At 38.9% G+C, this 66,684-nt stretch overlaps 6 protein-coding genes and 1 pseudogene across 6 annotated transcripts; 2 read left to right on the top strand and 5 right to left on the bottom strand.

Moving 5' to 3' along the window:
- Positions 1-14,160: 14,160 nt before the first annotated feature.
- Positions 14,161-14,650, bottom strand: LOC122657669 (peamaclein-like). Its single transcript, XM_043852443.1, has 2 exons — positions 14,522-14,650; positions 14,161-14,364 (listed from the first exon to the last, which is right to left on the bottom strand). Exons 1-2 carry the CDS (start codon positions 14,607-14,609, stop codon positions 14,174-14,176), a joined length of 279 nt encoding a protein of 92 aa, XP_043708378.1. The 5' UTR covers positions 14,610-14,650; the 3' UTR covers positions 14,161-14,173.
- Positions 14,651-23,904: 9,254 nt separating this feature from the next.
- Positions 23,905-24,537, top strand: LOC122658212 (transcription factor MYB3R-3-like). Its single transcript, XM_043853126.1, has one exon. It carries the CDS (start codon positions 23,905-23,907, stop codon positions 24,535-24,537), a length of 633 nt encoding a protein of 210 aa, XP_043709061.1.
- A 5,668-nt stretch (positions 24,538-30,205) lies between these two features.
- Positions 30,206-42,200, bottom strand: LOC122658210 (pumilio homolog 12-like). Its single transcript, XM_043853122.1, has 5 exons — positions 41,047-42,200; positions 40,754-40,916; positions 31,157-31,320; positions 30,798-31,056; positions 30,206-30,398 (listed from the first exon to the last, which is right to left on the bottom strand). The coding sequence occupies exons 1-5, from the start codon at positions 42,198-42,200 to the stop codon at positions 30,291-30,293; spliced, it is 1,848 nt and encodes a 615-aa protein (XP_043709057.1). The 3' UTR covers positions 30,206-30,290.
- Positions 42,201-45,491: 3,291 nt separating this feature from the next.
- LOC122657736 (FRIGIDA-like protein 3) lies at positions 45,492-47,924 on the bottom strand. The gene is made up of 3 exons (XM_043852529.1): positions 46,648-47,924; positions 46,265-46,437; positions 45,492-46,142 (listed from the first exon to the last, which is right to left on the bottom strand). Exons 1-3 carry the CDS (start codon positions 47,702-47,704, stop codon positions 45,657-45,659), a joined length of 1,716 nt encoding a protein of 571 aa, XP_043708464.1. The 5' UTR covers positions 47,705-47,924; the 3' UTR covers positions 45,492-45,656.
- A 7,473-nt stretch (positions 47,925-55,397) lies between these two features.
- On the top strand, positions 55,398-55,967 carry LOC122658205. The gene has a single exon (XM_043853115.1). It carries the CDS (start codon positions 55,398-55,400, stop codon positions 55,965-55,967), a length of 570 nt encoding a protein of 189 aa, XP_043709050.1.
- A 139-nt stretch (positions 55,968-56,106) lies between these two features.
- Positions 56,107-57,587, bottom strand: LOC122658204 (annotated as a pseudogene).
- A 2,712-nt stretch (positions 57,588-60,299) lies between these two features.
- On the bottom strand, positions 60,300-65,427 carry LOC122657737 (metal transporter Nramp3-like). Its single transcript, XM_043852530.1, has 4 exons — positions 64,838-65,427; positions 64,268-64,404; positions 63,536-64,188; positions 60,300-60,545 (listed from the first exon to the last, which is right to left on the bottom strand). The coding sequence occupies exons 1-4, from the start codon at positions 65,416-65,418 to the stop codon at positions 60,324-60,326; spliced, it is 1,593 nt and encodes a 530-aa protein (XP_043708465.1). The 5' UTR covers positions 65,419-65,427; the 3' UTR covers positions 60,300-60,323.
- Between the last annotated feature and the right edge of the window lie 1,257 nt (positions 65,428-66,684).

Here is a 66,684-nt window from a genome sequence, read left to right as displayed (position 1 = left end):
AACAATTAAAAGAAGGAAACTATACTAAGGACAAACAAAGGATCTTGCAAGGAGGCATTAGTTAATTAATGTCTCGTTCTGTCTATATCTTTCATTTAATTACGTGAAAGAGGTAGTTCATCCATGCCCCTAATATAAGGTCATGTTCGATGTTGATACAAGAAATTAACCCCAACTATTATTCCCGTAGACCCATTAAAACTTATAAAATTCGTGCTACCACCTTCCCATGCATTTATATTATCTTCTAAAAGGATGTGGAAGGAAATGGCATTTATTTAAAGTAAATTATTTTGAAAAAAAAAATTTAATGGTCTAAAAGACTTGGAATTTTTCATATTTTGCATTATATTGTGAATGAGTCAAATATATGATGCACGCACCTAACTTGTTTAGGACTTGGGGCTCTTGTAATTTTCATTCCTTAAAAAAATCAAAGTTATTTTAAATCAGAATAGAGCTAGGATGATAATGGCTTTAGAAAGAAGGGGTACCCAATATACTGCACCACATGGAATGATGAGAGGACTTGGTCTTGGTTAGCTAAATATTAAATTTTAAAGTTCAATTCAATCAAATGCCCTCGTATGTATTTATATGCATTTTCTTATATGAATTCATATGTACACTCGCAACCAATCTTGTGCACTTTCTCATAATCCTAGTTTTTCACAATTCTACTTTAATTACCATTTAACAAGTTTTTTAAGGATGAAATTTGATATGTGAGCAAGGGATTTTGGATCTACTTACCTGTACAATTTTACCATCATACGAATTTTAAAATGATAGAGCGACCTGCTGATCTAGAGATTTCGTTGTTAGACCCATCAAACTAGGAATTCCACAATGTTTATTTAATATTAGGGAAAAAGAACACTACCTGGTCGCATGGCCAGTGTGGCTCCTGTGCCTAGAAATAGTTTCGCCCTGCCCCCATGGAAAGGCAAAAGTCCCACCGAAATCGATGCTTGCGCATACACTCCCATTGGCCAGCGTGCGCATACAGGCTCTAGAAGCCCAGACAGCATTCTCTCACCCTTAATATTATTTATCTTCTATAATTTGTAAAGACTCCTAGGCTCCTACAAATTCAATGGGCAAATATTAAAACTTCGGCTTCGCTATGGATATATCTCAGTCCAAATTAATCAGTATTTTACATAGAATTAATGTACCCAATTAAGGTTTGTTTTGATTTGATTTTTGGCAAGGTTTCCTGAGCAGTTAAGGTATCCTATACCCACTCGCGTAGAATAATTAAATAATATAGTTAAGAAAATAAAAATAAAAAATTCTCTGTGAGACGATGTAGGAAACTCCGACGGTGCAGGGATACTTTTTCTTTTATTTTAGTAACCTTGGCTCTCCAACCAAACGCATGGTAGTGATAATCTAAATTGTGTCTTTAGGTGAGAACCTGCAGGCAACATCATAAGCCCACATATCCATGAAGAAAAACAATCACAAGCCCACATATAGGCCCAATAGTTGCAATACTTTGACGGAACATGGAGGCCCAATAGTTTCCATTTAAAAGCAAGGCTATAATAGGTGAGGAAAGCCCATTGGAAGAAAGACAAAAAAACTCAGATTCAATCAACTAAGGAAATTTTACTCGCCAAGATCTTAATAAAGGTGTACCTTTGGAGGTCAGATCCTTCCGTAACCCCTATAGAACTAGTTTCTGATTGAAGTTCATCGTAAGTGATAATATGCTTTCCCGTTCCTTTTTTTTTTTTCTGTTGGGAATTTAAAAAAAATAAAAAATCAAAGGGTTTAAATGTTAGCTTTGTAGAAAACGAAACTTGTAATGATGCAGAAAGAATGGAAAGTGTACTCCACAATATTGCCTACATCCACAGTGAGATGAGTTCTGTTTTATTATCAATGGAAAATAGGGTTATAGTCGTTCTTCCTCACATATCTCTTAGATTGCATTACAGAAATAACCCTCGCTACAAATATAAATATCAAAATTCTATGTAGGAATTTACTGAAATACACATATAGTCCTTGAAACGATTTTCTAGGGACTGCTGCCCTCCAACACGCAACATGGACCTTCTAGTTCAATGAGGCACCGCACTACCAATATAGTAGATTAATGCGAAACGTTGGCCAATTCCTCCGGCCCTTGAGGCCTACAACTTTTAACGGCCTTTTGAAATCAACCCCATAAATCTAGGTGACGGAACACAAGACATCGTACCCTCAACAAGCTCAATGTTAGACATCAATTTATTCATTAGTAGCCCTAAAAAACGATGACTTGAGATTTGACCAGCCTATCCTCCATCTCTTCTGTGCTGAATTCATCTGTATGTCTGTCCCTCCCCCCCCCCCCCCCCTTTTGCTGAATTTATCTTTCCAAATTGTGTGATCTTTTTAGGCTTGACATTTCCTATCAGGTAGATCAAATCAAAATGGGTTTTTTATGGTAGAAATAGTGTGTCAAGTATTCATTCATCAGAATAGCATTAATCCTATTCTCTTCAATTCCCTAAAGGTCGGCAGTGCTAAGTGAAGATATCGACACGTGGCAGCTCAGACATCCAATGGTCCGAGCTCTCCAGCTTTGGAAGCCAAAACGTACCGATTTACCTCAGTTCGATTCGATTCAGTTTTAAACGGCCGATTTTGATTTTAAATCTGACACCTTTACTGATCTATGGCCTTTTTATTCCTTACTAGGATTTATTCAAGTAAGTCCTCCTCAATATGATGACCAAGACAAGAACTATACTAATCAATATATATGGTAACAAAATCCAATACTAAGAAATTGTTTCCCACTCAAACACGGTAACATTGCCCAACCGTAGAGCCTAGGCCAAGAAAACGATTTAATACAATGGTGGAGATGCCAATCGATCGGAAATGTAAATATGGAAGATAAGGATTTACTTACAATAAGAGATTTACAAGATAAGATCAATATATTATCCTAATCAATGTGGTAACCAAACCAAGATATTGCTTCCCACTCAAATACGGTAGGTAGGTAACACAATATGAAAAACAAGCATATTGGAGGGTTGTAAACACCTGGTTCTATTGGATGTAAGCAATTGCCATGATTTTAAAAGAGAGGATGACCAAGAGATATTCAAGATGGCATCTCATATCAACACATTCATTTTTTGATTGAAAGTTCTTCTTTTTAATAAGTGAAATAAGATTTCCTATTCCTTTCTCTTTCTTTGGTCCCTATTATCAGATTTAATTTGTTGGTATTGTTATTTGTTAGATGAAAATGTTTTTTTATTGTTGTAATATTGCATGACAAGATGTGGTAGATTCTATAAAAGATTAAAAGCCAAATGTTCTCAGTGCTGGCGGCTGCGTCCAGACGCATGGTGGTTGGTGAAATGATCACCCTACCCCCTTGAATGGCAGTCCCATGTGTTTGGGTGCAGGCTGGACTGTGGCACAGAGAACATCAGGCCAAGATTAAAATACTTCAGTATTGTTTTAATTGCTAGCTACATTACATTGCAACAAAAACTTCACAGATTTTGACACCAAAAAACAGAAAAAAGGATTAAGTTTTCCTCCACCGAGGGACGTGAGACAATGAGAATGGGTATTGAGAGGGTATTTTGGAACATACTAAAACCCTAGAAGGGATTTGTGAACCATAAGATGGTAACCCTTATCAATATAAAGACCAATTATAACCTGTATCTATATAAGTTTTTAAGAGACATTCAATTGATAAAACAACAAGGAAATTAACCAACATTTTATATAGTGTTGGTTAATTGAAATTTGTCCAGATTCACCCTCTAAAATGATTAATTGAAATTTGTCCAGACTCACCTCCAACACGTGATTTTTACTTGACAATTATTAATTGATTCTGCATTTAGATTCTCAGTTACCACATAATCATCATCTACTTTGGCCTTCTTAATTTATAAGGACAAGGATTGGAAGAATAATAATCTTCATTCAAATTTAAATTAAAGCAAACACGTACAGCCTAACACATTTGAATTTTTCTCCTTTCAAGTTCTCTGTCTGGTCAGGTTCGTAGATTCCTCTCATAGGGAGGGCGGAAATGACGACCTCACCCCACCCGGGTAGTGTGTTCGGGCAGGGGGTGAGGTCGTCATTTCTGATCCCCTATGAGAGGAACCTAAGAACCTGACCGGGCAGGAACCTGAGAGGAGTTAAGTCAGGACTCCACTCGATCTCCCATGTTGGTCGGTCACTTCTATCTTGCAGGCTATTTCAGTTCCCGATGATGAAAATTTAATTCGACTAATAAGTTAGTTTGTATAGTTTTTGGTTTCCCGAGCATAATTCTTTCCCTTATAATACTACCAAGAGCAAATTACATGCACCCCCTATAGTTTGAAACAATATCAAAACATCTTCCTTAGTTTTGCTATTTACATGCACCCCCTAAATTTGTGGACGGTTTACAAATAAGCTCCTACCGTCAAGTGTAAACCATTAGTTATATTTAAACTTTTTAAAAATCCTATTTTACCCTTAAAATTTTCTTATAGACCATGTTATCCTTATTCTTGGATCAAACCATTATGCTCCTATTACGTTTAAAAAAAAAAATAAAAATTTCAAGAGAGGTTTGATTGCATGAGAAGGAGAAGAAATAGATTTAGGGAATAAACGATCTGAAATTGATGTGGAAGTTGAGGAATTGCTTGTCCAACCGGTCAATTGGGGTGGAAATATTGAGTACTTAGTGGAGCAAATTGGATTGGACGGGTTGTAGATTGTAGATTCCTGGTCTTGATGTCAGCATCTCCATCTCCGTCTGTGCTTCACATTTTTGTGGGGCATGTTAATTGGAACCTTAATGTGTCATTGTAGCTATTGTGTTGCCTTTAGAAATCCATATGTGTATCCTTGTTTGTATTATATGAATCTGCCTTGTATGTGCAAACTGATCTAGTACAAGACTTCTTGTACAACAGCAAGCAGGGGAAGGGGTTGAAGATGCAGGAGAAATCAAGAGAGATGGGTTTCTTGATTGGGAGGGGAACATAAATGGACAGATGGGTTTCTTGAATGTTCCCTGCGAGGAAAGGGAACATTCTGAACAGATTGGTTTCTGTGCAGGCATGTTTGCCCGAATGAAGTTCTCCGGGGTTCATGGTGCCATAAGGCATAGGATAGAGCCTCAATCAATCGACAGTGGAAAAACAACAGAAACCTTTGAATTATTCGTGCATGTTGGCGTGAGGTTGAAGACAGTTCAAGTGTTTGAACTTCACAATAACATACAGAGAAAGAGGGGAGATGGAGAAACGAACCTTCACTGGAGGGTGGCTGGGCTAGGGAATGTCCGCCGGAGATGTTTGCAACATTCGCCGAAGATGGTACGAAAGCAAAACCCTAAAAAAGGAATTTTCGTTTTAGGAGAGAAGAAGGTCATGAAGGGTAAAAATATAAAATGATACTTATTAATGTAGGTCACTCAACTAAAAAGGTAAAACGATCTTTTTACTTACAAAATTAATGGTTTACTAACACCGTTAGCCATTAGGAGATTTTTTGTTAAAATGAAACTAGGGGAGTGTCTTGATATTGTTTCAAACTACAGAGAGTAATTTGCTCTAATACCAATTGCCAAATGCTCACGCCTCCAGGTCATTAATTGATGAAACAGGGATCGATGGATGGGAAGAGTTGAATAAATTAATAATTGTGACGCTCGCTTCCACTTTCAGTTTTCTATCCATTTTCCCATATCGCTCCTGTGCCTTTTCAGTTCCCAGGATTCCCTTTATAAATCCAATTACTTACCAAATGCTGAAGGGCATGTAACTGAGAGAAATGGATGATTCTTCAAATCCTGTTAATGGAGTCTCTGAAAAAAAGGTAGAAAGAAGATGGGAAGAGATGAATGAAGACTGTTTAGTGATTATTTTTGAAAGGATCGGTGTTGACTCTCTGATCCTCGATCTTCCCTTGGTCTGCAAGTCATGGTACAGAGCCACTCTCAATCCTCATTGCTGGACTAATCTTAAATTCTCAACAAACCTTCTTTTTTCTGCACTCTCAAGATTCTCTCAACCCCCCATGGATTTGAACAGCTCTTTCACTAAAATCTCTAATTTAATGATAAATTTATTCAAGATTGCTGGCAAACGAAGTTGCAGGTCAGCAACCCAACTTTCCCTCCCAGCTTGCTGTACACCAGAAGCATTGCAATATGTATCCGACGAGTAAGTTTGTTGCACACCTTTTTTGATATTAAACTCACAAACAGATTTATGTTATGGAGTACTTAATCTTATTATTATTTTTTTGTATATATAACAGGTTCCCAAGCTTGAGTGTTTTAGATGTTGGAACTGAGTTTTGGCACAATGGCTACATAGGTGATAAGAAAATGAACAGTGATGATGTTTTAATTTTGCATAACAACTGTATTGAGTTACTCGATAACTATTTCCCAAAATTCATAAGCAAATGGGAGAATTTGGAGCACCTCTCCTTGCTAGCTATCCCAAAATACTCGTTTAATGAGATCCTCACACAAATCAGCCTTTCCTGCAAAAATTTTGTTTCCTTATCTGCAACTGGTTCTGTATTCCTCGAAGAAGCATTTGGTATTACAAATTCACTCCCAAAGATTAAGTATTTAAGGCTAACTGGAGGTATTCTCCTGAAGGATAGCCTATAGATAATATTGGAGGGTCGTAAAGACCTGATTCTATTGGATGCAAGCAACTCCGATGGTTTTGAAGAGCATGACGAAGAGATATTGAAGATGGCATCTCATATCAAGATATCCATTTTTTATGGTTCAGTATCATTCTGTTTTGACCCCTCAGAAATCTTACTATAAGTACCATTTATTCTGTCAAGCCCTACAAAATAGCCCCTTCCTATAATTACTTACTTTTTTTTTTCCCAGTTTCCTTATTTTTAGGGTTATGTAGCAGTTGTTGGATCTATTAGTATTTTTACAAGAAAATTAAACTTCTTATTTGAATATTTTATATTTTGGTATTTTGATGTCTAGCTAATTGCACTACTTTACAACAAAATCTCCACGTTAGTCATTTAAATTTTTTTTTTTTTATACTTTACCTTCGTTGATTTACTGATTTAGTGGTAATTAATTAACCCATTAACCCTCCTAACTATTTACAACTCAATTAGCATTTTTCTTTCTTTCTCCTCCATCTCACTTCTTCTCAAAACTTCAATTCTCAATTTCTAATTCAACAATTACTAATACCAATGAGGAACAAACGATGCATCGCCCAAATCATATCTCATAGCCTTATGGCCTATTAAATATAAAAAAAAATTAAATAAATGAAGCTTCACCAATTGTTCAAAGACCTGACTATTAATCCGTCAATGTTTGAAACCAACATGTTTAGTAATTGAAAGGTCAATATATCTCAGGCTTTAATCAGTCGATTTAAGTGGGATACCTACTGATGCCGTCCAACTTTTGACACCCTTAATTGGAATATACAAACCGAGGCTTTCAAGTTAGAAACAGAGGATAGATAAATATATAGGGAGGAAAGAACGCTATCTGGTCACGTGGCCCTTGTGCCTAGATACAGAAACGTGTAAAACTATTGATGATTTGTGATCTCCCTAACGATGGCCTAGAGAAAGGAGGAGGAGGAGGAAGGCCGGCCCCATGGATTATTCTTCGGGTATATCCGACCACCCAAGGTATAATAATATTGACTAAATCCCTACGTCCATCATATGATTATTCATTCAACCCACATTTTAACTGTTTAGTAAAGTTTCCAAAAGAAATGTCCTTGAAAGGGTAGCAACGTAGCAATATTTGGTAGCCTCGACGTTTGGCCGCAGTTGCTACTATTCTTTGATGTTCTTGTGGATTTACTGCTGCATTTATTGATGGCCATGTTATGTCTTGTTTTTTATTTCACACATGTACATGTACATGTTGTTTGTAAAAGCAGTGTGACCTTGAATGAAAGCAAAAGGCAACAATCTTGAATGATAGTAGAGAGTTTCTCAGTTGACTGAAGATTTTTTTATTTATTTTTTTTTGAAGAATTGGGCTGATACATTTTGGGACATATGGATCCAGTCCTAGTGGACTTCATTGAATGAAATAACTATGGTGAGATTCTATATGAAGTATCTGGTTTTGATAGGCCAAAATGGTTAACAATCATGTGGGATGTGTCTTTGAGCTCCCAATGATGGATTAGCTATTACCATTCAGTTGGAAGTCATGATGATCGATTTGGATTAGGTATGTATGATCATTGTGACATGCATTTTCATACCACACCCTGACACTAGTGTTTCCCATGACGGGTGATCAGGGTGTAGACTTTTTGACATTTAGGTTTCATGTCGACTTAAGATGTGATTGACGCTTACGATTGGATGTTTATACTTTTGCTTGGACCCTGGTGTATTGTTTAGAGTGAGCCACTATCAACACTTCCAAAATGAGCTTAATTTTCTAATCATTGATTGGAGCAATGACTTCATGCTACGCAAGTGGGCGAATGTAATTTTTTCACCATGTGTGCATGAACTAGTAACCGGTGATTGTATGTTGTATGGATTAATGAATAGATGTTGACGGATGGGCTGGGGTAAATTAATTGTGATGCTTCAATTCTCAATTTTCATTCCATTTTCCCATGTTGCTTTGGTGCCTTTTCATTTCCCAATCGTGATATATTTAAATTTCATTAATTAATAAGCCATGATCCTTTGTGCTCTCCAAGGTTATAAAGCCAATTACCAAAATGCTCAAGGGCAGGAAACTGAGAAATATGGATGATGACTCGTCATAGGATATCCTCCTCAGATTGGAGTCTCCAAAAGAAAAGAAGAAGAAGAAGAAGAAGAAGACAGAAGATGGGAAGAGTTGAATGAAGAGTGTTTGGTGATTGTTTTTGAAAGGGTTGATTTGGAGTCGATCTCTCACCTATCTTTGATGTTCCCCTTGGTGTGCAAGTCATGGTACAAAACCACGTACTCTCAATCCTCATTGCTGGAATAATCTTAACTTCTCAACAAGGCGACTTTTATCTAAACTGTTAAGATTATCACAACCCATGTATTTGAACATCTCTTTTAGTAAATTCTGTGTGATATGATGATAAAATTCTTCAAGATTGCAGTGAAACGAAGTTGCAGATCGGCAACCCAACTTATCGAATTTTGCAGCCAAAGGATACCCTAAAGATAATATTAGAGGGTTGTAAAGATCTGGTTCTATTGGATGCAAGGAATTGCAAAGAAGTTGACGAAGAGTTTTTGAAGATCTTATCAAAATATATTGACTAAGCTTTCACAAGACCACAATGTTTGATGGTTCAACAATATTCAATGTTACTGAGGATGAGCTTCTACCTTAATTAGTTCCGCCAGATGGACTTGTCCATCTCTTTTTCTTTTTACAAAAGTGGGTTGAATTGATTTGAAATAAGGATAATTGTAACTATGGCAAAACAGGGCCAGGATGAATCAGGTCCAACCCATCTTTAACTCAATCAAGCCCAATCAAGGCGGGCCTGGGATGGGCTAAGGGCAGGAGGGTTGGGCCTAGGTTGAGGTTTTTAGGCCCTGAATCAGAATCAGAACCAGTACAGGCCTAGGCTAAGCTAAGGGGAACCAGGGTTGGGCAGGGTTTTAAAAATCCTTGCCCAACCCAGTCCTATTGCCTATTGCAGCCTTAAATATGATTTTCCAAGAGATACTACTGTGAAGCCATAATCCTGTCTTGGTGGATTAATTAACAGAGTTTCGTTTGCATTCTAGAAATAGATTGCGGATCTAGAAAGCATCCGAAGCAAGAAATTATAGAAGAATTTAAGTTTCAAAATACATCTTGAGACCCAAAATATATTTCAAGAATGTATAGCAAACACAAAATTAAGATATTTCCCTTCTCCTATCGCTCGTACTTTTTTTTTTGGGTCTGTTCCCATCATGAAAATTAAAATCCATTAATATGCTAAGATACTATTGGTCTCCTCGGGATTCCCTCCTAAATCCAATTACCAAGAGAGCGATGGGAAGAGTTGAATTGATTAATTGTGGTGCTTCCATATTTAACATCAATGTCGCTCTACATGTGGATATAACATCTTCCTTGGGTCGCAATTTAATCTTCTGGTGTTAAAAAAAAAAAACCCTACGTTGCTCGTTCCAAAAGCTAAATACAAAGACTTAAGATTGTGTTTGATATGCATTCTAGGTTGATTTTACATTTTCGATCATACAAAAAAAAAAAAAAAAAAAAAACTATTTTAATCATTTGAGAAGGCAAAATTGACTTAGAATGCATACCAAACGCTGCCTCTGTTTGTGTGACCATCGAAATCTTCTCGCTTCAATATCTTCTCAAGGAACTTGGGTTTACCTCTACTTCTGCTCTAATACTGTGGTCTAATAATCTCAATGCCACATATCTCACCGTTAACCCAATCTTCACTCTTAGACCAAGCATGTTGCGATTGACTTTCATTTTGTTTGTGGACTTTGTCGCCACTAAATCTCTTGATGTCCGATACATCTTCACTCTCTCTAACAAACTTGTCATCCGGCCAACCAGTTTGAGGTGGACTGCTAATGGGTAACATTTCAGTTACTGGAAGTGAACCATTGTAACAGAGTATAAACAAACTCTGGTCAACAGAGTTACTGAAGGTCGTTCAATTAATTTAGGATTCTCCTGATTTTAAGGAGAGATTAGTTTCTTCTCTTAATTACCTGTTTATAAATATAAATAGGACAGCACTTTTAAGTGAATCTATTGAGAAGGAAAAAATCCTCTTAGAATTCCCTGAACTGTAACACCCATGTTACTCTTGGGCTTTTTCAGTTCCCATCATAATACTTAAATTCCATTAATAAAGAGTATGGAATCCTTTTGGTCTCCCGAGTATTCCATTATAAACCCAGTTACCAAATTCTCAAGTTCTTGCAACTGAGAGAGATGGACAACTCATCATACCCTGAGATTGGAATCTCTAAAGAAGAAAGAAGATGGGAAGAGTTGAATGAAGATTGTTTGGTGGTGGGGTTTGAAAGGGTGGGGCTGGATTCTCTGATCTTTGATGTTCCCTTAGTGTGTAAATCATGGTACAGAGCCACTCTCAGTCCTCAATGCTGGACTAATCTTGATTTCTCAACAAGTCTTTTCGCTTCTACATTGTTAAGATTCTCACAACCCGTGCTGAAATTCTCTGATTTCATGATAAATTTCTTCAAATTTGCTGCAAATCGAAGTTGCAGGTCTGCAACCCAACTTGCTCTCCCAGTTGGTTGTACACTAGAGGCTTTGCAATATGTATCCGAGGAGTAAGTCTATGGCTCCTTTAGGCATCCATACAAAACCAAGTCTAGATATGTTTCCTTTAATCTTATATATATTCTGGTTTTTGTTTATATATTATAACAGGTTCCCAAGTTTGAGAGTTTTAAATGTGGGAACTGAGCTTTGGGATTATGGCAATTGGGGTGAGAAGATTTTAAACCTTGTTGATGTAAATCTGTTGCATCTTAAATGTATGGAGTTACTTAATCAATATTTGCCGAAATTCATAGGCAAATGGGAGAATTTGGAGCAGCTCTCCTTTCTATCGATACCAAGAGACTCTTTTACAGAGATCCTCACCCAAATCAGTCTTTCCTGCAAAAACTTTTCTGGGTTTTCTACTACTGGTACTCTAGCAACTGAAGAAGCATTTGCAATCGCAACTACATTCCCAAAGATTAAGTATTTAAAGCTGAGTGGAAGTTTTATGCCAAAGAAAAGCCTAAAGGTAATACTGGAGGGTTGTAAGGATTTGGTTTTATTGGATGCAAAGAATTGCAGTGGTTTTGAGGAAGATGATGAAGAGATATTGAAGATGGCATCTCATATCAAGAAATTCATGTTTGAGGGTTCAAGATCATTCTTTTTTGACCCTTCAAAATCATACTATATCAACTATTTCTTGTATCAAGCCATGATAAATAGCCCGTTTCTATAATAAGTATTACTTCCCTGTTCCTGATAAAAGTTCTTCTGTAGAAAATATGCTTTCCCGTTCCCTTTTTTTTAATTTTTTACTTTTTATTTTTTTGGTGTGTAATGTTGGGTAGCTAGTAGCAGTTGTTTCCTTAGCAATTGCTAGGAGAAAATTAATTGTAAGTATTTGAATATTGTGATGTTACTCAATCTAACTAAAAGTTATACTTCATGCTAAGAATTGTAAAAGTAATTTTTTGATTATTGCTATGTGTTTGTAGCTATTTTGACATAGCCACGCACAAAATTATCGGTGCACCCTTGATTCTTTTTGCGTTTTTATGGCGGTGTATCAGTTATTGTGCGCGCGTCTATGCCAAGACACAGGTACACGTCGCTCTCTCTGCATGACCAGTTAACGTTCTTCATCTCTAAGAAAATATATTAAGTCACTGGGAAAAGAACCGGTTTAGAGTGGGGTAACGGGAATGGAGGACACTAGTGGCTAAAGGAAATAAACTGCAAGGAAACGTCCTTACAAGGGGCTAGTATATAGAGAGCCGCCAAAGGGAAAAGTGGTCATGGGCCTCATGGTTAAATTTCAAGACCCGCACTTCTAAGGCTCTCACAAATATATTTGAACCAAGCATTTGGGCTGATGAATTTCTATTATTTTTTTTTGGGGAAGGCATTCATACATGGGAGATTGTCCCATCAATTCCATCAAATAAAGGAATTCAAGGGTTTTTATGTCATTTTACATGCACGACTGTTTATGAAAACTTTTGTTTATTTTTTTTAAGGAAGAGATTGCTATCTGGACTGTTGAGAGATTTCTCTTATTTTCTTTTTTGGAAAGAGAATGCTACCTTGGGGTGTGTGGTGCCCTACCCATGCACCCAGACACAGGAGTGCGTCATGCGTAAAATGACCATCATACCCCAAAAAATTCCACCTTTCCATGAGGTGCGACAAGCATTTCGCACGTTCCCTATGTCTTGATGCAGAGGCAGGACATCACACCTGCATAGATAGCATTTTTTCTACATTCACCATACCTTCACACATCTTTTTTAATAATTGTTTTTCTTATTTATGAAAATTATTATTACAATACATGTGAGAAAGAGAAGGTGCAGGTAGTGTACGCCTTAGGCTCAAAAGAGCCTTTCCCTTATTTTTAGAAGAAAATTTTCCTTGAATATGTATTATTATATACATACAAACCCAGGATATGATTAACCCAAGGACTCACCGGCCCAGGCTCACGGCCCGAACCCTAGGTTTGGAAATCCCAAACCAAGCCCCAAAGGTCACACTACCTTTTAGTGGAGGGCCTCTCTTCATCTAATAAAAGTAGTGTAACAAAGGAGAAGTACCCGTTGTCATTTAAATCTGGCCTCAGCCAGTTGGCCCAGTCTCACCATCTCACCTCATGTCACCGTGCATGCAAAAGGGGATAGGAAACGTTATCCTTTCCTGTTACAGCATGATATTATAAAGCATTATGGGATGCTGTAGAGATCATATGGCACAGTAGATCTCACATGATGCACATGACCTCTGTAGCTGGCGCGTAATGCGAGTTACAGTACCGTACTATAACAAGAAAGGATAAAATTTCAAATGGGTAGGGTGCATTAGTTGAGGAGTCCGCCAGACGACAAAACGGCCCATAATGCCACCAGCCCACTCAGATAGTCAAAATGTCATTTCACGTGGTGGCGGGCTTCCTCGTATCCTGTCTAACAGTCGTCCAAGGTCACAGGAAGCATAAACGTAAAAATAATAAACTAAAAATTTTACTCAATAAATAGATTCCTGTGCGAATTCAAAGCTTTATGTCTGTCTCCCTTTAATATGGTTGCTCAGAGTTAACTTTGCTTGCTTTATATATTAGATTTACTCGGGAATTGCTTCTCTCTCAGCCTTTCGATTCTGTGAACTAACTTGTAAGAGTAAGAATCAAAAAGAAAGAGAGAGAGAGAGAGAGAGAGAGAGAGAGAGAGAGAGAGAGACCTTAATTATAAGATAACTTATTCACTTTTTATTAGTATATTCAAAGCCCTCTAGGACTTAATTTCATCAAAGCTCTCTTGATCATCGACTCCTAGTTCTTACCAAGCTAATAGACTACAACACATCTCTTCACCTAATTAAACTCATTAATTTAATTCACAGTAGGTGTAATTAAAAGGGATTTCAAGATTTTAATTAAGGGCACTTGGGCTTGCCCTTGGAGTTCTTCTTGTCTCTGTAACAAGGACACTCGTGCTTGTTCCCATAAGTACCCGAAGGAACACAGTTGCATTGCTTGCAGCAGATTCCACAGTACTTCAAGCAACGGTCCATGATTCCTGCTTTGGCGCATCTGTTCTTGCACTTTGAGTCGCACAAACCTAACACTTTTTTAAGTACCAAAAACAAATAAAAAAAAAAAAAAGAAAAAAGGGAGAGAGACAGAAACAAAACCAACATTACTAAAATCAACGAGGAAATTAAGCAAATCAATAGACCCTGAAAAAGAGCAGCGAAGATGGGTTCATTGGAAAAAGGCCTTACTTGCGTCGTCAGCCATGGCGGCCTGAAGAAAAGAAGAGGTGAGGAGAAGTGCCATAAGCAGCAAAGTTGCGAACATAAACTTCTTCATCTTCACGACGATTAGGGAGTAGGGAGAGAGAAGAGCGAACTTGTGAAAGGTGATTAGAGAGGGGAGGAAATCAGGAGCAGTTGCAGAGACTGAAGTCACTGAACCTTGAAGTGGGTTGAACAAGGATGAGTTGGGGTCCTATTTATAATAAGTAAGTAAAGGGAAGGGGTCTCACACTGAGTCTCACAAACAAACGTTTAACCCCAAAAAAAAAAAAAAAAGAAAAATCTCACAAACAAACGAGTCTACTTCGCTCTCGCAAGAACGTACAAAATTCTGACACGAAATGTATTGAATAGTAAAAAATGAAACTGAAAGAAAGACAACACAGCAATTTACAGTCTGTCATGATTTTTGTTTGGAAGCCACCGATGGAATCAGCCTTTATCTGCTGCGACAACCACCCTGACCCAGTACGAGAGAGAGAGAGAGAGAGAGAGAGAGAGAGAGAGAGGGGGAGCCATCACGCCTCACGCGGGTTCCATGGTTGAGAAAGTTGGTGGCACCTTCACCTCTCTCTCCTTAACTGCTATTGTCGTTTGGTGTTTACAGTGAAGTGGTATAGTACTATAGCACATGAACATTTGTGCAATAATAATAAAGTAAAGTGCCTTGAAAGGTAAGCGGTGCTGGTTCGCTGTTCGTCACTACTGAAAAAATATCATATCGTAGTTACCCAAAAAAAAAAAAAAATATCATATCGTTGCTTGGTAAAGTGGTACAGTGGTACAGTGGTACAGTGGTCCAGTTCTAGGGGTTGGAAATGACAATCTAACCCTTTGCCTGAACCCATTGCTCGATAGAAGTTAAAACGTCATTTTCATCTCTCCATGATCGAGAGAAACTGAACCACTGCACCGCACAGGGAGCAAGACAGGAAATAAAAGAGCGCGTTAACTAGTAAAGCACGGATAGGTCGGAAGGTTTTAGTTTTAGAGAACCAGAGTGGAGGTGGGAACCTGAGACTCAGACTCGATCTCCAGGAGTGGTTGGAAGTGGGAACCTGGGACTCCCAGTGGAGGGACCATGAGAAACTAATAAAAATGGCGAAAAACAGAGAGAGAGAGGGAGGGAGGGACCCATGAATTGACTGAAACAATTAACTGATGGTCCCATGAAACAGAAATGAGAGTGAGTCAGCTATGTGTGTCGGTGTCACATGATCTGTCTGTGGGTCGAGGCGTCGAGCTCCTACTAAATTAAATTACAGTTTATGTTTTGCAAGTAATAAGTAAAACCGCATTAGATGATTAATTAGATCAATTAGCATCTTCTTCTACTACAACGTTAGATTATCGTCTCTACACCTTTTCCTGTGCGTTTCTTTATCTTCATTTCTCCAATCTCCACCCCAAACCCAATACACTAGAAAATGGAAACTACTACCATCATTCTATCCTCTACTTTCGCCTGCCCTTATTTTCATGTGCGTCCTACACACAATGGGATGCACAAAGATCGCCTTATCCCTGTACGAATATCTTATTCGAACGAAGATAAGACAATCTTTATGCGTCTCATTGTGTGTAAAACGCATATAAAAGTAGGGGCAGGAGAAACTAGAGGATGTCGATTCCCATAACCCTTTATCAGTTTATTATATTAATAACATTAACAGTCAGGTGAGGTCCAAATTCCATCCTCCCAAAAAAAAACAAAAACAAAAACGGAAAGATGCCCTTAATAGCCTCTCCAACTCAGGGTTCAAACTTTTCGTCAAAATGCAGTTCTCTATCCCTCAAGGCAAAGGTAGGAAATTTTGACGTAAAACTAACCGGGTTTTCCTTTGTTAATTTATGGCGAAGAGAGAATATATACGGCCTTTTTATTGGACCGAGAAATATTATTTTGGATATTTGACAAGGGAGGGACGGCATGAGTTAATGATAATATTTACCATTCCAAGAATTCAATCAAGGCATCAAATCATCCTAGATAAAGAGAACTCTTCACCCTTAATGAAGGAAAATTTTCGTCTTAATTTTATACCATTGATAATACAAATAAATGCGGATAAAATTTTCTTTGACCATGGTCAAAGAACCATACATCACCGATGACCATAAATATTTGCCCCTTCATTTGAAAATACCTCCACTATTGCGTGATACGCTATGAAGTAAGAACACCGTCCAAGCCCTTGCTCCCTCGACCATGGGTGAAGAAAAACTTGATACAAGAAAATTAACATAAAGGATGGATCATCTGATAGGTTGAAGGCCTAAAATTTTCTTACAAGTTGACATCTAACTAATTCAGAGACTCCTTAATTTCATACATCCAACGGTTGGGATTTGCTAAAGTAATCCTCTATATAGTCAAAATGAAAGCCTAATAAAGGTTGAAAGATACAGATGATCCTAACACCAGATTAGATGATTATTGTTGATTATAAGGATTATATTTGGGTCAATAAGAGCTGATTGGAAGGTAAGGGTTTGTATAGTCAACCATATTTAGTTGGAATAAGGTTGAGTTATTGTTATGTTGTTTGGGAAAATTACAGCTGAGCTACCGCCTACCTAACGTTTGTAGTATATATGTCTACGGTTCCTCACATTCCTTATATTTGGGAAGTTCGGTTTCGGACCGGCCAATCTGGTTCTATTTGATGGTCGAAATAGAACAAGATTTTGTCTTCTAACACGGCTGGTTCACCCACGAGAGTTGACACATGTCTGGTCTGTGTGTCAATTGCTAGCCCGGCCTACCTAGCGAGCAAGCCAGTTTTCAGCTGAATTGGTCAAATGTTAAAATTGGCAGTTAATTAATGGATTACCCTTCTTCACCATTTACATGGCAATAAATGGGACAGGTGTTACCTAACTCGTACCTTCGGACGTGTAGAGGAAATCAATTCGTAATTGGATCTAATCTGATTATTAAATGGGCCGGGCCTTACCCTGTCTGTCCACTCCAGTCAAGCACAGGTACCCAATCGACTACCTCCAGTCGAGGACAGGTGGTTGGCTCTCACATGTACGTTCACCTATTGGTATGTGCAAAAGAATCGAACTCCCCAAACAACTACCTGCTTAATTAAACTTATTAAACATTTAAACCCAACCATAACCTGTCGGGAGCCCGGACTCCAGAATCCAAAGTCCAAACCCTCCCATGACAAAATATCTATGTTACACCATTACATCAAATTTAGCTAAATTATTAATGGGAGAGGGTTCTGTGAGCAAGAAGATAGGTAGAGCGTGCACCAATGAGGTATGTCAAAACGGTATCATATATAAGAGGGCAGTGAGGTCAATTCATGTGAGGATGAGAGAGATAGACACAAGTGAACCCTGCCTTGGCGATTCAGAGAACCTTTTTCACAATTATTAAGTTTAGGTTTTTACGTAAGCAGCCCCAACCCACCCGATATAAAATGGGCTGAGATCCTCCCCGACATTGTAAACGTGCAGGTTGAAGCAGGCGTATAGCTAGTACCCAAAGACATATAACTCAATCAGAACTTCCAAGTTAGAGGTGTGTAGGGATATAAGATACACTAGAATGGCTGGGCTTGTACTGGCCCTGCTAGATAATAGGCCTATTTAAGAGGTCCGGACTGAGATCCCCACCCAGTCCATAATACCTTGGGCCCATCAAATTCCACAAGTTGTCATCTTAGTTGATTCAAACTTTGTGAATATTTTCCCAGGGGCTTGTACGCAACCTGGCACTTACTGTCTACGCTTCCGAAAAAAAATCATACTCTGAAACTCATAGTTTTAGGTCGCCCAATACTGTCGATACTGCACGATTTTGAAGGTGATCGATACTATATCGGTGAAATAGTATGAATAAAGGATAAAATAGTCAACAAAACTCATTTTTAAGAAAATCTACATAAAGATAAGGAAAATCTTGCAACCATTGCCTAAGACTCGTTGCTGCCACCATGCCGAGCACCAGTGCAGAGAGCCAGAAAAGCATCAAGGCAAAGACGATTAATCAAGAATTTAGGGAAAACAATTTCCAGGATTTAACCATTTCGGTCATACTTTTTAAATTCTAGACGTTTAAAACATATGAATCAAACAAAATTAAAAAAAAAAATAAAAAATTGGAGATTCTTTCTCGCCCCTTGATCAATTGTTTCAAAATTTGAATTCAGGTCGGTTCAATTGACCGTGACCGATCTAGACGATTCTGGCCAATTCCAAACAATTCAGGTCATAATTGACACAACCTAATTTAATCCCTAATTTTCATACTGTTGGGATGAATACGCAACCACAAGGAAGAACCCAAGCAAACAGTCATACAACGCAAGAAATTTATCGTAGTTCAACAGGATTACCTACATCCACTCGAAAAGCAATACATAAGGAAACTCAAAACCCTAATTCTCACATAATTATAATTTTACCCCGAATATGTAATTGACCCAAAACCTTGCACAATTTTTTTTTTTTTTTCCAATTTCCAATGCTCACTGTTTGACAAAAGTTTAAGTAACGCCGCGCGGAGATGGTGGCGCAATGCCACACCAGGATTTGCTTAGAGGAGAGGCCATGGTTTCCTTTCCACAAATGCCTGAGAAGCTGAGGGGGCTAATGTTGGTTTTTTTGTCTTAGGATTAAATGTTGCAGAGTATCATCCTTTTTCCTCCGAGATAAAGGGGCACTGCCGATTTAGAGAGCCCAAGATCAGATTTCCCCGTTTGAATTGAGACAAATATAAAAAAAAGGTAATGATTTGGATTAACAAACGCAGTTTATTCTGTCGAAATGACCCAAGAACTTGTATTGTACTGTACAGGATCCTAAAAATTCTTCAATTTCGATTCCCTGTTCTTTATCCTGATCAACCTCGAACACGCTTACGGCCAAAAGTTTGAGTTCTTTAGGACAAGCAGTGGAAGCTTTGTTTAAAATCTGCAGTAAGAATAGCCCTAGAGCGACATGTAACAAGAGGGTATCCATTTTTGCTTCCGAAATTAAGCACTGCCCAATTCAAAATTTTGAGGAAATCCAGTTTTTCAATTGTGATCCTGAGTAACGAAGTCAACCAGGATGACCTATTCTTGAATTACATTCCTTTCCACCTTTTGTTTAGTCCTTGCAACCTGATACAGAGGAGTCCTTAAACAACCAGAATAAGAATCTTAGGGCCATTTATGTGAGATTACATAGATATGGACGCGAGTTGGAACTTGGAAACCTTCCGTTACTATGACAGAAAGTCAAGTAGTTCCTACATGGACCCTGCTCTTCTAATTTTGCGTATATATCTACACAAAATGGATGGACGAGTAATGTTGCCTTTTACCATCCCATTTCTCTTGCAATCTTCATTAAGAAGCCTATGGAAGTATTCTTTCCACCGCTCCTCAATGTCCTCACCTCTATTTAGTACTTTATCATCCTCACTTTTAATATATCTAACATGGTCAAAATATCTGGACGCGCGTTCTTTTTCTCATTTTGGCTATCTTATATATAGCTTTTTCCCCCATCATTTGAGTTCAAATTATTATAGAGATCATCATATTTCTTCACTCTTGCTTTCCCCACAATCTTCTTAGCTTCGTTTCTAGTAAGTTTGCATATTTTTAAATCATCTATCTCTTTACACCTTCGCCATGTCTTAAAACACATTTTCTCATTCTTAATGGCTGCTTGAACCACAACATCCTACCACCATGTCTCTTTATGCGCATGCCGAATACCTTTCGTCTCCCCTAGAACCACTTTAGCAACTTTCTTTATATCGTCTGTCATCTCGACCCACATCGTATTGGAGTCTATCCCAAGGATCTACTTTCTTTGTTTGACCACTTTATCCGTAAATGAAATCAAAGACTCCCCTTTTAATCTCCACCACCTTATCTTAGGGCAAATAGACTCCCCTATCCTATGATTCTGCGTAGTGAGGCACATGTCTAGGGCCGCCATTCTATGTTGAGTGGTTAGGCTCTCCCTAGGAATGACCTTACAGTCCTTACAAAATAATCTATTGGACCTTCCTATTAGGAAGACATCTATTTGACTGACATGATGCCCACTTTTTTAGGTAACTAAATGTTCCTTTCTCTTTTGGAAAAAGGTGCTTACAATGGAAAGATCATAAGCTCCTACGAAGTCTAAAACTAATACTCCCTCCTCATTGGTTTCTCCAAATCCATAACCTCCATGAACACCTTCAAAGCCTCTACGTTCTCTCCTAACATGCCCATTCAAATCACCCCCTATAATAATCTTTTCTCCTTGACTAAAGCCTTGCACTAATCCATCTATGTATTCCTAAAATTGTACCCGACTACTTTCATCAGAACCTACTTGTGGTGCATATTGCTAACTATATTGACAACCTCTTTTTCTAACACAAGCTTGATGGATATAATCATATCTCCAACTCTTTTAACATCTACCACATCATCAATTAGATCTTTGTTCAGTACTATCTATTCCCACTCCGCCTCTATGACTTTGATCTCTCGTATACCAAAGCTTAAAGTCATTCAACACCTTAGCTTTTTTCCCCCTCCCATCTTGTCTTCTAAATACATGTAATTTTAATCCTTCTTGTCCTCATAACATCTATCAACTGTAGACTCTTATCCGTTAATGTTCCAATGTTCTAAGAAACTAGTCCAATCCTATGCTTTTGAACTAGATTCTTAACACATGCTTGTCCACTATGCATATGAGCCCCTGTCTACTTGTCACCACATCCAGGCGACGACGCAACGGTTCACTTATAGAGAACATCGTAGAAGAAGGTAGATAGGCCATGAAACTATAATATTAAGTACTCATGAAAAAGGATCCATGCAAAAGGTGATTGAGTGAATATAATAATGGTTTCGGCTGCTTACCTGACGCACCAAAAAAACAAATATAAATATAAGGAGGAAAATGTAAGATAGTAAAAGGAAGGGGCACTTAATGCATTAAATAGTTAAATCAAAAAAAGATGTTTCACGACGCATGACAATATACAGATAAAAGTGTATCGTCATGCAAGGTCTAACATATGTACTTTGTGATCACTGGTATAGCTTGCCCAAACTAACATGGCAAAGTAAAGATGCAGTTAAACATCAACAACATTGTATAGATAAAGCAGTTAATAAGCAAATAATGCAATGCAAAGGCAAAAAAGAATCTCAAGGTTTCTCAAATATAAATCTATAAGCAGTTAAACATCAAACAATAGTGTAGTGTATTAAAGGGCTCAACATACACCAATGGCAACTAGCAACAAAAACCAAAAAATCGGTAGCACAAGCAAGGGGGAAGGAAAGGGAGGAAACAACCTATAGAAGTCTGTAACAACAAACAACAAAACAAGTGATTATCAAGGTTCCTACCAAACCCAATTGAGGGAGATTTTACCAGAGAGGCAAGGTAGAGCAGGACAAGTTTCCTGTATAGTCTTATTGCTGAGGTGTACCAAGGACGACCACAACTCCCCTCATAGATTGTCGAGGAAACATAGAAGGTTGAGGTTGGGTAGGGGACCAAATAGCCTTACTGATACAGAAGATAGGGTTTAAGGTGGCAATGCTAGGGAGAGGGTTTGGGGTTAGGACGCGAGAGTTTGCAAGATTGATGTTCAAGGGATGGGCACAATGCCGAGGCTTTTTTCCCGTTAAAGAATGGTCGTCGAACTTGCGGCATGAGGGAGTTGGTGGGGTGGGGTGGGGATGTGAGAAAGCAGGTCGGAGGATGGGGAAACAGTGCTTGGGAGAGGGTTTAGACCAGGGCCAAGAAGATTCGAAAAGGAGAGCGGGGGTTGGGGAGATAGGGCTTGGGAAGAAAGGCACAAGGTTTAGGGAGAGCGTACCTAAAGCTTCGGTGGAGGAGGGATTGCTGCAACCACAAAATGGCCATTGGGGGATCGATGGAGAAAACCCAAGTTCTTTTGCACCTACAAATTAACCGTTGGAGTTGCACAGTTTCTTCTTCTTTTTTTTTTTTCTTCTTTCCTATGCTTCCAGTGACAGGGAGAGGGAGTCGATGCCTTTGTTCTCTGCTCCTGCGTGAATTTCAACAAAAGGTTTTAGAAGATCTCGAGACGTCTCCTCCTCCACCAAAGCAAAGCATTAATTGTATGCCATTTTTTTTCAAGCAAATAAAGGAATATAGCTGTCATATCTATTTCAGATACTTAACATCGTTTGTTTTTTTTTTTTCAACCAAGAAAAGGAATATAGCTGTCATATATCTCGAATTCTTGGTCAAGATATCATATTATAGCTCCCTTCTCACCTTGAAAGTTACCACTAGTTAAATTATTGGTAAATTGTGGGAAACTTGTAAGGAATAGTTATCTATAAGGCAATTGTGATTTTGATTACGAAGAAAAATTGTTAGGGGAATGAATATGATAAAACTAGAAATTCAAGCATGCAAGCTATATCGAAATATGAGAATTTACTGTTCTCTTCTTGCACTAGACAAATCTTTCTCACGAGACATTGGTTGCAAAAGAGGCAATGATGTTGTTTTCAAACCTCAAAAATCTATATTAATCATTGTAATCTCAAAAATCTATAATTTATTGTCAAAACGCCTAAAATGGAAGTTAATACGTTACAACCATGCGTTGTCAATTGTTATTGGATGGACGATAAATTCCAACTTTATATATTTCCATATATGTAAAATGCTATGTATTTTAATACACCCTCCCCCCTACCTACAACCTCACTCCCTTCCTCTTTTGTGTCATCTCTAGTACTCCGCCCTTTGGTCATTGCGAGCTTTTGGAAGAATATGTCTTCCTCAGAAGAAAAATGTCTTGCAGGAGTACTCCAAAAGAAGTTATCAGTGATCAAGAAGCTATGGACCCCTGATGAGGATAGGTGAATCGTTAATTATCACCACCACCATCTTTCTCTCTCTCTCTCTCTGTCTCTCTCCTCTTCAATTTCTTATGATTAATGATTTTATGGAATCAAAAAGGTCTGCGGGTAGGGTAGACAAACAAAAAAAGCATACAAAGCACAGCATGATTACAAGAAACAATATTTGAAATTATTCATAAAAATCCACTACACAAATAACAACAATGCATAGCATTCTTATCTTTATTTCAACTCAATATTTAGCTATATGTATACATCTCTACAGATTGTTGGCATCTCTGGTACACTCTTATGGAGAGAAGCAATGGAGTCATATAGCATACATGATGAAGGGTAGAACAAGAAAACAATGTCGAGAGAGATGGTATAATCATCTTGGCCCCAATATCAAGGTTGTCCCCATTTCATAGTGACTGCATGTTCTTCTAATGGCATGACGTTCTAGGATCAATCAAGGGTTCTAATCTTTATGTGAATCAAATGGTTTTCTTGCAGAAAGAAGCATGGAGCGAAGAAGAGGAAACAGCCTTGGTTATGGCACATGCTGAATTCGGAAACAGGTGGGTTGAAATCTCAAAAAAGATCCCAGGAAGAACTGATAATTCTATTAAGAATCATTGGTACACAGTCAAACGCAGCCTACAAATAGGGCAGAGTCATCAGAAGACTAGTTCGAAGGGAAATGACTGGCATCCAAGTACTGTGTTACAAGACTACATTAGGAGTAGTTGTAAGGTCACAGAGGAATGTATGAAGAAAATTATCAAACATGCAAAAGAAACCCAGGGAAATACTGCTCTGAATGCCTATCCTGCATTGCTTGAACAAGGAAAGTCCCCTCATGAGGAGAAAAACAACAACGGCACAGAAAACAATGAGATACATCCAACTAATGAATCCGAAGAGAACAATGTTTGGAATGCCCCTCCATTGCTTCAGCCAGAAGATTTCAGCTTCATGGAGAAAAATGACAAGGAATACTATGACATATTTCAAGACCCTGAATTGTTGTACTTCCTCTCGTCGCCTTCATATTACGGTTTCGGGTCTAGTTTTGAAGGCCAACATCCTAATTTGGAATTTGAGAATTCCCCATTTAGTCAGAATGAATGAACTTGAGTCAATGGAACTGATTTCTTCCATATAATCAATAAAGGTAAATGGTTATTTACCAAAGAAATTACAGTAAATCAAGTGTCTTTTGTCCTTTAATTTTTCTATATTTCTTGAGAGGCTCTGTACGAACCCTTGAAATAGAAAAGAATTATCTTGCATCTTCATGGCATCATATTGGTGAAGCAGATGGTATAATCTTCATGTGTATGCAATACAAGAAAGAATGGCTTGTAAATTTTGCATGAATGAATGTTTTAAAATGGTTGTGGTGGCTATCCTTTACCTTGTAGATTTATAGAAAAGGCCATTACCCGCTGTTGTCATGCCTATGCAGGGTCCTAAGAGGGGTGAGTTTGGAGTTGGTCTATCCTTTGGCATTTTTTGCATAAAGTGACCACTCTCAAAACTCGATCCAGGGCATTTGCCCTGAGAGCCCTTGTGGACTTATGATAGTGATAATTAAGTAGTAAAAGTCTTGCATTTTTCCGAAGCCATAAGATCAATGATTTCATTGACAACCCCCACCCCCATCATGTTTGCAGACATTTCTTCAGAAAGTAGTTTATCTATCTATCCATCTATTTTAGCATTGTAATACTATACTAATTCCATATAATTCTTTCCTTCTTGCTTTCTACTAAATATAATCATTTCCTCACCTTTTTTTGTTTTCCGAATTTTCTTTATTTAGGTCACATGCACTATATAGGCCACCAGCAAATGTGCGATCATGGAGAAAAATTTGACATATCTAAAAATTATATTACTCGCCAATTCATTTGGTGCAAGTAGGAAATAGTGCTCTCTAATATAGTGATAGAATCCCCCCATGTTAATGTTACTTTGTATATCAATAGAACTGCAGTTCTAGGCTTGGTAGAAGGATGGCTGCTAAGCATCTATTAGGCCATTAGCAGGTTTTTAGAGAACAGAGTTTAAAAGTAATGTAATTCAATTTGCCAAAAACAAAAGAAAAGATGCACAAACTGATAGATATTTTTTTTCAGTACAAAAATCTTGTCCAATAAGATCTTATTTTCTTGCTTTAATTCATTTTATTAGGCAATGTATGTAATAGAATATAGGGAAAAAGAAAACTGTCTGTGGCGTTCCCCTGTATTCACATGCAAGGGGGCAAAATGACTGTCGCACCCTTCTTTACGGATGTCCATGCACGCCCCTCATTGGCCCACACATTCTCAAAAGAAAGGGTGTTCACGGGCATCTATTAATCATTTGACCCCTGAGAGTGAACAGGGAAGCATAAACAAGTCATGAACAAGATGAAAACCTCCAGTGGGAAAGAGCTCCCAGCACATGCAAGAGGTATAACCATAAAGTGTTGAGAAAGCTCACAGCAAGAAAATTAACACATCTAGATTTCCACAGGGAAAAAAGAAACCACAATAAAGAAAGGAAGCACCAGCCCTGTTGCTATCTCTAAAAGCACCTCCAAGCCTAGAAGGACCTGTATACCATGAAATTGCTACTTGTCCAATGTACATTTGAGATTTTCAAATCCAGAGTACTTCAGCGATACAAGAAAGATCACTGGAAAGAGAAAACCAAGTGGGGGAGAGGGGGGGGGGGGGGGGGATGAGAATCTCAGGCAGAGGATTTTTCCTATTTTTATACTGGAAAACCCTAGTTCAAAGTGTGTCTGTTTCTCTGTTCTTTGTTTATTGTTTCTTCTAACTTTCACAAAGGCTCACTTCCTCTGCCTTTTCCCTCTCTTCCGCCTCTCATGCACACTCTCTCTTTCTCCTCTCACTCTCCTATTTTCTCTCCATCATCTCTTCCTTTTCTCAGATTTTTTTTTCCAGATTTGAAGATTTGCAAATTGAAAAGAAAACAGAAATTAACAAGGTAAGAAAGACCTACCTCTTGAAAGGAATCTCCTCGCCTTTTCGACGATTTTCTCCCATTTGCTTTTTCTCAAAATTCGATTCTCTCACTCTTTTATTTTCTCTCCCTTTTGTCTCACTCTCTCTCTCTCTTCTCTTCTCACCCTCACACGGTTTCTTCTCTTTCTTGTTTTCAAAATGGAGGAGAGGTTTACTCTTCTTTTGCCTAGTAGAACAGGAAAACAATGTTGGGAGAGATGGTATAATCATCTTGGCCCCCAACATCAAGGTTGTCCCCATTTCAATGTGACTACATGACGTCCTAGGATCAATCAAGGAATCTGATCTTTATGTGAATCAAATTGTTTTCCCATAAAAAGAAGCATGGGCTGACGAGGAGGATTCAACCTTGGTCAAGGCACATGCCAAGGTCGGAAACAGTTGGGTCAAGATTGCGAAAATGATCTCAAGAAGACCTGAGAATTCAATCAAGTACCACTGGAACGCAATCAAACGTAAGCAGCAATCAGGGCGGAATCACCATAAGACTAGTGTGAGGAAAACAATGTCATATTTCAAGACCCAGAATTGTTTTACTTGCTCTCGTCGCCTTCTTCATATTGCGGTTTTGGGTATGCTTTGGTAGGTCAACTTCCTAGTTTGGAATTTGAAAATTCTCGATTTAGTCAAAATTAATGAACTGGGGACTGAGGTAAATGAAACTGATTTCTTCCAAATAATCAATAAAGTTGAATGGTTATTTAGCAAAAGTGTCTTTTGTCACTCAATTTTCTATGTTTCTTGGAAGAATCTATAGATGGATCGCTCGTAAATTTTCCAAGAATGAATGTTTTTAAATGGCTTTGGTGGCTATACTTCACCATTTGGATTCATAAAAAAATTCCATTACTTAGAGTTGGTCATGCATATGTGGGGGGATCTTTATCACCTCCAGTTGGCTGTCCGGCCCAGTTTCCTAGTTCCTCTAACAAAGGGGGGTTGAAATGACCTCTCTACCCATGCCCAAACACTCTACCTGGGTGGGGTCCACCATCCCCTTATTAGAGGAACTGGGGAACTGGGCCGGTCAGCAAACTGGAGGAGATTTTCCTATGTGGGGGGTCCTAGGAGGGATGAGTATGGAGTCGGTCTAACGTTTGGCAATTTTGCATAAAGTGGCCACTCTCAAGACTCGAACCAAGGGATTTCCCTGGCTGTCCTTGTGGACTCATGATAGTGATAATTAAGTAGTAAAAGTCTTCCATTTTTCTATTTTTTGCAAAGTCATAAGATCAATACTATAATAACTTCATATAATCCTTTCTTTCTTTTTTTATGCTAAATATAATCCTTTCCTCACCTTTGTTTTTTTCTGAATTTTCTTTATTTAGGCCACATGCAATATATAGGCCACCTGCAAATGTGTGATATCAAATTGAAAATCATGGAGAATAATTTGACATATCTAAAAATTATATTACTCACAAATTCATTTGCTGCAAGTAGGAGATACTGCTTTGTTACCAAAAAAAAAAGTAGGAGATACTGCCCTCTAATATAGTGATAGAATTCCCCCAAGTTAATGGTGTACTTTGTATATCCATAGAACTGTAGTTCTAGGCTTGGTAGAAGGATGGCTGCTAAGCATCTATTAGGCCATTAGCAGGTTTTTAGAGAACAAAGTTTAAAATTAGAGAGAAAGAATGCTACTTAGGCACGTGCGGTGTGCTGCTATTGCAAAAAGACATAAGTGTGTGTAAAATGACCGCCACAGCCTGGTTGCATTCCCCTGCACCCACGCACAAGAGGGCGAAATGACCGTCACGGCCCTCCTTTTGGATCTCCCTCATGCACCCCCTCATTGGTCCACGTATTCCCAAAAGGAGTGCAACGGTCATTTTGCCCCTTTTGCATGGGTGCAGAGGAACACGACCAGGCAGCCATGCGACCAGCTAGAATTCGTTCTTTCCCAACCGCCAATTTACCGATTCCTGGTTTAAAAACCGTGGTCAATCACCAATACAACGACCAATCTGTGCAATGCCTTATTGCCTTATACAACAAAGTAAGGTGCATCCATTTAATTAAGATTTTGAATTCACCCGTTCAATTAATCTATAACCAATTTTTTCAGGGTAAGGAACTAAGGATAATAAGAAACATAATTTCAAACTTGAAGTCTCCTCTCAGAAAACCAATCCCCCACCCAAAAAATAAAAGATGAAAATAAACAAAAAACAGAGAGGAGAGAGGAGAGTGGCAACACGAGTCTGTTTAGAAATGGTTTGAGGAATTAGAATCGATTTGGATGAATCCCACAATACTGTTCTGCCAGATTTCTGAAACCCTTTTCGGAATCACCATGGTTTTACTTTTCATCTTTATTTTTAACATTATTTCCTTCTTTGAATCATTAAAATAGTAGAAAATCAATGACCCTTATTTTTTATAATTAAATTCCCATTTTTATTTTAACCGAAAAATAATTTTCTATGAATACAAAATTTCAAGGTTTCGCTTTTTCCTGATTTGAATTTGTAAGCTTTCAATAGATTTCCAGAGTTGCGGGGGTTAGAACTACGGTCTAAGCATGGAAGATTTGAGAATTCTAATATAGAGAATTTGATTACTAGAAAATAAAAATTGATAATTTGAGGTCCTCGGCAGAATCTGGAAGGAGTGAATTTTAAAGGACTAGCAATTTCTTTGAGAAAACCCATAGTTTTGGGAATGAAGATGTCCACAAGCACCTTCACCTTCCTGTATGGCGAGGCACTCTCTAGTTTTGCAAATTTCAGAAGAAATTAATGAGATAATTTTATATGTTGCCAGTAATAAAAATCAAACAGAGTTTGACCAGTGAAATATGAACGGCAAGGGTACCCTGAGTTGGATCCAATAGGCCAACTATTTCTCAAGGCAATCCTTTTGCCTTGAAATATATATACTGTCATTCAAAATTCTACCCGTGGAGACTCGGGCACATCCACCAAAGTTGTCTCACAATCCTGTATAAGGTTCAGCCAGAGTACGCAAACACCAAAAATCTCAATACTTTCTCTAGGGTGGGTTTTATTTGGAAGGGACTTAGGTGGAGTGGGAAAATGTTGATGTGGCAATTCAAAATCCCACCCCAACCTTTTTGGTTATCATAGGTGGTGAACTTACACAAACTTGGGGAATATCATTAAATGCTTTATCTGCTGATGTGGCACTTCAAAATCCCACGCCTATCCTATCACTATTCACAGAAAAAGAAACTTTACCTCAACATTTCCTCCTCAACAAAACTCCACCAACATGTGGGTCTTATCTTCTCAACAATCCCACCCCACCTTCCCCTCTAAACAAACGGGGATGAAAGGAAAACTGCAAACATAAAGTATATAGCAAAATTTTTGAACAGAACTCGTGAATAGCAACAGAAAATGAAAGCAACCTCAAGAAGTATATAAATTTAACTACATTAAATAATCACCCAGCTCTAGTTTTACTGTATAACAAGCAACAGTGGGTAGACTTCAGAATATACAGTCTGAAGAAAACCCCTTTGCCTCTCTACATCGCCTTTATATGCTTGTGTACACATCAAAAGAACAGCATCCATGGGCTGCAAATTATTATCTGCCTCCACTTTCTCAACCCCCGCACCGGTTGGAAGTCTTCAGAACAGCCCTACACCCAATCTTTCAGAAAACCAACAGTATGGCCACCAAACTACACATAACACATACGACCAACCTAGAGACATCTACCTAAGGAGGGACACAGCAGTTTTGACAGTTGCTCACTTCTAGTTCAACAACATAAAGATTAATCCCAAAAAGGAAAAATCAACACAAGCCTGACCCTGCAAATCACTTCCTTGACTATTCAATCCACTTTATACATCTTTATACATGCCTCTTACCTCCTTGCATTGATCCTATCCAGTATCCTTTTCCCATAAGGATTGCTGCGCATAGATGGAATACGACTCTGCACCAGATCAACTATGGCTTTGTATGTATCCCCCTGTACTTGCAACAGAAAGACGATATCAACTCTCAAATTGGGAGAAAATGGGAAGTACATAAGTTTGGAACCTTATCCATCAAAAAGTTCCAAAGTTGATACACATACATGTGACACATGAAGCAGATTTTAGGAAAGTCAACATGTGGCAGTTACCAGGGAAACAAATCTATAGTTTGGATTTTCATGATTATATCATTATGCTGACTCATGGTGTAGATCTCACTGGGTAGTGGACCAGCAACCTCTCCATGTGCAGCAATTCGTATGTATTACTGTATTTATAGACATGTAACTTTATGACACTCAGATCAAAGATAAAAGAATGATACCTATTTCTAGAGCACACTAGCATAGAGCAAGGATTGAGGACAAAGTGGGACAGTACGAATATCTAACCTTTGCTACCAACAAAGCTGACTGAACAACATAGTTTCCATAAGCATCCTCTAGAAGACCAATAAATTTTGAACTGCTGAGGAGCTCCTTGATAATTTTTGAGGACTGCTCTTCTGTAGACTCTTTCAAACACTTCTCTACCACATGACTGCTGAACTTTTGCAGAGAAAGGGATATATAGCTCCCCTCAAGTTGTCTCAATACAGCAGCCATGACATGTGGTATTTTCAGACCCAATATATACTGCACAACATAGTTCCTGAAAAAAAAAAGATAGAAGTATTTATGTTCAGATTGCAAAAAATTAAATTACCAAGAACAATAGGCAGTAGAAGACAGATAAAGGTTACAGGACAAACCCGTAAGGATCTCGAGCCAGGACAGTTGCATTTGCAGTAATTTCAGCAAAAAGGTGCTCTCTTGATTCTCCCTGGGCATGACCCACACAAAGCTGAAGTACACAACACCCGCTGCTGTCTGTGGCAATCTCAACACTGTGGTCTGCTACTGTGTTCAGAAGATACTGGCAAAGAAAGACCACCATAAAGTTTCATGACGAAAGTGAATTTTAACTTTTGTTTCTCCAAGTATGGTGTATGACTACTAAAATCCACACTAAAGATACCAAGAGCACAGATCAACCATCATTTTGATCAACTCATAGCAGATAGGTGCATGTGAATAGATACATATGGGTAACTCATGGGGAACTCAGACGCACATGTGTTATACATATATTCACTGCATTGTTTGTAAATATATCTTGCCATACATAAATTATTTAAAGGGTAGATCCCTTGCTTTTACTTATTTTTGGGTTCCACAGACAGGGAGAGAGAGGAGGGGGATGGTTATCAACATTAAAGATGAGGGTGGGGGATTACATGCAATCCACCTGCGAAGGCCCACAATGATTGAGAGATGAACTTCAACCAATTGTTTTACAAAAGGGAAAGAGACTGGTTTCAACTTTCGCATGGCCTCAACCCCACCCCAGAGGGGTAGGGCGAGGGAGAGAGGGATCCTAATTCCTGCTCAAACGCATGTATCCACAAATTAAAAATTTAGGAACTAATGCTCCTTATGATGAGTGGATTCTGCAAAAATCCACTTTTTAGGCAACTCCATTTACTGTATCATCACCATCATCATCATCAGTAGTAGTAACAATTATTTAGAGAAAACGAGGATGAGAGTGTACAGGAAAGCAGAAACAAGTCATGAATAATAAGAAATCTCCAGTGGGAAAGAGCTCCCAGCACATGCAAGGGGTATAACCATGAATTGTTGAGAAAGCTTACAGCAAGAAAATTAACACATCTAGGTTTCCATGGGAAAAAACACACAATGGAGAAAGGAAGCACCAGCCCTGTCGCTATCTCTAAAAGCACCTCCAAGCCCAGAAGGACCTGGATCCCTCAGTTACACACCATCAAAGGAGAATTTTATGGAACCTAACTACCATCCTTTCTTCTCAAATGGCCCAGTTACTAAAGTTTGAATTAAAAGATCCATGCCTAAACTACATTGCCTGCAGATAGAATCAAATATAAATTTCTCTACAACTTGCAATTATCATACTACACTTCAATGATAAAAGTAATATCTGAAAGGAGTCATGCTGGAATCCATCTGAAGACAATGGTTAAAAAGTTTGGTTTGGACCATCCCCAAGATAGAATGACCCAATCAAATGATTTTACAGATGATCTTCCAAGGCAAACTGTTTCATTGTATGGGATTTTACTTTCTGAATTTCCAAATCACAGAATCAACCATGAAATTGCTACTTGTCCAATGTACATTTGAGAGTCTGCAATCCAGAGTAATTCAGCCACACAAGAAAGATCAATGGAAAGAGAAAATGAGGGAAGCGAAATGAAAATCTCAGATTGTATGCAGAGGATTTTCCTATTTTTATACTGGATTACCCTAGTTCAAAGTGCTTCTTTTTTTTCTGTTCTTTGTTTATTGTTTCTTCTCACTTTCACAGAGGAATTTGATTGACAGGTTACATAGCTAAGAAATTAGGATTTGCACTATATCCTTGGGTGACTACCAGGGAAACACATAAGGGGAGGCCAGCCACTTCAAGCTTACACTGGACATTGGCACACCTTCCAAATGACATGGTCATAAGTGTTCACTGTTTCATCTAAACAATCGTGTTATCCTCTGTGTGTGTGTGTGTGTGATATTGATGTCAGAAAGCAAGGAAACTTCCTGAGAGTAGCAAATCCTCATACAAACTTCCCTTCAACTTGGGGATAACACACCCAAAAGATGATTCACTAACAAAAACAGAAAGTAAATGAGGAAAGAGAATTAGAAAAAAAAAAGATGAACTACTACTCTTTCAACCCAAAAAATGAAAAAGTTACAACTTGATTAGTGTTTTAATACAAGCAACCTATAACACATCTTGCACTCATTCCCTTGCGATTCATAGTGAAGGAGCAACTTATGTTGGATTCGGGACAACTTATCCTATAACTTTTGTTGGCTCCCTCACTCAAATCAGGGGTCCCTCAATTCATAGCTAGCACAAGAACATGAGAGAATCAACCACGAACAGCACAGAATCAACCCTCATTTACTTTTAAGAAAGTAAATGAGGGGGAGAATCCCTTCCTCCCCCCACCCACCCCCCTCTCCCTCCAAGGAACAACCCCACTGCAATTCACAAAAGCTATCTCAATACACCATCACCCTCTTGTCCACTTTTCCTTTAAATGGGCTTATAAAGATTTGGGATTTAGTAAACTTCTTCCCAAAGACTAGTGGAGGTGGGGGCTCTAGAAAACAGAAATAAGGTAAGCCTAATCCAGCGAAGTTACTAACTAAAACCAAGTCCTTAGACTTTCTAATTTTGAACCTGAAACACAAACCTATTAAATTTTAAATTCGACTGCAATTTTAGCAACACATGAAAGCTTCCCGAGTTAAAAAATATTCAGGGAAAAATAGCTGAACTCTAAATTAAATAAAAAATTCCAGAATAGAAATTCCACCATAGCTTGACACACTGTCAGTAAATTGGCCTAAATATTCCTGAAACAGATGGGACATTTCAAGATTACTGAACAAACAAGTTTTTGGTCTGGGAAGAAGTGATCCTGGGAAATGACAAAAATATAGAAAAAAAAGGCTCAAATTAAAAAAACCAAAAAGATAATGATCTAACACATTCTTGAAGAGATACCTAACTACTCTTCCACACTTTCATTCTTCCATTCAAACTGGCACATTTCCAAGAATCAGACTTTCAAGGAAGAAAAATCTCATTAATCTAGGGAGGATATGTTCCTGTATCAGTAATGTAAGGTTAAAACCAACTATCCCAACCCCAGTCAGGATCACAATACAATTCCAATATAGGTATTGATTTCAGATTTCAGACACATAAGAGTATACAAGCTTGACTCAATCAGTAGATAACACACTGATATCAGCCCCTTAGACTTCCCACAACACCCAACATATAAAGGGAACAACTCCAATTAATAGGTACACAAGGCAGCAGTCTTTATCCTCTATCGCAGACTCAAAACAGAGGCTAAACTTAAGAAACACTCTTGTAATTAATTACACAGAAACAACCAATGGATAGGAGAGATATTACTGCTGAATAGAAGTAGTGTTGGTAGGAATCAGACCTCCAAAGAGCAGCCCAAGTTAATGGCTGGATCTGTAGTTATTGAACTTTCCTAATTTAGCACACAATAGGAGAACTCCAATATCAGCCACAGCAGTGATCCGAAGACCACCAAAGTCTGGTCGAGTGCAGGTCTCTATGTGGGGATCTTTGCTCCAAATATCACTCAATTCCAATGGATGGTTGTTGAGATATAGGTCCTTGAAATTGCAGAGTTATATCAACAGCAAGTCTGAGAGAAAACTACCAGATCTGGAAACCACATGCGTAGATTTCTTTCTTCTGTGAACAGAAACTATTGACAGCACTTGGAGGCTTCAATAGTGATGACCAGCAACTTAATGGACCTCGATTGGTCAATGATATAAGCAGAATTGGGATCTGAACAGAGAATCAGAAATCGATAGAGAGAATAAAAGAGTATAAGGGGATACAGAAGGGGAATAGGGTGGGATCAAGCCTCTCACTCTCTACTAGGCATCTCACCTCACTGCATTTCACAGCATTGTATTGCGCACAGCAAAACATTCAATTAACTTCATTTAATCGTTCCGGAGACTGTAAGGTCTCAATTACATATATAGTTGTTCATGGCTAGAGCCAAAAAGGAAAGTAACAAAAAATAAAGTGTCTAGAAAGTCTCTTACAAGGAAATAATTGTGATTTCATCCCTAAGTATAAAAGTCTAACTTAGTCTATAACCAGAAAACGAAATAAAGGACTCAAACAAAAATAGAAACCATGGCTAGAAAATGGAAACTAGATCTAACTATGAAAATAGAAACTAATCAAATTAGAAAGTAGTTATTGTCTGAAAATAATCTCAGCAATCCTCCTCTAAGACAGCTATCCAGGTGGTCCCGCAGTACTGTTCCCGTGAACAGTAACTTGTGGTATTGTTCACGTGAACAGTAATTCTTTCTGAATTTTATTTGTGTCATTTTCTTCTTCATGCTTCGATCTACATCAATCACATTTCTTGATCTGTGCTGTCATTCTTTAGATACAAGGATGAGCACTGTGCAAAAGATTAAACTCTAAACAGAGACCGGGGGGGGGGGGGAACTTAAAAGGAAAAAGGGAAATGAAAAGAAAATAACACTTCAATAAAAAACCAACCTTGATTATAAATGAGCTAGTATACCAAGGCATTTAACTGAACTATTGCTTAAAATAACTCAATACTTCAATTAGAAAGTCAAGGGATATGCCTATTTCAGAGTATGACATAGCCTCCAAGATAAAGATCGAGGTTTCGGTTTAAAGGCCAGTTTCAGCCAGGGCCGAAACCGAGATATCTTGGGTTTCGACCAGGATTCAGTCAAACCCTGGGATTTTCCTGGGCCAATCGAAACCTAGGTTTTGAGGCCCAGAAAATGGTTTTTTGACCTTTTCTTTTGTGCTACCTATTTTACCATTTTACACCTATTCGATGAATTAGTTTCATGAAAAAAAAATCACCAAAATGGTACTTGTGTTCTGGACCCAAGTTTGCTAGTTTACACCGAATACTGTTGTATACAAGCCCTACTATAAATACTGACTACATATAACTTAGCTACTGGAAATGTAAATATGCAATTAAAACAATCAAAACATTAGGTTGGGGAAATTCAAAATAGAATACTCACCATTCAATACATGGAGTGTCTTGGCGGGGGTCTAATCCACGAGCTACTCCTCCGAATGTAGCACATATGTACCCCATGACATATTTTGTGCTCAGCATTATGTTGATATTCTAATTCTTCCAAAATTTAAATTTGAGGGAAAAAACCATTACCTTCAAGCTCCAATCACGCAAATCCAAGCTGCAGAAGGGTTGAATGAGTAGAAGAATGCTTAAATCAAGTGATTTGGCAAAAAACTGCAAGCTTTTGGCAAAATCCCTCTTGGAAGTATCTAAACTTGCGAAACTTTCAGCTCTTGGTCGAAACCAAGTGTTGAAACTTGCGAAACCTATTAAAACAGGGTCGAAACCTGGTACAAAACTACAAATCAGTTTTGACCCTTGGTTTCGTCTCAAACAAGGTCGAAACCAAGTTGTCTTTCGACCAAAACTAAGAACCATGTCCAAGACCACCTACAAAGGATGTCCATCCACAATAGTCTGATTTTTCATGACTGAAACAATACTTGCATGTCATACTTGCCACCTAAGAGTTCAGAATCTTGGTCGGCACTTAGAAATGTGTTGAGTAAATGATGCAGATCGACCAGCATAACCCAATGAATTCTGCCCCCAAAGGGAGGCATCGTCCAGCAGCATAACATTGGATTTACTTCCAGAATTAAAGAGGAGACGATCAGTTATACAAGGAGATATTTTTATCCTATTTCCTATTATATCGAGCTGTATATTTCCAGCACATTATGAGGTGATGGATTAGTTTTATTTAGAGACTGCCATTAACTATCACCAGCCTGTCATGAAGGGTTTATTTTCCAGAATTGAACAGACATTGTTCAGCTCTATTGGGAGGAGATTTCATGACCAAGTGGGCCCCACAGCCAGCTAGCTAGTGAATACAAATTGAAGACTCAATTACCAATACATGGAGGACTCCTACAGCTGTTATAATTAGTGTTATTAGATAGGGGACATGTTGTTCGACTGGCAATGATGTATGGGGGAGAACGTTGGGCAGTTAAGAAGTGTCATATTGAGAAGTTGTGTAGCAGAAATGAAGAAATTAAGATGGATCTGCGGGAAAAGTAGGAAGGATAAAGTACGGAATGATCGTATTAGAGCTGACTTGGGAGTTGCCCTGATCAATGACAAACTTCGAGAGAGTCGTTTGAGATGGTACGGTCATGTTCAGTGGAGGCCTAGGGACGCCCTAGTAAGGAGGAGTGATATGGTTCTGATAAAAGGAGGTAAAAGAGCTAGGGGCAGGCCTAAAATGACCATAGGAGAAGTTGTGAGAAAGGACATGCATTATCTGGGAATTGTCCCAAGTATGACCTTGGATAGAGCCTGTTGGAGGGCAAGGATCCATGTTGCAGCCCTCATTTAACTGAGATTCTCCTGACTTGCTGGGCTGTGCCTCATTCCTCTCACTTTCATTTTTTTTTTTCATCTCATCCCCCATCACTATTTTGGCCATCTCTCCCTCCCCCTTTTTATTGTTTAGACTTTTGTTCCCTACTTTGTGTTGTTGGATCCATGTAGCCGACCCCATTAAGTAGGGATAAGGCTGAGTTTGTTGTTGTAAACAGTACAAATATGAGCTACCTAAAACACACGGGAGAAAGTTCTAAGCCTACATGGTTTGGTCTTTATACACCATATATGACATTCTAAGACCTAATCCACACCTTGGTAGTGTTTTGAACCATGTACTTTTTCCCTCCCAAGGATGTTATACCTGATGACTATGGCTATACTGCTATAGACCTTCCACTTGGCATAATATTAAACTTAGAATTTTACAGCATACCATAGATTGCTTTATCTAAAACACTCTAGTTCATAACTTTATATAGATGACCCTAGAAGCATTTTGGTGCTCATTTTATCAGATCTTGCAGTTACATGTAAGAATTCTATCAGTTCCACAATGTTCCATGCCCATCACAATGGTTACAATGATTTTAGGGACTCCCATAGACCTCCATAGATCAATATAGTTTCAACAAGACTTTGAGTAGACTGAAACTGAGCGTTGGCTATAGTTGTCAAAACCGGTCAAGTCAAACATTTGAACCATCACAATGCAAAACCCATCCTGAATCACCTGAGATGATTCCACCTTAACCTAGATAATGTAGTTCATATTAAATATTAAACCAGTAAAAACAGAAGCGATACAGAGAGATAAAATTCTGAAAGCCTGGTCGGGTTCTCCTTTTAGAGTATATGAACCTTGCTGAAAATCTCAGCTTGAATAACGGCTAGGTCTGAATTATGGAGGATTCCAAGTGACACTAGGACAGTGTTAAATCTTTCAAACCAGGAACTGTATGACAGTTCAGATCACTTTTATATTAATCAACAGAGAACCAATGTATGATATCAATTTCAGATTCATCAGAAACAGTATATGTCGAATTCAGAGTTCGAGTAAATAAAGATCAATCATAATCAAAGTAAGAATATGAAATAACCAGAAGAATTCAGATTTGAAAACAGATTATGAAACAGTGCAATGTTTGTTAAAGGTTAATGCAGAATAAAAATTTGAAAACAGGAGGCTATAACACCCTATTCCAGCAAGAATATTTGAATGGTTAACAGACGAAAAAACAATCCAGAATAGTGAGTAAGAAAACACTTAAAGATAATAAACAAATTATTTAACTTAAACTGAACCAAACTCAACAAATTGAACCACCGGTTCAACCAGGACAGAGTTAAAACAACTTAAAACAGAAAACAAATAGTCTAAACTGAAAACTAAGTGGACCCAAGCCCTTAAATAGGCTGGGCCATGCTAAGCCCATCATTTCTTGGACCTCCTATGCTGGTATGTCTTCAGCACTACATCACTAGATGGCCCAAAGCTCACATCAAACCACATGAGTCATGATAGATAATTAAAAAATTCCATTATAGTTGGGACTGTATTCAATTAATTTTTCTTCATTCAAACAAGTGCGGTTTTTCAAGAGAATAAGATAGTATCAAAGATAGGCATACATAAAGAAGAAAATCCTTTTTGAAGCTGTCTACATCAGACCATAACAGTAAAGAAGCTTGCAGTTGTTCCTCCAAAAACCAGTAGTCAGCTCGAGTTCCTTTGCCAAGATTGTAGATTCTGAACTAATTATCTGCCATTAGGGAATGTGCAACTGTGTTTTTCAATCCAAAAAGTTCTTCACAACTCAATTCCGAGTGAAAAGAATTGGAAATGTTGTCGGTTCTTTAACAAGATATGTGTCTTGTGGAAACAAAAAGGTGTAAAACATGGATTTAATAGGAGGCAAATGCTAGCGCAGTTGGTTGGAAGCCATGAAGGTTGTTGTAGGGTCCCAGGAGAGCAGGGCTTGAGTCTGTCCTTCATTCCAACCCCCCCCCCCTCCTCCCGAGTAGTAGTAGGACTTTGCTTAAAGGGGGGGGGGGGGGGGGAGAACAAATCTGTAATATTGATCAAAATACCACATGTACCACTGTATTCCTAATGTTAATATCTGAAGGTCAACCGCCCACCTCACATTTATTCCAATTACCATCAGACCCAGAACCAGCCACAATAAACAGGTCAATTCACAAACTGGAGCTGGAATCATGTAAAGATTGATCTTCTTTTGACTCCCTGTATATAATCATTTGCTTTTTCAGATAACAGTTTCAGAAATAGAATTGAAACATTTTACACATATTACAGCTGAGCCTTCTGCAGCAGTGAAGTACTAAGGACATTCTGAAATTTAGGAAACAGAGGTTTGCTTATGGTTGGTTGGATAAGAACAGAATCTAAGCCTTGTCAATGCATCAGTGTATAAGCACATAGTGCATACTGCATAAGAAGTAAGCAACATGACAAGAAAGTGAATAATTTGCTTGGGAGACCATGCCAATATGATCGCAAGATGATCCACAAGGGGTAAAGGAACAGACATTCCTTTTGGAAAGATAGGGTTTATATAGTTTAGATGCCACTCAAAGAAGAATAGCAAACCCCAGAGTCGTGAACAGAAGTCATAATTGAGTATAGGGGAATCTAAAGACTTTTTTCTCTATTCTTTAGGTATATATTGGATCCCCATTTGCAGATACCAGTGGTTTCCCAATCCAGGCCGGTACATCCTTTTACAAAATAAGGGAAAGAATTCTGAGTCCAAGGCTCATTTGGAAGTGTTGAGGTTTATGGAAAGAGTAAAATGCAGGAAATGCTATGACCTTCTCCAATTCATCTCTGGTAAGGGTAACTCCTCAAGGATTCAGGAACTTCATTTTGAATTTGAATGCATTGTTTTCTGGAGACTAATCATCATAATGTTTCTATAACTCTTGCTTACTTTTTTTTCCTCTTTTTTTTTATGTTTTTCGGTAGGGGAATGGGAGTCGGTATCTTATGTACATCTTGAGATCTTGTGTAACTTCAAAATACAAGTATACAACATGTGCAAACACCAACTCAGGTGTCCAGGTGTATCTATGGCTAACAACTGATTAAAACGTGGCAGGAATATAGTGGGACTACTTGAAACTGCAGTCAAATAAAAACAGATCTCAAATGTAACTTTACAGCCATCCAATTAAAGCATAATATGGCTGAGGGGGAAGTGCAGAACATTCTATACAGTGACACTCAAATAAAGAAGTTGTGCAGAGCAAAAACAAGTCATCAAACCTTACTTTATTGTCTTCATGGGAGAAACGCTGGAGGCAATTTTGAATCACATGATGACCATTCACGTCCTTGGAAAGTATGACCGTCCCTGGCCTCAAAGCCATCATAACACAGGAAATTTGCTCTGGGGTGGTAAGATGCTCCAACATTTTCTGAACTGCCCGAGTACTGCAACAGGAGAAAGAGACCTGCTGTTATATTCATCTAAGAAATAAGTGAATTTCTGCCTCTCATCGTAAATGGAAAACTCTGTCATATTAGGAATTACAGAGACAAAAAAGTAAGAGAAATTTAGTACCCATGTATATCGAGACAGATTGTGACGAGTTGGAATTCCTTCTTGGTGATCACGCAAAGAACCTCCATCTTCTGTTCCTCAGTGCATACTTCCAAGAGCCTCTGGACAAGGTAATTCCCAAAAGGGTGGACCATTAACTCGCCCACGTGGTCCTTCACCTCGGCAAAAATCATCTCAATCTCGTCCACCCTTCCCTCCTCGAACTTCTTCTGCAAGAACCGACACCCGTGTTGATCCTTAGCCAGCGCGACCATCTGGCCCCTCAAATCTTCCAAAGACGAGTACATTGGCTGCTGCGGCTGCAGATGATTTAGACTCTGATTAAAGAACGGGGACATCAATATGTTTTGATTGTCTGTTTCCAAGAGCTGGCCATCCACTGCGGCTACTCTGCAATGCCCATTAGAATCGAGGCGAAACCCGTTCCCATTCGAACAGGGCATCATCGGGGAACGCTTGGCGTATTCTTGGGAAGATGGTCTTGGAAGCTGCAAGCAGCATTTGTTTCTTGGCTGGTAACGGCAGCAAGACTTGCCACAACCATTAACGGATGCTGCGGTAGCTGATGACATCAAGACTCCAGGATCATTAACGTTGAAGAATTTCCGACAGGGTTCGTCAATGATAGAGATGGGATTCGATCCAGGGACAGCAAAACTCTCAGGCACGGAGGGAGGAGCACGAGCACGCATAATCGCAGCCATCTGCCCTGCGATGGCTTCCTGGAGCCTCAATCGCTGCAACGAGTTTACAGTTTCTTGCAACTGCTGATAAAATAAAGACGGATAGCCCTGACCGTGACCGATCAAGGTATCGGTTATAGCAGGGTTGTCGAGCACAGAAGCACCGGATACAACACCATTGCCAAAGGAAGGGAAAGCCGAGGAAACAAAGGGAGACTGATGAGATGAAGGCAATGAGACAAGACGAGCAGAAGCTGGATCAATCGAGTGTTGAGAAAATTTTTCAAGGGAAAAGGGGTTTTCGTTGACGGCAGGATATGCGATGCTATTGTTGTTAGTATTGGTAATGTTGTTGTTAAGGTATAGAAATTGCCTCCAACTCGGATGATCGACGACAGAGGAGGGAGACGTAGCGACGGGTATTTCTCCCCAGAGCTTCGCCAATTCCTCTCCGTCGCTTCTCCTCTCCATCGTGTTCGTCGTTCTTCTTTAGAGAGAGGGAAAGAAGGGAGAGACGAGAGGGTTTGGTCAAGGGTTTTAGAGGGTTTCGATCGAACAAACCAAGAATTTGGGTTTTAATGGAATGTTAAAAGATTTCATCGAAATTTATTTCCTTATATATAAAAAAGAAAGAAACAATCGATTCACTCACCCATTCTTCCCAGAATTCTGGGCTCTCTCTTTCTTTGTTGTGTACATCAATAAATCAAATCACCCGAGATTTGCAGTCAAGGTCAGATGGAGAAAGACAGCAGCGAGCGATAGAGAGTGAATAGAACACTACCACTCAAAAAGTGAAGAGGAAACAACTTCACGGTCTTTACCTTCGTGCATGCGTAACGAAACGAAAACTCATGCATGCTCTATTTATGAGTAACCCCTTCCACCCAATAAAATATATATTTTTATTCCCATGGTACATTGGATGGGACCCCTTTTTCATATAAAAATAATATGACATACATAAATATCTTTACCAAAAATAAAACATACATAAATATCATATGATAATTTCTTGGGATCGATTATGTGGATTTAAAGAGAAAGGAGGTTTGGGTTTGTGGGATCCATCTTTCTGCAATAATGTATTATTATCTAAGATTGTTTGGAAACTTTGGTCGTGACTCTTTGTTCTTTATTAACAAGATTTTTTAAGGCTATTTATTATCTTAATTCTACTATCTTGTTGGTTGATATTGGATCAAAACCTAGTTGGGCTTGGCTGAAGCATCATATCTTCTCCTCCTAATGTCGCAATGGAGGGGCCTAATCGATCTCTACACTCCACCAATTTAAGGCTTTGCACTGTGCGATCAATTTAAGTAAGGAGCTCTAGGCCAGGGCATGAGTACTTAGTTTCAATTCAATCGATTCAATAATCGGGCTCAAGGGCACAAGTTAATCGAGCTTTAAATGGGTTAATTGACTAATCGGATTATAAATGGACTAATTGGGCTATTAACGGGGCCAATCACAATATTTGGTCAATCTACCGTCAGGCTAGTACCTTGCATTGGGAACACTCAGTAATTAATCGATTAGTGCTTGAGCCTGACATGATTAGTTTTTGGTTGGCCCAGTCTTGAGCTTCAATTAGTTAGTTTGGCATCCATAACTCTTTCAGGATTCCATGAGACTACAGCTGTCAATTTCTAGCCCAAACCGGTCGGACTGATCAGAACCAATAGGTTTCAATCCAAACAATGAATACTTACCGATTCAACGGGTTTTTTAGAAATTGAAATCATCCGAATAGACTGATCAAAATCGAACCAAAACTAAAATCAAACCGATAAAAAGACAAAAGAGATAATAAAAGACCGAACCAATGCAAACCCTGTTGAATAAAAAAAAAACTTGAACCAAACCGAAGGAAACCATACTCTACCTTACTATTTGGCTTCGGTTTACATAACCCTGGACTAAAACCAATTCAACTCAACCAAAATTGAACCAAACCAGCCGATTGACAACCCAACTAGTCCACACAATAGGCAAACTAGCTATATCAATTCCGTGGCATTATGCGTAAGACGTGCGACTTACTAACTCGCGATGCAAACCTCACAATGCCACAATGACTGCAGCCATAAAATTTGATCCAATATCCCCATCCTTTGGAAGTTATTTTATTTTTGGGAGAGATTTCTTTAAGCAAGTGGCATAAAGGAATGCATCAATGAGGTGTGACAGAATGGTGATGTACTTCTAGCGTCTTAGAGAAACTTTTTCCTTTATTTTCTAGGACAAAGTTTTCCTCCGGCCAAAGAAGACGGTTCACCCACCTACCTAGGGTTCACAAAGCCCTCGTAGGGTTTTAGTATGTTCCAAAATACCCTTTTGATACCCATTCCTGTCCTTCGGTGAGTGAGATCCCATTCACCGTGGGTGGAGGGAAACTCGGTCCTATTTTTTAAACTAAATAATCTGAAAATGAAAATGGACCAGATCTGGTTCAATCTAATTTGGCCCAGTTCAGATCAAAACAAAAATAAGGACATTTGTATCGAATTTGGGCCAGCAATCTATGTTTTATTTACATATGGGCTAAATTTGGATCTCATACATTACCGTGTATTTGAGTTGGATTTGGACATGCGGGTCGATGTACAACTGCAAATTCGGATATTTGGATCGTGAAGAGGCTCTTTCCCATTGCAAGGGAAATTAAAGAGAAGGGAAGTGGAGATTTTTAAATTAAAAAGAAAACTTTAATAATTATTATCCAACATGATTATATAACCTATTTGATTTTTTTACCATATTTAGTAATGAAGCTGTCGAAAATTAACTTTTTAGGCAAGGTTGTGCATGTGCATGAGCGACATTAAATATAATCAAATTAATATAAAAGCTCATTCAAAATGACATAAAAACCCCTACCCCCTCCCCCTCTCTCTCTCTCTCTCCAATTTGACGGAATTGATGGGAGAATCTCCCGTGTACAAATATCCTCCCTTAATTTTTATTTAACTTTTCAAATCCAAGAGATTTAGATGCAAAGTAGAGTTAATTTTTTAAACCAAAGATGCGGCCTGCAGATCCATTTTTCAGGTCATGGGTATTCCTGGAAGGTAGGATACTAGGATCTATTGATCTCAACACAAAATTAGTGTTTTGTTTGGTCTGCTTTCTTAAAAATGCATTCCTAATCATAGAATGAGAATCATTCTCAACCAGAATGTGGAGTGGCTAGATAGTGTATTCCCAAATAGGTCGCATTTTCTAACATCCAAGAACGAAAAAGAAATCCGGGCAAACATCAGAAGAACGCTCCATTCCATATCATTTGACTAAACTTATTCCACCATTCTTTTTCAAGTTTCTGGATCAGACTATTTTTTAGTTTTCCTCTTGAAGTTTCTACAACTGAGGTTTTTACTGCTATCATCAGAGTGAACATTCTCAGGTGACTTCCTGGCCCTCCAACAGAGATCCACATATGTATACAAAACAAGTGTTCAGATAGAATTTTCTACTGTTTCAGCCTCGCTTGCCAAAAATACTTGAATAACCAACAAGGAAACTTTTCATCAAGGAAAATCCAGTAAAAGTGCTAATACTTCCACAGTTGACACTGTGAGATGGACTCAATTATAGTGCATTCACCCATACAGCATTGAATATAAGAGACAAAATGTCAAACAAAAACAATGATATCTAGCAAAAACCCGGTCAATGTTTATAATAGAAACCATTTGCAAGTGATGACATCAAAAAGTAAAAGTTACAGCAGTGGCATGAGAAAGGAAATCTACTAGATGCCCAAATGTCCAGTGTCCAGCCTAAGATCCAAACAAGGAGTAGAATATGCTTCTATCCCTCAATACAATCACAAAGTTACACAAGCTTCTCAAGGGAACAGCTTTAGACTTCCTCGTACATCCCAATGCCAAAAGGTTTTCCTAATGTATTTGAGAATCTGCATTACATATATGTTTGATGCGAGGACTGCAACCCATTACCCATATAGGCAGCATAATTTGATGGAGCAGCACTATATGTGCTAGCCGTAGCCCTATCATCTTGGGGATAATAGTATGGCCTTTGTGCATTTGGCGGCTGGGTGTATGCACCCTGGCTAGGAACTTGATAATCATAAGCAGTTGGAGCAGCATGAGGATACCTTTCCGTTGCTCCCATGTAGGCTCCCCTCTCATTGAAAAGTGGAGTCTGCCTATCCCCAGCAGCAACAGGCATTCGAGGACCAAAGTATCCTCCATTTGCCCGAGCCCTCTTTGGCTGTTGATGCTTCGCCATTTCTCCCATCCTTTTCTTATCAGCCTTTGATTTCTCCAGTTGAGCCACTCGTTTCTGCATTGGATACAGCGGATATTCTGCTTCAAATTTGTAATCCTCAACACACCTGATGACAGCCCTCAGTGCAGCAAGCTCCTGTGCATTTATGTCATTCTGAATACAAAATAAAAGAAAGTTCCTTAATACTTGACAAGGACGGGAGGGAAAGGAGAGTAGGGGAAGGAAAGAAAAAGTGGGATCTCTGATGTTCTACTGGCTAGAACATTGATAAGCACCTGAGGACCAACAGCACCTCCTGAACCACCCTTTCCTTGCGAGTTTCTCCTCAAGTCCCTCAAGTATGTCTTTAACAGGGGCACTGGAGGGAAGCTCTCAGTAAGCTGGAAAGCCTGAATAAAGTGAACAGCATCAATTTGCCTTCCACTGCTGACCAGCAATTCAACAACACCTGCGTAGGAGTGAAGCTCTAACAATTAGACGCTTCTAACATAATCATAGGCTCACCAAGGGTTTACCCATTTGATCCTTGCTTCCCCCTCCTAGCTTTCTGAAACAAATTTATATAATGCCCTGCAAGGCACACAGCCAATGGTACAGCCTAAAGAAAAAATGGTATGGTCTCTAGACAACATTATGGTCAGTTTTACAGAACACCAACCTGGCATTTTGTGTGTTAGCCCAAGAGAACGACAGAGCTCAGGTGCCTGCCTGCGACGAGCAACAGCAGGAACAAGCTTGCAAAGTTCTTCTTCATCAAACTCCGAAGAAATCCTAAACGTTGCGAGGATCTGCAGAAATGCCTCTGCTTCCAATGAATTTCCATTGGCAGCATCAATGTCCGCACCAGCCAACTTAGGCGTCCAGTCATCAGCAATTGCCTTGGCCTGCTGCTTGATTTCAGGGCTCAGAGGGTGATCAGCACCAGGCTCGGCCCCCGCCAACAAGGGGGCCACTGATTCCATCAACATTATACATGATCTGCGCATGCCCTGGAGGGCTGCATCCTTCTTGTTACTTTGTTGGGTAGTTTGATCAGGAGGGTAAAACCCCTCCAAAGAATCCAGCACCAAACGGGCTGGTTCAGTTGCACTTCTCAATGCAACAGAAATTTCCTCACGTACGGCAGCAAAATTTTTTCGGTTCTCCATAACAAAATTCAGAAGCCCTTTTACATCCATCTGTTCGCAAAATTGCGTCAGCTCTGGACGGGGCTTCACTTCAACAGCCACAGCATCAGCATTTTGCCCTGATTTACGAGGGGATTTCACCTCCAAATCAGGGAGGGATGCATTGGTATCACCATCGAATGAGCTGCTTACCTTGTTTTCTGTGTCGTCCTCAGCATCTACGGCCTCTAGAGATGGGGGCTCAAATTTCTCTCGAGCCTCCGTAATGGCAGTAACAGCAGCATCTTTTATCTCCTGCACTCGATCCAACAAAGTTTGTTCTTTAGCAGCAACAACTACTTCTCTCTCTGCAAGCAATGTGCGAGTTTGAGATTGTTTGTCCTCAAATTCCTTCTCCTTTTCTTCTAACTCATCAGATCTCTTCTTAAATAGTTCCTCAAGATTGTGGAAATATTCTTCAATTTCCTCCCATAGAACTGTCTCCTCAGAGGAATTCTTGAAAGATTCGAATTCAACAAATGCCTTCCCAAGCTGTTCTACCATAGAAGTTGTTGATTCGACATTCACAACTGGCTCTGCATCTGCCATGGCTATGCAAAGTGTAGGTGACTGTTCTGCAAGACAGGTTTTGCATATTGACTAAAAAAATTAAAAAAAACCAGTTGCAATGCCAAACATATACATTTAAGATATCTCCAAACACATTAGAAATGATAAACAATGCATGACATGAAAGGGAGAAGAATAAGTAGACAGAGTTTGTTGGATTGAATAGTGCCACATCAATAGACATAAGCATTGCCCATATCTAAGCCCAGAACAATAAAAAAATCAGAACCTACTTCGCAGTCTCACTTTGGTGCATTAAATGATTAAGGTCCCTTGGTCTATAAGCAGCTAACACAGAACTTCAAGTTGGGCACTAGACTAGGACAAGGTCCTATTCCTCGCTTCGTGTAACAAGGGCAGATAGATTCTTTTTAAGGCTAAAATGATGTGACAGGATGGATTCTTTAAAAAAAAAACTCGGTCTTTCCTATATATTATAGATGCACATCTCCTTAAGTTACACATCACTCCAGAATCCAATTTTCAATTGTAAATATGCTTGGACCAATCCATCCATCTGAGTTATCATACTCATTTCATCATGAACATCACACCGCAGTCCAACTACATACTAGTTAGCTTCAGCCAAGATTTAACCCCAAGTCCTCAGAACTTCCTCAAAAATGAAACAATAGAATACTTTCAAACTTGATCCATGAGGTTAGTGGTTGGGGATGAAAATAGAAGGTTAGTAGTGTAGAGCAATCCAGCCAGTATAATAGGCCAAGATTGGGATCGAGTGGCCGAGTGGGGTGGTTGATGGTGTGATTCTGTGCTCCAAATCTCCACAGGTTCTGATGGATGAAGTTATAGACTCAGGAGTTGCAGCAACAATTCAACTTGTAGGAGCAGCAACAGCAGCAACAATCTTGGGAGTGTTTGGGGGTTGATTGCAGCTTTTGAATTAATCTTCACAGCACTAGGATTGCTCAACAGAGATTAGCAGCAGCACAGGGAATTTCGATTGGAAGGAAAAGGAGAATAGAGAATACAGGAAATAGGGGTGAGGAGATTCGGCTCTCTCAGCCCCAGGGTTTTTTACTCTCACCAGCCAGGCCTCACAGCCCTTCATCCATACAAGGGATAACAGAATCTTCATGCTTCAAAGCAAATTTCATTCAACTATTCAAATCATGGGGAGGCTTCTAAAAGCCTTTACAATTAATGGAGGGCCATGCTTGCACCTCAAGTAACAAAGAAATAGAAAGTAATATTTAGAAACTAAATATTACATAAGAATAGAAACTAAATATGCTGCAGCTGGATTCTTCTTCATGTGGACCCCACTTGATGTCCTTCAATTCAGTGGCTAAGTCATGTGGTCCCCACTAAGATTCGGCCAGCACTTGACGTCAAAATTCTGTCAATAAAAATTGACAGTAATACCCTTCTCTTAAAAACTTTAAGTGACTAATAATTAAAGACTGATCTGCCCCCCCCCCAACGATCTTCTAGGAATAATCCCACCAAATCAAATATGGGGCTGTGACACTGCTCACGTGAACAATAACATGAACAATGTTTTGGTCTCTTCTTCATGTTTTGATCTACATCAGAAAAGGGAAAGAGAACTAGCACTGTAATCACCGTTGCCTAAACTAGACTCACTCTTTACCTCTAAATAATCTATCTCGGAATTCTGTTGCTCTTTCGAAACAAGAGGTATTAAAGACCTTGACTATAGGCTACCAAACAGTTGGGACATTGAGCAGAGACATGTCTGTATCCCTTGCACGTGAAGCACAACCTTTGTCATCACCGAAGATCTTTCACAACCACGACCTCGAGGTGGAGAATAAGAGTGTTTGGCCATGAATACGTCATAGAGGAACTGCTAATCTGTGGCTTGTTGAAGGACTTCTCTGGTGGAGGGGGTTTCTTGATTGTACTGTCATCTTTAGACAAGGTCTCTACAAAGTTCCTTCAATTGTAAGGTCTCTTCAGACTATCCTCCACCCGATATGCTATTTGTAAGGCGTCCTCCATTGTAGGCAGTCCCTAGAAGCCAATGCACCACTAATTTGAGGGTCAAATCATCGACTTAATCCTTTAAAAGGAAAATTTTATAGGACAGTCATACAACCAACTATGATGTATGGTGTAAAATGTTAAGCGGTTAAGAAGCATCATGTAGATAAATTCAATGTAGTGGAGACGAGGTTGTTGAGATGGATGTGTGGCAAAACTAGGAAGGATAATGGAAGGAGATGAGGTTTCTGATTGGAGGGCAAGGATCAATGTAGGCAACCCCATTTAGTTGGGATGACGCTGAGTTGTTAAAGTTGTTATAGTTGTCAAGGAGTCGCCTTGGCATCCAAGCACTTTTCTAGCACCTGGGGCAATCGCCCACTTTTCCTAACTTAGAAAGGTGCCCGCCTTGTTGTTCCAGGAGTCGCCTTGGGCACCTAGGACACCTATCTATCTGGTCGGATGCCATATATGTTTCATATGGTTTTTAGGCTTTTTAAATATATTTCATAATTAATGTTGTTACTAACAATGCTATTGGCTTGTGTACACACTATACAATATGCGAGGAGCACTGGATCATCAAGTTGTAATAATTAAAAAAGACAACATAATCGAAGAAGATAAAGAAGACGAGAGAAATTGTCGTGAGAAAGAAACCCTTCCTGCGAAGAGAACTGAACCTGAACTGAAAGGCAGAATCTGATCTCTCTGGCAGCTCCCGCGGTATCCTCTCTCTGATAACATCCCCTCCGATAAGTTCCATATTTTCCTCCCCCTCTTTTTTCTTACTCCTCGCCGATTCTTCTCGGTTCTTCCAGAACCTCATTTTTCCCATCCTCCTCTACTTCTTCCACTTGGTTCTTCTTCCCACCCCCTTTTTCTTTTTTCTTTTTCCCTTCCTCTCCTCTTCTCAGTTCTACCCCCCCCCCTTTTTTTCCCCTTCATCTTCCTCCACTTCTTCTACTAAGTTCTTCCCACCCCTTTTTCTTACCTTCCCCCTCCACTTCTTCTACTCGGTTCTTCCCACCTTTTTCCCCCTTCCTCCACCTCCCCTTCAATTTGATTCTTCCCAACCCCCCCCCCATCTCTTCCCTCATCCTCTTCAGCTTCTTCGCTGGTTTTCTGTTATTCTGTTTTTTTTTCCCTCTTCTTCTATGTTTATGTTTTTGACTTAAAATGATTAATGACTATTGGAATGTAAACTGAGGATATGATTTAGTTCGGTGCTTCTAATTAAGCTTGAAGACATATCAAGAGAAACATTTTCAGATCCTTCCCTTGTTATGATCAATTTCTTTTCCTTCTTTCAGATTAGTTCATTAATGAACCCTAGCATTCTGCTATAGTATGCCATCTCTTTAATGAAATCAAAATCATAGAGGTATACTACAAACTTAATACTTATATTCTTTATAATTCTGCTGCTAAATTATGTCATTATGCTTTTTAGTTTATTGCTTTGTTTTTTTTATTTATAAATATCTTGAAATTGTCTCTGCTTTTGCATTTCCACTGGCTCAAAATTGTAGAATAAACAGAATTCAGTCAGGCAATCATCCATAGATTTTGGATACAAGCACTCATTTGCTGCTAGAGATACATCAAGGATAAACAGCTGTTGAAAAATATCATAAGACAAGTCCTTATCCAAGCAGCTACAATAAACTACCTCCTTTATTTTGTTCAATACCAATTTCAAAGTGAGGCGCTGATCAACAGAGCAATGCCTAGAGGGCAACTCAACTTACATCACGTACTTGAATATTCAATATCCAGTTATATGTTCTGATAGAATCTATAATAAAAATTATTGGGTGTTCTTGTTCTCTTTATTTCAAACATTCAACGCCTTAAGTTTTGTCTAATATAAACCCCCTCTGGATATCCGTCATCACTACCTTTCAATAACTACTTCTTTGCCACTTTTTATCATCCAAAATCCCCTTTCTCTTGTTCATAAATTCCTTTTTTTGGGGGGTAATACTTATTCATGAATTTCTGACGTAGCCCTACTCTACTCAAGTTTTGTCTCTGAACACAACAGAATGCACTCCTCTTTCATTCCTACCAACATAGTTCAAAAACTCGTCTCGGAGGGCCATTTTGGCTAGACCAAAATTTCGCCAAAACATTGTATGTTTTTCTATGAGTTTTGCTTGGCCATTCCGAGGTGCAAAAGGCTGAAATGAGCGAATTACCGAAACAAAGCAAACAAAATGAGCGAGATTCTGAAACGAAATGACAGAAATTTCCGCCGAAACATTGTAGTTTTGGGTTTTTCGACGTTTCATTTGATGTTTTGTCTCAGGGAATTCAGAATACCTGAAATTTCGCCGAGTTTTTGAACTATGCCTATCAATGATTCCTTTAAAGTAAGAACATTTATCTCCAAAAAAATACCTCACTGTATTGGAATCACCAACCCATAACAAGACCCAGGGTTCTGAAGAATCAAAAAGAAACCTGAGAATAAAGTTTTTGGCACTCCAAATTCTTTCAACCCGAACGGATCAATTCTTCCCGGGGGGAAAGAATATAAATCTTGTTTTCTTTTTTTCTTCTTAGTACTCTTTATCTCTTCCCGTGACCCCAAGATGTGTGATAGAAAAGCCTTTCATTATGTTTTATCATCAGGGTAATGAAACACCAACCTGCCAGTTCTTTTTATGAGCCATTAACAGGAGAATTTGTCTTGGAAGAGGAAGAGCTGCTTAAACTCCGTGAAACAGAATTAAATAGAGAGGAACAAAAGGAGAACACACAACAATGAAAAATCAAAAAGGGAATAGACAAAACAAATACAAGCTAAGAAGAAGACATGGCTTAAACAACAGAATTTCAAGTTCTAAGCAAAAGCAGAGCCGAAGTAGCATAAGATTGTGGGAAAAAACAAATAAAAGAGGGGAGGGATTGGTTACGTACCAACGCAGTTACGAACAATGAGGCTGATTTGAGAACCTTTAAGAAGGGGCAGAGCTGTGCCGGTAAGCTTGTGTTTTGCTAATCGCAGAAACCCGAAACCCTAACTTTCGTATCTTCGTCTCCCTTCCAAAATGCATACCCTGTATCCACTGGTGCGTGTTAAACTGTCGCGGGCTTATAGTAACCACAATGCGATAAGACAAGGATGCGCCCCTAACGCTATATGGTGTTTGGTCATTGGTGAACCCTCTGAGCCTCGTAACCAGTACTATTATAAAAACCGACCAAGCTTGGCCGGGCTAGACGGTGCAGGCCCAGTCCTAGAACAATCTTAATATTTAATGAATAAGACCAATAGATAAACAACTTACCCTTTTGTTTTTTTTGGTAGAAATATTGAGAAACTTTATTAAGATCAACGTGAATTGCACATACATGAAGTCCGAGATCTATGGAGCGAGATTTGGCCAGAGTAAACTTACTTAATTGGAAAACTGGGTTTTTACTGGGTGAGTCATCTGAGAAGGCAAATTTTTTCAAAATTTGGTCAAAGAGAAGACTCAAGAGTGATGTAGACGCCAAGACAAGAATTTGACAAGAATTGGTCGTGATTCTTCATAAAAAAAAAGATTTGATCGTAATTCATCCTAATCACAACAAATATGATGAGTCCAGTACTCCAGTTATTAAAAAAAAAACCATTAAACTATTTCACTTGAGTAAAATGGTAAAAATCCTCAACTCCTCTCGTTCAATAGTTTGTTGAGGTAAAATGAAACCCTAAGTCCCTCCGTAACTTGTCAATGGCTAACAATCGTGAGTTTTCGCACTTGATTAGCAAATTATTCCTAGAGAGTGCACGGGGACTTAAAGTCCCAATGACATTTAACCACCCCCATGTGTCTAGGCACATCCTACACCCCCAATGCTAGGATCTAGATCCTCTATTGTTGAGCTGCCAGGCAGGACAGTGCTGCCCAGACATGGTGAGGCACGCAATGACCACCTTACCCCCACTCGGGCAGGGGTGAGGCGATCATTGCACGCCTCACCATGTCTAAGCAGCACGGTCCTGCCGGATAGTTAGGCAGTAGAGGATCCAAATTGCCAGTGCTGAGAACACTTTCCCTATATCTAAGGATCCAACTCCTCTACTTCCGCCTGCCCGGTACTGCCATGCACCCCCACACACAAGCGTGGTGGAAAGTACCGCCTTACCCCCGCTCGGGCAAGGCGCTCAAGCAGGGGTAAGGTGGTACATTCCGCCTTGCTTGTGTGTGGGGCGCACAAGGCAGTAGGGGCAGGCAGAAGTAGAGGCGTCGAATTGTATATTTAATCATTCACATTAATAAATATAAAAAAAAATGATGAAAAATGAATATGTAAAATACATAACAAAAGCTTCAAGAAATATCAATGAAACTTTTCATTACTATTTCAGGCATTGTCAAGATGACATATGTTTCCTCACCTGGCACTTATCTTGGTCTCCCTTCTGATATCTGTTGATCTAAAACCAAAACATTCTCTTACATTATTGATAGGATCAGAGATAAAGTGCAAGGTTGGAAACAAAGACTCCTTTCTTATGTGAAAAGAGAGATCCTTATGAAATCGGTGGTTTCAGCTATTCTTAGCCACTTGATGTCTTGTTTCGTCTTGCCTAAAGGCATCACAAACGAGATTAACCGCATCCAAAGACAGTATTGGTGGGGTCAAGTCAAAGATGAGAAAAAAAATTGTTGGGTCAATTGGGACTTCATGACTAAGAGTAAAAGTGAGGGTGGATTAGGTTTTAGAGATCTTCACCATTTTAACTTGGCCCTTCTATCCAAGCAAGCTTGGGGATTATTGGTTAATCCATCTTCATTATGGGCCAAATGCATGAAAGCCCGTTACTTTCCCAACTCCACCTTTTTGCATGCTCAACTTCCAAATAATGCATCCTTAGGGTGGAGGAGTGTTCTGACAGGGAGGGATGTTCTCTTTAAGGGCATCAAAAAAATTATTGGGAGTGACACTTTGACTAATATCTGGTTAGACCCTTGGGTTCCCTTTACACAAGACTCAAGAGTTCCGTATCCTAAGCCTATTGATTGCAATCTTGAGTATGTGGTTGACCTTATTGATTCTAATACTAGAGAATGGAAAAGTGATTTCTTATCTTCTATCTTCCCATCTGACTTCGCTCTTGAAGTAGCAAAAATTCCGTTGAGCTCCACAATCTTTGATGACTGTTGGATTTGGTCTTTTGATAAGAAGGGTGTCTTTTCAGTCAAGTCGGCATACTATGTTTCCAAATCATCTTCTTCCTCTTCTTCTCGCTCAACTAGACCTAACCCTCTCTCTTCATCTACATGGAAATCAATTTGGAATCTTGATCTCCCCCCCGAAAATTAAATCATTTGTTTGGAGAGCATGTCATGATGCTTTGGCTGTTAAATCCAACTTGGTTGAGAGGAATCTAATCTTTGACCCTTCTTGCCCATGTTATAATGAACCAATAGAAACTGTTGCCCATGCCCTTTTGTCATGTAACCATGCTAAGTTAGCCTGGTTTGGATCTCCATATTGCCTTCGGCCTTCAATGTCCTACTTTACATTTGCAGAGTGGATTAAGTCTTGGTTTGAGGTTCCCGATTTTTGTAAGAGAGAATGTAGAAAACTAGCCCATTTTTATGCTATTCTCTCTTGGGAAATATGGCGCACAAGAAATAGAAAAGCTTTCAATAATATTGCTACTAACCCACAAGAAATTTTATTCTTGGCCAACAGAATGATGCAGGACGTGGCAGCCACCTTCATTGACAAACCTCCGTCTATGATCAATCACTCACAGGGAATTACTCATTGGACACCTCCTATAAAAGAATATGTCAAGCTAAATTCTGATGGTGCCTTCATTAAAGGAACAGCTTCTGGTTATGGTGCTCTCATTCGGGATGATAAAGGTTTTTTCTTGGTAGGTGTTGCTCTCAAAGATATTCCAAGATCTGTCCTTTATTCTGAATGTGCAGCCATGAGACTAGCCTTGTTGCTTGCTTTGGAATTGGAGATCCATGATTTGGTGGTGGAATCAGATTGTGCAGATTTAATTAAATATGCCAGACATCTTTCTAATCCACCGTGGGAAATCTTACTACTTATGCAAGACATTTGGAGCTTTCTTTCACACTTTCATTCTGTTATTATTATGCATGTTGTGCAATCTACAAACTCTTCAACGCATCTCTTAGCTGCTTTTGGAACTTCTTTTTATGATTCATCTCTTTGTAAATGGGTGGGTATGCCCCCCTACTTTCCTTGGGATGTACTTGAACTTGATCGTGGATATATTTCTAATGCATAACTTTCCATTTGACCCAAAAAAAACAACAAATTGATTGCGATAAGTTCATTCACTGCTTACACACAATTATTACATGCTTTCATGGCAAACAGGGGAAGAGGGAAGAGGCCATACGTTCACAGTACCATATTGGTATTCATCAACTCATCTTCTTCCTTGTCATGGAGACGACGACATTGACTAACTTGTTCTACTCCTTTAACATCCGATGGTCGAGTATCTCGCTGTACGTACAGAACAGCTCATCCATTATGCTCTCCCCAAAGTGACTAGCAACCAACGACTCTGATACAACTTGCATGTACTTTGCCACATTGTGCCCAATACCGACTTTATCCAACGAAAATCCCTCACTAATAATACCATTGTAGTCTTCTTCTTCTTCCGTACTCCAATTTACTTCTAAAATCTCCAATCGATTGATGTCGAAGGATCCTTGCCTTACTATCATAGGCTTCACTTCTTCAGGGAATGGACAGTAAAAAGGCAAATTGAAAGAGTCCACCTGCTCCTCCTGGATCCGTCCCTGCAGAAGAGACCAAATGTTTATGATTTATTAATTGCAATTGAGCATGTCCATAAGATGAACCTACTACATACCTCTGTGACCAAGTCATTGAGTGCCATTGCCAAGAGCTCCCATATGTAACAAGCCTCACTGCTTGAGGGATCTGAACTTCTCCTCCCCAATATTATTAGGACCATACGGCCTCCAAGGATCAATTCTTCAGAACGTAACCTCAAAAATTCATAAAAATCGGTCTCGAATTGTTCATAGAATGCCTTAAGCACGCATGGAGGGCTTGTTTTTGAAATGTAATTGTTTCCCTTGTTACTATTTTTGAGCCCTTGAGGAACCTGACCGTCATTGATACTATTCATCACTATACAACAAAATTGACGTATTATTACTTTACACATATTTGGTTATCATTATGCATCACAAATTAACTTGCAAGCTAGTAAGAAAGAATTGTTTTTTCGGAACAGAACCTAACCTGAGACAGCCACTGGAGACTATAAGAAGAGTGAACAAAGTGGAGACTCTCTCTTGGGAAGAGCCTACCATAGAAGGAACCAGGAGTTCCCGAGATAAAGCATGGCCCCAAGTCATCTCCTTTCTCGTCCCTCTGTTTCCCATAGAAATTCGCAAGAGACTGGAAGATGGTGTTGAAGTCATTTTCTGGTAAGTCGTTCAGGAACACTTGAAACTGTGGGCATGGATGATCAAGCTAGCGACATTTCTTATTGATGGCATCAATGAGGACAGAAACCACAAACAAGGTATTGGGTCCAGAAGAGCAACCCAAATCGGCGATGGCCAGCGTTTTAGGCAACCTGGTTGAGTAGATATCAAGAATGGCTTCCTCTGTAATGGGCTTCGTGATGGTTATTACCCTTTTCTGTGAGAATTGAAAAATAAGAACAAACAAACACTACTAGTAACCTGATACAAAACATGAACAGACACAGAAATTAAGGCACAGATTATACCTGAAGTAGCGAGTTGGTAGCGTAGCTTGTTTCTCCAATTCCTCCGTTCATGTGGAGAACTTTAGTTACATCCATTACTGAATTCTTGGCTTGAATTAATCAATTAAAATTCACACTCAAATCTACTTGGGACTTGGGAATTGAGAAGACTACGTGTGATTAATAAATAATGCTCTGCTTCTGAGCTCAATGCCCCAATGGGGTGAATGTTCACGTAGGTGAGCATATGTGAATGACTCACAGTCGTTTAGATTAAATGGAACATTCCCACAGAATAGATTTCATCTGAAAAGTTGAGAACCTATGTGAATATTCCCCGCTCACCAATGTCCCATACTCCCATGGCTTCATCTTATATATAATGGAGGGATGTCGTCAGCAGCCGTGTATAAGTTGGTTTTGTTTTGTTTTTTTTTTAATTTTTTTATTTGACAGATTTTTTTTCTGCATCGAAGGTTTAAAACCACAAGCTTCGAAAGGTTACTTTCAAACTTTTTATAATAATTTATTATGGCAAACACCGGTTACTTTTCAAACTTTTTAGGAACTATATTACTTTCAAACATTTTAGGAACAATATTACTTTCAAACTTTAAAGTGTAAAATAATTGACGTCCCACCTTATTAGAGATTCTCCATATTCAATCCCCGAATGTATGGTCTGTCTGTCAGAGTAAGAGCGAGTGCCTAGCCTCTTCAAATTTAACTGTTTGAGCATGGAATTTAGTTATTATGTATTGGCAATATCGGTATCGATTTCAGATCAAAATACCCCATTTGGACTGTTTGTATCGATCAGGTATCGATATTGGTCACGACTCACGACCCACGACCGAAACTGATATAAATCCACTGATACGGTGGACAAGATACTGATTCCTGTTCATCAAACAACAAAAAAATAATAATAATAAAGAAGATCCTAATTCCTAAGACTCTGTGTTTGAATGTACACGTTGAGGGGAAAAAAAAATAATGTGGGTTAACAGTACAAGTGATGTAAAAAATTAATGGGAAAACATTTGGCCATGTCACGAGCAAACGTCTTATGTACATTTTATCCCCATTTCAGACACAGATTATTTTCAATTCAAACCTGTGACCACTGGATTGCAATAGAGCAACTTTACTGTTGCGCCAAGGTCCACCCTGTACATTGAAGCCGCTTTTAACCACAAAAGACGTTTCACTTTAGCACTCCGAGCACTTTTATTTCTGCAACCACTCTCACCTATGACACGTGCTTTGGGGAAACCCCGAATATGCAGGGTTGGCAATTTGTCAGGCTGAGTCTTGAATATGTCAGGGTGAGGCCAAGACTTGGCCCAAGTTCACTCCTGAGCCCCAGGCCTTTCAACTGAAACCCCAGGGTGGCCAGGCTGAAGTGAATTCAAGGAAGTCCAGCTCAATAAGCTGTTTTATTCCATCAAGTGATCTACACAGATCTATCATATAAGGAATTCCATCCTTGATGAAGAGCTAGCACACTTTATGCTATCAAATCCTGGTTGAAATGTTCTTTGGTCATTATCTAGCTGCCTCAGCTTAAAACCCCAAGTTAGCAACGTTATTTTCGAAGGCAAAAAGTCTCTATTTCATGCTCTCAAGTTACATGTTTTCCAATTACCATTCATCCCCAGACCCCAAACCACCACCAGGTGGGATGGGAAGGCAAATTTTCCTCTTAACAGCCCAGTTGTGAAAATCAACAATCTTAATATGTCACATGGTAGTTTAGTTGGATTTGAGGTTATCGCCATATTCCGTCGGATCAATGGTAATTCTGGAGATCCGAAATCTCCCCGAATATTTAACTCATGATGGTTCCTGCTTCCTACCAATATTTAAGCATGCAGCTCCGTAGATCATACTTTATTATTACATCATATGATGCTCACTCCCAACTCTATCTTCCTTTTCAGTGAACCAGAACATTGTATTTAGGTACTCTTCAATGCACTGGGGATGACCTTGTTTAGCTGACTCTAAACTCTATATAAGATTGAAAGAGGAAGATTGAGGAGAGTGCCCACCTGAGTTAGTAAACATATCAATAGAGAATAGGAATCATCATGAATCAAGAATCACCCTTGATTCATGTGATAAGTTTCAACCCAAAAGCATTTAATCACATGGCAAAGTAAACATATCAATCTCGACTCTATTTTTTGTAATACTTATTGATTAAGATTTAAAAGCAATGAAAATAAATCGATACAAAAGAATGTGCTCCAATCTCAAGTTCACCATTTCTTGCAGCAATAGCAAGCCAAAAGCTCTATTCTGTTTAGTATGTAGTTACTCAAAATTTTATTTATTATTATTCAACATTTAATTTGTTTTTTCCTTTCATCAAAGCTGAAAGCAAGTTGTATGTTTCTTTATTTTCTATTTCACTGAAATTGACAAAGATCACCTTATTGTTATTTGGCACTCATTAAGGACTAACCTGAGCAGATAAAAAAAACAAACAGGAGAGAGGGGAGGACTAACACGACACACAAAATCCAGGGTGACAGGAAATTAAGAATATGATGGAAAGAAATCAGAGGTCAGGGGAGGAGGATCTTCCAGGTCCATAAATAAATTCATTTCATTTCAAGTATTTCAAAGTATAATCTTCGAACATCGCAACTCAACTACAGTGTACAACTATGAAGTCCAAAGGTTACATTGGAATATTATCACCATAGATTTGCTTCATTGGCACAGGAGCATAAATAAGCTAGTGCGCAATACAACTACTCGCTGGCAGTTATGTGTAAAAGTTACTTACCAGCAAAGTTTGAAATGCTGTTACTGAAAACAAGGGATTGCAATGCTCCCATTGCAATTTGGAACTTCAACGTGGAAAATTAATTCTCAGTTCCCACTGGCCATTAAACTCTTAGGGCATACATGACTGAACCAAGTGGATAGGATGCTGCCTCGTGAAATAAGATAAACGATGAACGCCACATATGCTGCTGTTGCAGCACAGACAACAGAGCCAAATAATAGTCCATTCACTTCAACTGAGAAGAAATCCAATAGGAGATACCCGTTGATAAGTATTATCAAGGCAGCCACAAGCCACGCTAAAGTCTACATCATAAATACAAAAACTTTATTAGAACATGTAAAAGCATTATTCTTTTATAGTCAATTTCACTTACACAGGAACTAATCCTTCAGTTTTAATAGAAGAAAGCATGGCCAGTGTTCAACGTTAACAAGGATTTGATGTAGACAATATGAAATGCTAAAAAATAAGAACCCCCAATGGTTTTATCATGAAAAACTAAAAGAAATATTGGATCATGAAGCCACTATATTATCAACAGCTTTATCATCCTCACTCAAAAAATTGAATGAAAATACCTCAGTTTTGATACCTCTGGAAAAGTTTTCAGAAATGTAAGCTGATTTGCTTCCCATCCTTATCAAAGATTGAGGGATCAGTAACCTATCGGCCGAGCTAACTCGGGATCAGCCCAGACTGATCCAGCTAATATTGTCCTCTACTCCCCATCTCCCAGATTATCCCCCCACGGATCGGTCAAATAACACCCGTACGAGTTAACTTGGTTTCACCCAGGACTGATCCAATAATGTTTTTCAATCCCTACATCCTTGATCCTTACCTTTTAAAGTCATATACTCCACTAGACAGGTTATGCATCTATCAGGACTCAGGGACCATGCTCAGTGTGTTTGTTTAATTAATTTACTATCCTATATACTGTTATCTCCAGTAGTTAGGTTTGAGATGAGTCCATTTTTTCCTGTAAAAGGGAAAGCATGATGTCAAAAGGTCAAAGGTCAATTGATATGAGTTGTTGTTAAAGACAAATCCATCCGTGTAATGTTACAAGACACTGTCAGCATCAACCATCATAATAAGATTGTTACTGAGGTCCACACTTAAACTATAATTACTCCTAAACGCAATTGGCCATATGCAATGCAGGGTACATGTCAAACAATAAAATTTTATGATTGCCATCTCACCATCTCAATCTTCTAGGACATATGACAGTTTTTTGGATAATCAAGGGCACCAAATCTATTCTTTAGCATATTATGGGGCTCTTAAGTATAAACAAAGAACCCCTACTTGTTTTCACAAAAATTATGTCCAGTTGGATGCATATTGCATTGTATTATGTACAGAAGTTGCATTGAAGCATGGAATGGACTAATTAAGGATAACTGTAAAGAAGAAGCCATAGGGCCCACCTACACAAGCTAAGAGGTGTATCTATAACAAGACATGAAAACCATTTTTTTTCTTGTAGGGGGGGGGGGGAAGGGCTATATATATATTCATAAGATCTATTGTACGGGTTTTCTCAAAACTTTGGGTGGGCCTCCCCAACCCCCAGGGCTTTGCCCCTCATCTAGGTTATAGATGACTAGTTAGATCAAGGTACCAGAGATGGTATTTTCTTAGTTCCTCACCAAGCCTTTTGGGATGTCTTCAAATTAGCTAAGGATCTAAATGTGATTTCATAGATCAATAAAGGAGGGAATTGTGTAGGGAGACAGAGACTAGGTTCAGGTTATGGAGCATGGGAATTTTGGGATCCTTGCAAGTCTGATAATGAATGTTGATTATCACTAACAGGAGCAGGTCAAAGAAATTACAAATTACAAAGAAAGAACAAAATAAATAAGGATAAAGAATTGGAAAGAAAGCTTCAGAATGGAAGAAGAGAAGGATTTCCTGTGTTACACCTAAGGGTTGTGTCTGGTTGAAGGGGATATGATGTTAACATAAAACTAAAATGGAAAGTTTGTAATCATTACCAGTAATGATTGTAATCTTGTATAACTAACTCCAAAACATTCCAGACCTGGTTATTGAATTTTACTTTACTTTGCAATCAAATCCCGAAAATAAAGATTTCATCTGAAAAGTATAATTACAAATATGGAAAGAGTTTTAAGTAGGTTACACAATCATGATGACGAAAGTTTCCTTTCACTTTCTTAAACCAACTTCACTTCCTTTTACTTGCGACCAGACGGAACAAATATTTCTATACATTAGCCCATGCCAAACAGAACGCTGTAATTCTCATATAAAATGTAGAAAGCAGGCCCCTGAGCATGTCTGTATGGTTTCTTTGAAACCCAATTCCTACTCATTAAGCAACTTATCTAGTCTGTCCAACTCTAACAAACTAGTTAAATGACTTAGAGAACACGCAAAGCTTATCAACTAACAGATATAAGCCGTCGTAACCAATTACCAAGAAAACCCCTGCAACACTGAAGTGCGGAGATTTTAGTTGCTTTCAAGACTGGCTATTTTAATAATCAACTATTTCGACTGTCCTCCATAAAAGACCATAATGAAAGACTGCAGAACACTATAAACCTAATCGATCTGCATATTGGATCCACAGACCAAAATTCCAGAAATTCTACTTAATTTTGGCAGCAACAGTGTCACTTTCTTCTCTAATCAGTTGATTGTGAATGCATCACTGTAACTGCAGTTAGGCATAGAGCAAGAAATTTGCACTAAAGCTGCATTGTTATCCCAGCAATGGCATATACAAAATATAGTATAGTCTAGATGCAGAGATAGTTTGAGTCCTCTCAAATGAATCTTTTACAGGAATCAGTGATTGTACAGGAACACAACACAAACATAATTCGCTATACAAAGGGGAGCAATGCACACAATTAATAAGTCTACATCATGGACAATTTGAATACCATGCATGAGCATCCAAAAATAAACAGCACAGGCATAAGAATTTGGGTGCAACTATTTAATGAGAAAGGTGTAATCAATATGAAGGAAAGGAAGGACCATGATGTCACTGATAATATCAATTCCCATGACTGTAGTAAATTCAGTTCAAAAAGTGTAAATATAGATACTCTTTCTACTAAAGCAATTGAATGCAAATGATTCAAATACTATTAGGATTCAGGATCAACACCAACCAAGGTCTCTTGGAAAACAATTAATGTTTAACCAGAGTAACAGAGATTCAAGTCATGGATTGACACCATAGAACGGAATAACTAATTAAATAAAAAATATATATAAGGTATTGAATTATAGGCTAGCATCTCACCTTGAGAATTCGACCGATCTTGAAGGTACCCATTAGCTCCTCCTTGGAGACCAAGCAAAGAAGAGGAATAAGGGCAAATGGGATCTGAACCGATTGAAGGACATTAAGCCATTCATTTAGGACATCTAATGTAGCTTCAGATGAGTCGAACACAAGGGCAACAATTATAGTCGGGACGATAGCAAAGCTTCTTGTGATCAAGGACCGCAACCATTTCTTCAAACGGAGATTGAGGAAACCCCCCATGATAAACTGACCTGCATAAGTCCCAGTGATGGTGCTACTCTGCCCTGCCGCTAATAACCCAATACCCCAGATGTAGAGAATTGGGAATCTTCCTCCCCCGTACTTCTCTTGAAGATACTGACCCGCATTTCCGAGGCCTATGCTATCAGCTTTATCTGTACCATAAAATCCCTTTGCAAAAACAGTTGTGACAAAGAGGTTGATCATGAAGGAGATGGCCAAGGCGGCGGTGGACTCAATGGTGTAGTAATTAAGGGCTTCTTGGACCCGGCCTCTCTTGTGGATCTCAACCTTCCTTGACTGTACAAGAGCAGAATGCAAGTACACATTGTGAGGCATAATTACACAACCTACAACACTAACAGCTTGACGTATTGTTTTTGAGCTCAATTTTGGAACCACAACACCTACAAAAAGGAACCGTTTTATCAGGTACTTTTAGTTATACCGGGAAGGCAACACAAGGCACAAAGGTAGCTGTCTCACCTATTAGAAGTTCCTTTCCACTGGGTTTGGTGTCGCCAAACATCCAGGCAAATGAAATTGCCATTGTTCCTATAAGAACTGCAAAAACGGCTTCCAATTTCCTCACTCCATAATTCTCAAGAAATAAAAAGATGAAACTGTCAACAGCAAAAATAATCTGTCAAGTTCACATATCGAGCCATAACTATCTCTGAACAAAGTGACTGACAGGCTTCTTCTAATCAGATGAGACCATGACTTGGGTGCACTCTTAATCAACCAGGGCTTTATTTCATGACAAGCGAAACCTTGAGCAGACTGGAATCCATCAGAAGAGAACATACAGATTTTGAAGGAGATATTTTGAAGTAAAACTGTAATATTTCAACAACCCTAATTTATGTGGTAACATCAAACGGGGAGGAAAAAAAATGAAAGAGAAACCAATAAATAGGATCGTAAAAAACCCAAAATATTTGAACTCCACATAACCAAATAAAAGCAAACAAACAAAACAAACAGACGACAAAGAAGGGGGGAAAATCAACTCATAGCCCAAATTAGAATTCGAATAAGCAGAATGAAAATTACCAATCACATGCTGTGATGAGAACCCCGGCCCAGAGCGGCAGAATTCCATTGCTGAGAATCTTGATGGCAATAGCGCTGCCAATAACCTCCTGAATATCAGCCCCAATCAAGGCCAGCTCAGTCATAATCCACAAAAGGTAGCCCGCCCATGATGGGTACTCCTCCCTACAGAGCTCCGCCAAGTGCCGACCCGTGGCGACACCAAGCCTGGCTGACAACATCTGAATCAAGAGTCCCATAATAGTGGCCCACATTAATAGCCACAACAGAGAGTATCCAGCGATGGCTCCCGACTGGAGATCTGCTTCGAGGTTTCCAGGATCGAGGAAAGCAATGCTCATGAGGAACCCTGGACCTGTAAATAACCATAATTTCTTCCATGAAAAGGGTGGAACTGTGGAGAAATCCTTGTTATGGATGTTCTCACTCTCGTCGACACCCACCACCACAACCTTCTCACTGGAATCGAAAGCTGTCTCTCCTTCACCGTTTTCTTCTTCTTCAGAATCGGGAGACCGAATGGGTAATAATCTACCCGTCTCTTCCAATTCTTCCTGTTGTTGTGGATATGTAGAAGCCATTTTCAGTTGATGTAACTTGGAATTTGGAACTTGGAAGGAATGAGCAATGGCGGAGAAAGACGACGAAGTCGAAGTAGTTCTTTAAAGGGGGATTGGTCTATATATATATATATATATATATAGAGGGAGTCTTTGGGGACCTGTGGGACTTTCACGAGTTTCGAAATTGCAGAAACGTGTTGCAGCACCCACTTCTTGGCCGAATCGTTGTCCCCTCCAATTCGTTGCCTTTTTAATTCTTCCAATTTCTCATATAATGACGGAATGATCACCTTACCCTTACCCGAAAACACTGTTCAAGATAAAATCCACTTCCTTTAGAGAAATTGAAGATATCTGCGAATTAGAGGTGATAATTACTCTTCCTGCCACAATTGGAGACTGAAGAGGATGAGGCGTAGACGGTCCAGATCTTTTCTTGAAAGTGGGAAATGTCGACATTGAGGTGGGGACATATTGAAACGTGGCATGCCTGGAGGAGTTGCGGCGCGGAGAAGGGACGCAGACTGATTGGCAAGATGTTTACAAATTATACCACAACCGGTGGGAGGACGAGATTCTATCATCCGACACAGTGCCTTGGATTTTTCATTGTTTCCTTGAATGTAAAATACAAAAAACAAAATGAAAAAGTGAAAATATTTTACATTGAGGAAGATTTTCATGGAAAATATTATTTGTACAAAAAAAAAAAAAATTACAACCAAACAACACATGAATGTAAATGCATTATCTTGCTACAAGAATGCCAAGTAGAGACTCAAATCATGATCTCCTACAACACCACAACCTACAAGGTAACAATGATAAGAAGTATAGGTCTTTGGATTACCATGTCTCAAGATTTCAATCTCATATCCTTTATATAGGTCCATAATTTTAAGGGTTTCATTTTCATTTACATTGAAATTGTCTTAAACTTCCCAAACTTGTATTTTCAAATAATTTTTTAATTTTAAATCTCCAAATAGAAACATGGGATCGTAACCAATTTACTAGGCTGATAAAATAATATGGTCAATTTATCCACAATTTTTGTGAACCAACAAAAGTGTCATGCTGTAGATATTTAACTTGTCAAGAGTACCTTATGGTCCTTATATCACCATTAGGAAATAATCTCTTTTTTTTTTTTTGACTGAGGTTTTCTTCATTGTCATCCTATCTTTTTGTGATTGGATGAAACTTTAAGGGGCAATGTTGAACTTCATATAATATAAGTGCAAAATTTTATGATCCTCGATTCTCTCTCTCTCTCTCTCTCTC

The sequence above is a fragment of the Telopea speciosissima genome, chromosome 4 (genome assembly GCF_018873765.1).
Source record: "Telopea speciosissima isolate NSW1024214 ecotype Mountain lineage chromosome 4, Tspe_v1, whole genome shotgun sequence".
Taxonomy (NCBI): domain Eukaryota; kingdom Viridiplantae; phylum Streptophyta; class Magnoliopsida; order Proteales; family Proteaceae; genus Telopea; species Telopea speciosissima.
Note: the sequence above shows the minus strand (reverse complement) of the source record. Positions and strands in the feature narration are given on the sequence as shown.

Bases quoted from the DNA above. Each gene is read 5' to 3' on its own strand.
- LOC122658212 (XM_043853126.1), top strand. From the start codon at position 23,905: ATGGTTTTCTTGCAGAAAGAAGCATGGAGCGAAGAAGAGGAAACAGCC.
- LOC122657737 (XM_043852530.1), bottom strand. From the start codon at position 65,418: ATGGCTTCTACATATCCACAACAACAGGAAGAATTGGAAGAGACGGGT. The intron at 64,405-64,837 runs GTAATTTTCATT...TGCTGTTGACAG, and splicing joins CTCATCACAGCATGTGATTG to TTTCATCTTTTTATTTCTTG. The intron at 64,189-64,267 runs GTGAGACAGCTA...TCCTTTTTGTAG, and splicing joins TGGAAAGGAACTTCTAATAG to GTGTTGTGGTTCCAAAATTG.
- LOC122657736 (XM_043852529.1), bottom strand. From the start codon at position 47,704: ATGGCAGATGCAGAGCCAGTTGTGAATGTCGAATCAACAACTTCTATG. The intron at 46,438-46,647 runs GTTGGTGTTCTG...ACTCCTACGCAG, and splicing joins GCTAACACACAAAATGCCAG to GTGTTGTTGAATTGCTGGTC. The intron at 46,143-46,264 runs GTGCTTATCAAT...TTTTGTATTCAG, and splicing joins GAGGTGCTGTTGGTCCTCAG to AATGACATAAATGCACAGGA.
- LOC122658205 (XM_043853115.1), top strand. From the start codon at position 55,398: ATGCAGGACGTGGCAGCCACCTTCATTGACAAACCTCCGTCTATGATC.
- LOC122657669 (XM_043852443.1), bottom strand. From the start codon at position 14,609: ATGAAGAAGTTTATGTTCGCAACTTTGCTGCTTATGGCACTTCTCCTC. The intron at 14,365-14,521 runs GTAAGGCCTTTT...TACTTAAAAAAG, and splicing joins CGCCATGGCTGACGACGCAA to TGTTAGGTTTGTGCGACTCA.
- LOC122658210 (XM_043853122.1), bottom strand. From the start codon at position 42,200: ATGGAGAGGAGAAGCGACGGAGAGGAATTGGCGAAGCTCTGGGGAGAA. The intron at 31,321-40,753 runs GTAAGGTTTGAT...TTTCTTTGCCAG, and splicing joins TCTCCCATGAAGACAATAAA to TATCTTCTGAACACAGTAGC. The intron at 31,057-31,156 runs GTTTGTCCTGTA...TTTTTTTTTCAG, and splicing joins CTGGCTCGAGATCCTTACGG to GAACTATGTTGTGCAGTATA.